The sequence below is a fragment of the Xenopus tropicalis genome, chromosome 5 (genome assembly GCF_000004195.4).
Source record: "Xenopus tropicalis strain Nigerian chromosome 5, UCB_Xtro_10.0, whole genome shotgun sequence".
NCBI classification, from domain to species: domain Eukaryota; kingdom Metazoa; phylum Chordata; class Amphibia; order Anura; family Pipidae; genus Xenopus; species Xenopus tropicalis.
Window position 1 is genome coordinate 15,419,203 of NC_030681.2, and position 60,948 is coordinate 15,480,150.

At 43.9% G+C, this 60,948-nt stretch overlaps 1 protein-coding gene across 4 annotated transcripts; it reads left to right on the plus strand.

Annotated features, from left to right (window-relative positions):
• The first annotated feature begins 26,304 nt into the window (after positions 1-26,304).
• On the plus strand, positions 26,305-55,022 carry sertad4 (SERTA domain containing 4). 4 transcript variants are annotated; one of them, XM_031902332.1, is made up of 5 exons: positions 36,771-37,338; positions 37,465-37,521; positions 37,724-37,915; positions 46,182-46,297; positions 53,607-55,022. In XM_031902332.1, the coding sequence occupies exons 3-5, from the start codon at positions 37,741-37,743 to the stop codon at positions 54,327-54,329; spliced, it is 1,014 nt and encodes a 337-aa protein (XP_031758192.1). In that variant the 5' UTR covers positions 36,771-37,338; positions 37,465-37,521; positions 37,724-37,740; the 3' UTR covers positions 54,330-55,022. The 4 variants fall into 4 exon arrangements, with proteins under 4 accessions (XP_004914141.1, XP_031758191.1, XP_031758192.1 ...); XM_004914084.4 differs by lacking the exons at positions 36,771-37,338; positions 37,465-37,521 and adding an exon at positions 26,305-27,158; XM_031902331.1 differs by lacking the exons at positions 36,771-37,338; positions 37,465-37,521 and adding an exon at positions 36,339-36,764.
• The last annotated feature ends 5,926 nt before the right edge of the window (positions 55,023-60,948 follow it).

Sequence of the window (60,948 nt, forward strand, 5' to 3'; positions counted from 1 at the left end):
GTCTGCTGTGCTTTACAATATATGTCAACATTCTCAGGGCTTGAGCTGATACATATTTAAAAGAGTAAATACGTACAGTATATGATATAGAAGAAGGTTCTTGCCCCAAAGAGCTTAGAACCTGTGAGAGGAGACATATAAAGCCAAATACTGTAGGTGAGTAGGGAGGATAAACATTTACAATTTTAAGTCAGGAATTAATTCCTAAAGAGGTTTAGGTTGGGACAATTCATGAGAATAGTTTTCTGCCTGATTTAGCCGAAGTGGGGTTGGTAGGGTCAACAAATGTTTCTAAGCTGAGCATAAGGGCAAATAGGGCGTCCAGCAGGAGGCCCACCTGATATATGGAGAGGTTCAGATACATCAAATTCATGCAATGAACTGATAATTTTAAAGATTAGCACCCACTTGTGGAACCGTTACAGCCCAGATGGTATTTTCCCTCATCACTTACACACATCCTTCATGTTCATTTGTGACCAAAAGGACTGAAATAACCTATTAGTACAATTGAGATGTAAAGTCAGGATGGCCCAATCCAGGATTCGGCCAAATCCTAGCACCCTCGTGTATTTGTGGGTTTTTTTCTGGTGTTGGTTTAGAGAAGTGTTATTAGTGTAGAACTACAGGGAATAACTCAGGATCTTATCTTTGTTACTGAGGCTCTTCAGCATCACCCAACCTCTCCACATAATAAAGCCTGAAGACAAAAACTATGGGACTAGGAAATCCCATAATATCACTGGGCCAATACTCATCCTTCCTCTTTACATCCCCTACATAAGTAACGATAAACTGAAGTCTTCCTACTGAAAGCTTCCAGCTAAACGTTCTGCAGCCGGTTAGATATGGCTCCTTATTTGCCTTGGGTTATATGGAGACCAAGAAGACTGGTCAAGTTTGTCTTTTAAAAGATCATTCTGACCTACAGTATGTACTGTAGGTGTAAAGGAAAGTTCAAAATGAGCCACATAAAATGCACATTGTATAAAACTGTACATTGTACATTCCACTGTAATAGGGTTTTGTAATAAAAGACATTATGTTTCCTGAGGAGCCAATCAGCTGGTAGAATTTACTGGTCACCTGTTCTGAAAGCATTAACATCTTGCTATGGGTTTATGCTACTGGCCAAATTTAGTGCTTTTGATTACATTGGAGGTAAAGATGGTGGATTATACTACTAATCTGTACCTGTAGGGGGCAACCTTGGTACTAGAAGTGGAAAAGGGCCAAATCAGAACACCATTTTGCCTGCTGGGATCTTTTCTATACCATTCACCCCATCAAACAGTTTTGTAATTTTAAAATTTAATATGGGGCAATATTCTTAGTTTCCCAGGTGCCCTTAGTCATGCTCTGAAAAACTTCAGGCACACTTTTCTGCTGTGCTGCAAGTTGGAGTGATATCCCTCCCCCCCTCCCAGCAGCCAATCAGCAGAACAATGGGAAGGGAGCAAGATAGCAGCTCCCAGTAGGTATCAGAATAGCACTCAATAGTAAGAAATCCAAGTCCGGCTTGGGACTCCTCTGGTTACATGGAAGTAGGAGAAACAATAGGTTAGCTGAAAGCAGTTCTAATGTGTAGCGCTGGCTCCTTCTGAAAGCTCAGACTCAGGCACACTTTACTGCTGCGCTGCAAGTTGGAGTGATATCAACCCCCCCTCCCCCCCCAGCAGCTGATCAGCAGAACAATGGGAAGGGAGCAAGATAGCAGCTCCCAGTAGGTATCAGAATAGCACTCAATAGTAAGAAATCCAAGTCCGGCTTGGGACTCCTCCAGTTACATGGGAGTAGGAGAAACAATAGGTTAGCTGAAAGCAGTTCTAATGTGTAGCGCTGGCTGAAAGCTCAGACTCAGGCACAATGCACTGAGATGGCGCCTACACACCAATATTACAGCTACAAATACATTTGTTGGTTCAAAAATAAAATCCTTTATGGCTCAGTTGTGATGTGAGAATGTGCCTTATTGGAGAGCCAGTTGTGTCAAATCAGCAAATACCTTTTTAATTCTAAACACACAATCTCGGGGGTGGCACATTTTCGGCACAGTAGGAGTGACAGTAACGTCCCATTGTACAGAGTATGACAGAGAGGCATCCCTCCCAATGGCTACACCCCTCATTCTCCTGTCATTGTGGCTCAGCATGTCCTGGGGATTTTCTCTCCAAGAGATTTATTTTTATATTTTCTATTTTTTTTTTTGGCCTTTTTATCCTTTCAGTCATATGGTGCCGTATATAAACATGACATGGCCACCTGCTGGAACAGGTGTTGTTTTGAGACGAGGTAAATGTGAGCCGTGTATATTAATGCTGAAATGGAGATATCTGCTGGGAGCGTGTTGTGCTCCGGGAGCTCTTCCTTGTGACTGCTGGAGGGAAACACAAGGGCAGCTGGGGTTATGGCTTTATTGGGAAGTATTAAATAGAGGGCCATGAAACCCAAACAGGTTAGATAATTCCAAATCTAGGAATATTTAGGCGTTATTATTTCCTAGCGCTGTCTCTAGGGGTCCTGCAATGTTTATGGCACCACTAGGAAGGCCCATCTGGGTCATTGACCCAGGCCTATTTTGGGCAAGTGTAATGGCAGAGGTCTCCAAACAAGTGGATCTGATTATGTACTGTACATCCCAATTGGCCCTTCCCACAGGTTAACTGTGCATTTATGGGGCCATTGAGAGTGCCCACCTGTCCAATAGATCAGGCAGAAATCTATCAGCAGACCCAGGCCTGATATGGTCCAAACAAACAGATCTTACCCTGTACGGCCAGTTTACTGCACCTCAGATCACAGTTAACAAGTTCAGCCAGAGAAAAAATTTTGGAGTAAAAAGTGGCACACATTTAAGAAGAATTTGACACTCTGTTTTATTATAACAGAGAAACATTAACATTTAACATTTAACATTAAATAAACCCAATAGGGCTGTTCTGCCCCCAATAAGGGGTAATTATATCTTAGTTGGGATCAAGTACAGGTACTGTTTTATTATTACAGAGAAAAGGGAATCATTTAACCATTAAATAAACCCAATAGGGCTGTTCTGCCCCAATAAGGGGTAATTATATCTTAGTTGGGATCAAGTACAGGTACTGTTTTATTATTACAGAGAAAAGGGAATCATTTAACCATTAAATAAACCCAATAGGGCTGTTCTGCCCCCAATAAGGGGTAATTATATCTTAGTTGGGATCAAGTACAGGTACTGTTTTATTAATACAGAGAAAAGGGAATCATTTAACCATTAAATAAACCCAATAGGACTGTTCTGCCCCCAATAAGGGGTAATTATATCTTAGTTGGGATCAAGTACAGGTACTGTTTTATTATTACAGAGAAAAGGGAATCATTTAACCATTAAATAAACCCAATAGGACTGTTCTGCCCCCAATAAGGGGTAATTATATCTTAGTTGGGATCAAGTACAGGTACTGTTTTATTATTACAGAGAAAAGGGAATCATATAACCATTAAATAAACCCAATAGGGCTGTTCTGCCCCCAATAAGGGGTAATTATATCTTAGTTGGGATCAAGTACAGGTACTGTTTTATTATTACAGAGAAAAGGGAATCATATAACCATTAAATAAACCCAATAGGGCTGTTCTGCCCCAATAAGGGGTAATTATATCTTAGTTGGGATCAAGTACAGGTACTGTTTTATTATTACAGAGAGAAAGGAAATCATTTTTAAAAATTAGAGTTATTTGATTAAAATGAAGTCTATGGGAGATGGCCCTTCCATAATTTAGAGCTTTCTGGAACAAGTTTTCAGGTAACAGATCCCATACGTGCCCGTATATATACTGTATGATTTCACATGGGATTACACGGTGTATAAGTGGTAATGTATAATCTATTATAACTCCACTTTTTTATTACATGCCTTAAATAATAAATAAAGCCTTGAAATCCATGTAGAAGGAAGCCCTGCCAGAGTCTGTCTGAAAACAATGAATTAGGCATAATTCTGTGCCGTCTGAGGTTTATTTTTGTTTCTCTATTATCCCATTTCTATTTGTCCAAACAGATGAAGCGGAAAACAAAATTATTTAATTGCCTTCATTTTTAAAGATGTTCACACAGTTCTTTCTACAAATACAACAAATACTGTCACCCTAAACTTGGCAAAATAAACCGGGCACAGATTTACCGTAAAACTGCCAGTTTCTATCCTGTCAGTTTGTAGATGGATTATTAAGACACTGAGTGCATTGGGATGTCCTAGAGATAAACACTTTCATCCATTGCTCAATAGATTTGAATTACAATGATAGAGATAGAACCCTATTCTCTTTCACTTGAATTTAGGATAAAGTTAAAGACTCTTTAACCAAGGAAGCCTCACATGACTTCCTGAGATGGGAATTCTGTATGTATAAAGGGCTGTACCAATAATACAAAAGGACTGTTCTGCCCCCAATAAGGGGTAATTATATCTTAGTTGGGATCAAGTACAGGTACTGTTTTATTATTACAGAGAAAAGGGAATCATTTAACCATTAAATAAACCCAATAGGGCTGTTCTGCCCCCAATAAGGGGTAATTATATCTTAGTTGGGATCAAGTACAGGTACTGTTTTATTATTACAGAGAAAAGGGAATCATTTAACCATTAAATAAACCCAATAGGGCTGTTCTGCCCCCAAAAAGGGGTAATTATATCTTAGTTGGGATCAAGTACAGGTACTGTTTTATTATTACAGAGAAAAGGGAATCATTTAACCATTAAATAAACCCAATAGGGCTGTTCTGCCCCCAATAAGGGGTAATTATATCTTAGTTGGGATCAAGTACAGGTACTGTTTTATTATTACAGAGAAAAGGGAATCATTTAACCATTAAATAAACCCAATAGGGCTGTTCTGCCCCCAATAAGGGGTAATTATATCTTAGTTGGGATCAAGTACAGGTACTGTTTTATTATTACAGAGAAAAGGGAATCATTTAACCATTAAATAAACCCAATAGGGCTGTTCTGCCCCAATAAGGGGTAATTATATCTTAGTTGGGATCAAGTACAGGTACTGTTTTATTATTACAGAGAAAAGGGAATCATTTAACCATTAAATAAACCCAATAGGACTGTTCTGCCCCCAATAAGGGGTAATTATATCTTAGTTGGGATCAAGTACAGGTACTGTTTTATTATTACAGAGAAAAGGGAATCATTTAACCATTAAATAAACCCAATAGGGCTGTTCTGCCCCCAATAAGGGGTAATTATATCTTAGTTGGGATCAAGTACAGGTACTGTTTTATTATTACAGAGAAAAGGGAATCATTTAACCATGAAATAAACCCAATAGGGCTGTTCTGCCCCCAAAAAGGGGTAATTATATCTTAGTTGGGATCAAGTACAGGTACTGTTTTATTATTACAGAGAAAAGGGAATCATTTAACCATTAAATAAACCCAATAGGGCTGTTCTGCCCCCAATAAGGGGTAATTATATCTTAGTTGGGATCAAGTACAGGTACTGTTTTATTATTACAGAGAAAAGGGAATCATTTAACCATTAAATAAACCCAATAGGGCTGTTCTGCCCCCAATAAGGGGTAATTATATCTTAGTTGGGATCAAGTACAGGTACTGTTTTATTATTACAGAGAAAAGGGAATCATTTAACCATTAAATAAACCCAATAGGGCTGTTCTGCCCCAATAAGGGGTAATTATATCTTAGTTGGGATCAAGTACAGGTACTGTTTTATTATTACAGAGAAAAGGGAATCATTTAACCATTAAATAAACCCAATAGGACTGTTCTGCCCCCAATAAGGGGTAATTATATCTTAGTTGGGATCATTGCTAGCCCTTCTGCACCACAGTGCTGGGGCTGAGTTCAATTCTAACAGGGGCCCCTATCTGCAAGGCTATGGAATGTTCTCCACTTGTTTATAGGGTTTCCTCCAGGTTCCTTGGCTTCCGCTCAGACTCCAAAAACATACAGATAGGTTCACAGGCTGCGGATGAAATTGCCCAGGACTGATATAAATGACGTATCTCTGTAAAGCGATGTGTTACATGTAGGACAAGGCCCGTGGGTGGATAGGTCCCAGCGAGGAATGATAATTACACAGGATAGCTCCAGAACAGTTTGGACTTCTCAGGGGATGTAATGGGACTGGTGGAAAAATGACAGAGAGGGCCTTGTCTGTGTGAGTAACCCCTGCAGCAGCCATTTGTTTCACTGTAATCCGTCCTGCCTTATCCAGACTTGGATTGACAGTAGCCAGGAAGGTAGGAGTGAATGCCTCCAGGCTGTACTGCTTCCCCCATAATTAGAAAGGCTGATATTTCCCCCGCCAGAAATGCTTCTCAGTGCTGCAATATCATACAGTTGCATTTTAAAGGTGCAATAAGCACATTTGTTTCCAACAATGCCCATTGTTACCAAATCCTGCCCCGGCTCAGGAGGCATTTAGCAGGCAATGACCCATACAGGCCACAGCTTGAGTGCTGCTTTTTCCATGGTGTTTGGACATGAAGTTGCCAGGTTCTCCAATGGTCACAAACAATACTCGGTATTCATGTATTTGTTTCATAGGGGGGACTGAGCCAGACTGGAGAAAGGGAAAGAGGTGAGAGGTAATGAGAGAGGGAAAAAGTGGAGGAATAAAAGCTGACACTTTGAGAATGCTGCTGAGGAGATGAGCAGGGTTCTGGGTCCAACACCCAAGGCAAATGGTGCTTTGCCCCCTTGTTGGAGGCCTTTAAAGGAAAACTATATGCCCAAACAATTTAAGCCTCTATAAAAAAATATATACCCCTAACCCTAACCTATAAAACCTTAACCAGGACCCGACCCTAACCTGCAAAATGTTGCCAACCTGTACCTGCATCTTCCTACCTCCGGTTCCATGAAGGGAAATCATTGGGACGAGAGGAGGAGTCTGGTGATGTCAGTGGGTGGGGCCACCAGGGAGCAGCAGTTCTATTTACTGAATGAGTGACGGGGCTGGCAGCAAGTCACAGGGGATTTCTCATGTTACATAATTGAGGGAATGCCTGGCAGCTGTTCTCTTTTTTATTTACCTTTCCGAGTTATGATTGCTATCAAACTGCCGCTGCTAGCCAGGCCAAGGTAAGCAGTACATGGCTAAGACTCACCCCCATATGTAATAAAAGGCACTTAGTTTGCTCAGGAGCAGTAACCCATAGCAACTAACAAGATGCTTGCTTTTAAACAGGTGCTCAGTAAATGCTACCTGCTGATTGGTTGCTATGGGTTACTGTTCCTGGGCAAACTTAGTGCCTTTATTACAATTTATCAATACTTATAGATGCTCTTTAATGACCGTATAAGAACACAAGGATTTTGTTAATATTAAATACACAAATTCATGGAGAAAGTAACACCTTATCTTGTGTTTTCTGCACTAAATTGGGTTAAACAACTTTTATAAAAGCAGATAGCAATAGGGACAGCATACCCGGTGGCTGCCAAGAACCACAACCCCTATCCTGTGTGGCGCAAGGGGACATTTACAAACAATCAGGCTAAAGTAGACACCAGTTCTACTTGTATTGACTTGTTTCAAACGTACTTGTGTCCAAAAACGATCCCTGCTCTTCCATATTGTTCCACCAAGCGCCATTGTGTTCATCCAGTCGGACCGGGGTGTGTAGGTGTAAGGTCCCCATACACGGGACGATTTCAGCTGCCGATATCAGTCCTTTAGACCAGGGGGCTCAAACTCAATTTACCTGGGGGCCGCAGGAGGCAAAGTCAGGATGAGGCTGGGCCGCATAAGGGATTTCACAAAAAATTGGCTTTCAAGGGATAATGCAAGGCACGGCGGGCGGGAGCTGCTGATTGCGGAAATGACGTTATGCCATCATAACAGTTATTATGGGAAGACGCTCTGTGTGCACAATTAGCTCCTTAGCAGCTAATTGTGCACACAGAACGTCTTCCCATAATAACTGTTATGATGGCGTAACGTCATTTCCGCAATCAGCAGCTCCCACCCGCTGTGCCTTGCATTATCCCTTGAATCACAATAAAAATCGTGATCCATTCATTGCTTTTGAAAAGGCGTTGGTGCGGGCCACAAAATACTGTACCGAGGGCCGCAAATGGCCCGCGGGCCGCGAGTTTGAGACCCCTGCTTTAGACCAATTCAGCAGCTTATCTGCCCGTGTATGGGCCCTACTGACAGGCCTCGCTGACTGATATCTGACCTACAATTGGCAAGATCTCAATTAGGCAGGTTTTTCCTTCAGATCGGGGACCACAATGGCTCATTGACGGGGCCCCCCGATCCGAAAGTGCAATACCCACTGTTCCAATTCGATCGTTTGGCCCTAGGGAGTAGATCGAGCAGATCTTACAGTGTATGGCCACCTTTAGGCCCACTGGGGCTGCTACCCCAAGGGCCCCCACACCCCTTCTGGGACCCCGACTCCAGCCTGCTCACCCACCACTAGCTCCTCCCTAATGCATGTAAGAGCGAGAGGCAATGGGGGAGGGCAGGTGGGGGATGGGTTCTGGTCAGCAGGGCCCACTGGGTTTTTTCCCAGTGTCCCGCATGAAATAAACCCAATAGGACTGTTCTGCCCCCAATAAGGGGTAATTATATCTTAGTTGGGATCAAGTACAGGTACTGTTTTATTATTACAGAGAAAAGGGAATCATTTAACCATGAAATAAACCCAATAGGGCTGTTCTGCCCCCAATAAGGGGTAATTATATCTTAGTTGGGATCAAGTACAGGTACTGTTTTATTATTACAGAGAAAAGGGAATCATTTAACTATGAAATAAACCCAATAGGGCTGTTCTGCCCCAATAAGGGGTAATTATATCTTAGTTGGGATCAAGTACAGGTACTGTTTTATTATTACAGAGAAAAGGGAATCATTTAACCATGAAATAAACCCAATAGGGCTGTTCTACCCCCAATAAGGGGTAATTATATCTTAGTTGGGATCAAGTACAGGTACTGTTTTATTATTACAGAGAAACGGGAATATAGGATAATACAGAAGTGTCAGCGAGTCACGTGACATCCCTGAGCCCAGTAGAACATTTATTCGCGGCTGCTTTGCGCAGAATTGGTGTAAGATACGCGATTACTCGCGCCGTTCCTTATGGTACCGCAGACCCGGGCCTGGAACACACACAGACTCCAGCAACAATGTCACTTCTCGCAGAACAACTGCTAATCCGAAAAAAAAAAGAGAGAGACAAAAAGCCACCGCATAAAGGGTGAAATACTTTAACAGTCTCTTGTGAATGAAGATGCAGCCAAGCTTTTCTCCAGCAGCTGTCATGCATTTCTCATTTTCCTCCTCTTTTCTAGACATATTGCAATTAACATCCCACTCACTTTTTTTTGTCTGAAAAAATCTCTTCAGTGCCACCGTTATGCGGCAGAGCGAGGGAATAATAGAGGGAATTAATGCCGGCTTTTATCTCCCGTGGAGTGGAGGGAAGCCTGGGGGACTGGGCTTTCACAGAACTGTGTGAAATTGGCAACTGACGCTGCGCGTTGGCTCGATGGCTCGCTGTGAGCTTGTGAGCAGGACATGCCCGCTAAGCCCGACTGCAGAGCCACTTATCCACTCACACTGCTCGGGAAAAGCAGAGAACGTGACCCACAACCAAACAGCACCGCACTCACACACACACGTATATACAGTGTGAGTTATACAGGGAACTCTGAGTATCACTCATGTATTATAAGGGATAATGTACCCCCTACTGTAAATGATAAGGATATTAGCAGTCACTGAGGGGTTCTGTGCCCATATAAAGGCACAAGGCTGCAGGCTGAGTTATACAGGGAACTTTGAGTATCACTCATGTATTATAAGGGATAATGTACCCCCTACTGTAAATGATAAGGATATTAGCAGTCACTGAGGGGTTCTGTGCCCATATAAAGGCACAAGGCTGCAGGCTGAGTTATACAGGGAACTCTGAGTATCACTCATGTATTATAAGGGATAATGTACCCCCTACTGTAAATGATAAGGATATTAGCAGTCACTGAGGGGTTCTCTGCCCATATAAAGGCACAAGGCTGCAGGCTGAGTTATACAGGGAACTCTGAGTATCACTCATGTATTATAAGGGATAATGTACCCCCTACTGTAAATGATAAGGATATTAGCAGTCACTGAGGGGTTCTGTGCCCATATAAAGGCACAAGGCTGCAGGCTGAGTTATACAGGGAACTCTGAGTATCACTCATGTATTATAAGGAATAATGTACCCCCTACTGTAAATGATAAGGATATTAGCAGTCACTGAGGGGTTCTGTGCCCATATAAAGGCACAAGGCTGCAGGCTGAGTTATACAGGGAACTCTGAGTATCACTCATGTATTATAAGGAATAATGTACCCCCTACTGTAAATGATAAGGATATACTGCAGGCTGAGTTATACAGTACCATTCATGTTTTATAAGGGATACAAAATAAAAATCAGACACCAGGAGCTCTTGTAAATAAAACAAAAATAATTTATTGGCATCACAGGGGTTGTACAATATAATTGCAGTAGTATTGTTGGGCAGTCAGACAGAGTTATGGATAAAGCTGAGCAATGTAGGCACCACTGGGAGATGGTCGGTAGGTGACTGTTGGCCTGGGCACTAATATCCTTGAGTCCAAAAGCAACTGTGAGAATACGAGCTAGTGGGCCAGATCCCTACAGCTGCAATAGTTCAGGGAGCAAAATACTAGGCCCGAATCCCTATCTTATCCACTTATCCTTGACTCCCTAGGGCCTTGCTGGGGTGTTTACAGCTAAAGCAACTAAAACATATATACAGCACAAGAACAATGTAAAAAATAAGTAATAAAGCTATTAATGGTGCTATTATCACAATTTTATAGCAAATGCCAACATATAGTGAAACAGAAAGGAAGCAAATGATAAATACAAAGTACTGAGTCGTACTAAAAGCAGCCATTCCTTTGCTCATAAGACTCATTGTGAGAAACATGACAAAGAGACACATTTCTCACAATCAATTGTAAGGCCAGTTGCTACATCATATACCCATTATGGCTATTAATTGCTGTTAGCGCTAGACACCAGCCAATAGAATAGTCTCCCCGAAGCCAACGTGCTCTTTAATGAGTGAATGAGCTGCCGCCCGTGACTCCTGCTCTCAGCAGATCTGCCTCGCTAATGGTGGCCAAACACGCCAGTAATAAGCAGGAGCAATCCAACTCTATTGATCTGCAAACTCTCCTCCCAAGCACAACTTTCCATTAGTGGCTGTGATTATAACAATAAGAGGAGTGCAACTGTGCCAAGTGAAAGGAATGACCACAGGGAAAGAATGGAAATTGATGGAAAAGGTTTTTTTTTCTTTTTCAAGTGTTCTTTCTGGGTAATTTGGGGGTTTCATTGTAATGTAAAGTAAAGTGAGAAAAAAAAGCAAATGTTTTGAGATCTGGAGAGTGTAAAGTGGCAACCGGCAGTGCCAGGGAGGGTCCCAGATAGCTTCATGTAGAACTGGCCAACATGTTGATAGTGTTAGTTCTATTTCATACAGCTAAGGCTATATATAGGTCATAATATAAACCAGGGGTTACTTGTTCCTGGGGGGGGACTAATAAGGATTGTGATTGGTTGTTTGGTAGCCCCACATTGACTGGCAGACTACATGAGGCTCTGTTTGGCAGTACCCATGGTTAGTGATGAGCGAATCTGTCCCGTTTCGATTCGCCAAAAAATTTGCGAATCTTTCAAAAGATTCGCGAAACGGCGAAAATGTTGCGCGTCCAAAAAAATTGCCGCCCGGGACTATTCCTTTGTTGCCCGCTGCTATTCTTTCATCGTGCGGCTATTCTTTTGTCGCCCGGTGAATTTTTCTGCGCCAAAGTTTTTCATCCGTTTCGCGAAACAATCCGCCAATGGTGAAACACGAAAATTCGCCGCGAATCCATGCCTGGCGAAACATTTCGCCCATCACTACCCATGGTCTTGATGCCCTATCTAGGAGCGGATAATATCCATCCTTCCCTAGCTGGGGCATCAGAAATGGGGGACCTCAATAAGGTGTTGAAACCCCACAAACCTCTAGTGCACAGTCAGCAGGGAGCACTTCTTCGCCACATTTTTTATGGGAAACAAAAGCTGATATTAAAGTGATGGTACAAAGGTAAATTTCTATTATATTCTAGATAATTAAGCCGTAATGCATGCATCTATTATGAACCGTGCTTTGGTGACACGTAATTGGAGCTCAGAATGGCATAAAACGGAGATGTCCCCATAAAGCAGCGTTTATCCGGCACTATGAAAATGTGACATTAAAAGAATAAGTGAAGTAAAGAGCGACAAAATGATGCGCTGTATTATAGTCACTTAAACCTGCAGGATCCATTTGATGATGTCCTTGACGTACTGGAGTGCCGGAATGGAACCACTGGGGATGTACTGTCTCCTTGCATTATAATATCCGATCTATGTTACATGTGCCATTATCTTGTCAGTCTCACCCGAGTGTCTCTGCCATTATAATTCTCTCTTCGTGTCTCTTGCTTATATGGAGAGATGGCTGTTATGTTACACAGAAGCTGCAATAGGGCATTACAGATATCCATGTATTAACCATTGTGGGAAATGGGAATTGGGTCGGGACTTATACCAGCTGTGGGTCGGGACCCAAAATTAGGTCTTCCTGCTGTTGGGTTTCCATAATCAAACAAACCACAAAATAAGGTCCCTGTCAGTGAAAACAGTAACTTACTGGTAGAAACGTTGGGTTTGGGTGCCACAACCCCAAACCTACAGCCAAAGGAGTGGATTAAGCCGTAAATGCAAAGATAGGCAGGCACATAATCAATCCAATGTTAATAGTGTGTAATAAGATCAATATATCTTTATTACAGAATAAGTTACAATGGAACCACCAAGGTTTCCATAATCCCTTAATAAAACAGGGCACATAAAGCTGTTTAATCAACTCATTTTGGGTCCCCTGGACAAAAAGTTGAAGGCACAATGATTTATACAAGAGATATTGAATGTCAAAGTTTATTCAGTTGAGTTACATATGGTGTTCCTGTTGCTAACGAGCCTCATATTGGCTTGTTGGTATCCCTAACCCAGGGATAGTTTCAGGGCAGTAGGTCCCAAAATGTGGGGCTGGAGGGTGCTGGATCTGTGGCCTCAACCTGACGGCTGATAATGATGAAATTTGGAGAAAATGGCTTTGCTTTTCTAGATACTCCTGTAAGCTGTCCATGAAGGTCAAATAGAGTGGGTCTTGTTATGAGTTTAGAGGTCCAAGCGCAAAAGTCAGTGAGAGTGAGTTTGGGGGTGAGTGCTTATTTGTGCCCTGGGTACCCCTGGAACAATAGCAGGGTGACTGTTACCCCAACGTTTCTATATATCTGTAACCCTGTTATGGGCTAAGGAGGCCCAGCCTGAAGGCCAGTTAGGGGGAGATTTGGGGTGAGTGCTTATTTGTGCCCTGGGTACCCCTGGAACTATAGCAGGGTGACTGTTACCCCAATGTTTCTATATATCTGTAACCTTGTTATGAGCTAAGGGGGTGCAGCCTGAAGGCCAGTTAGGGGGGATTTGGGGTGAGTGCTTATTTGTGCCCTGGGTACCCCTGGAACTATAGCAGGGTGACTGTTACCCCAATGTTTCTATATATCTGTAACCTTGTTATGGGCTAAGGGGGCCCAGCCTGAAGGCCAGTTAGGGGGAGATTAGGGGTGAGTGCTTATTTGTGCCCTGGGTACCCCTGGAACTATAGCAGGGTGACTGTTACCCCAATGTTTCTATATATCTGTAACCTTGTTATGGGCTAAGGGGGCCCAGCCTGAAGGCCAGTTAGGGGGGATTTGGGGTGAGTGCTTATTTGTGCCCTGGGTACCCCTGGAACTATAGCAGGGTGACTGTTACCCCAATGTTTCTATATATCTGTAACCTTGTTATGGGCTAAGGGGGCCCAGCCTGAAGGCCAGTTAGGGGGGATTTGGGGTGAGTGCTTATTTGTGCCCTGGGTACCCCTGGAACTATAGCAGGGTGACTGTTACCCCAATGTTTCTATATATCTGTAACCTTGTTATAGAACTAAGGGGGCCCAGCCTGAAGGCCAGTTAGGGGGAGATTTGGGGTGAGTGCTTATTTGTGCCCTGGGTACCCCTGGAACTATAGCAGGGTGACTGTTACCCCAATGTTTCCATATATCTGTAACCTTGTTATGAGCTAAGGGGGCCCAGCCTGAAGGCCAGTTAGGGGGGATTTGGGGTGAGTGCTTATTTGTGCCCTGGGTACCCCTGGAACTATAGCAGGGTGACTGTTACCCCAATGTTTCTATATATCTGTAACCTTGTTATGGGCTAAGGGGGCCCAGCCTGAAGGCCAGTTAGGGGGGGATTTGGGGTGAGTGCTTATTTGTGCCCTGGGTACCCCTGGAACTATAGCAGGGTGACTGTTACCCCAATGTTTCTATATATCTGTAACCTTGTTATAGAACTAAGGGGGCCCAGCCTGAAGGCCAGTTAGGGGGAGATTTGGGGTGAGTGCTTATTTGTGCCCTGGGTACCCCTGGAACTATAGCAGGGTGACTGTTACCCCAATGTTTCTATATATCTGTAACCTTGTTATGGGCTAAGGGGGCCCAGCCTGAAGGCCAGTTAGGGGGAGATTAGGGGTGAGTGCTTATTTGTGCCCTGGGTACCCCTGGAACTATAGCAGGGTGACTGTTACCCCAATGTTTCTATATATCTGTAACCTTGTTATGGGCTAAGGGGGCCCAGCCTGAAGGCCAGTTAGGGGGGATTTGGGGTGAGTGCTTATTTGTGCCCTGGGTACCCCTGGAACTATAGCAGGGTGACTGTTACCCCAATGTTTCTATATATCTGTAACCTTGTTATGGGCTAAGGGGGCCCAGCCTGAAGGCCAGTTAGGGGGGATTTGGGGTGAGTGCTTATTTGTGCCCTGGGTACCCCTGGAACTATAGCAGGGTGACTGTTACCCCAATGTTTCTATATATCTGTAACCTTGTTATAGAACTAAGGGGGCCCAGCCTGAAGGCCAGTTAGGGGGAGATTTGGGGTGAGTGCTTATTTGTGCCCTGGGTACCCCTGGAACTATAGCAGGGTGACTGTTACCCCAATGTTTCCATATATCTGTAACCTTGTTATGAGCTAAGGGGGCCCAGCCTGAAGGCCAGTTAGGGGGGATTTGGGGTGAGTGCTTATTTGTGCCCTGGGTACCCCTGGAACTATAGCAGGGTGACTGTTACCCCAATGTTTCTATATATCTGTAACCTTGTTATGGGCTAAGGGGGCCCAGCCTGAAGGCCAGTTAGGGGGGGATTTGGGGTGAGTGCTTATTTGTGCCCTGGGTACCCCTGGAACTATAGCAGGGTGACTGTTACCCCAATGTTTCTATATATCTGTAACCTTGTTATAGAACTAAGGGGGCCCAGCCTGAAGGCCAGTTAGGGGGAGATTTGGGGTGAGTGCTTATTTGTGCCCTGGGTACCCCTGGAACTATAGCAGGGTGACTGTTACCCCAATGTTTCTATATATCTGTAACCTTGTTATGAGCTAAGGGGGCCCAGCCTGAAGGCCAGTTAGGGGGGGATTTGGGGTGAGTGCTTATTTGTGCCCTGGGTACCCCTGGAACTATAGCAGGGTGACTGTTATACCAGTGTATAGTATCTGTAACTTTGTTATGAGTTAATGAGGGCCCTTGCCAAAGGTTTGACCCACAAGACATAGTAGAACAAAATAAGGCTGACAAGCACTGGTTAATAACTGGAAAAAATTGCATTTGATCTGGGCTCCATAGGCGGATTTTCAATAAGGCTAGGGGAGGCTAAGCCTCCCCAAACCTGCTCTGGCACCCTAAAAATAAAAAAATAAAATAAAAAAACCTGGCTCTGTTTCTGCGCTGTGCTGCAAATCTTCTCCTGTCCCTGCAAGCTCCGGGTTCTGCTCTAATCAGCTGTGCTCTGATTGGATCTTTCTTCTTGTATATTCTCTAATCAGAGCACAGCTTTCTTGACAGACAGTACAATTGACCAATCAAGACACAGATGCAGACAGGGATTGGGAAATTTTGCAAACTGCAGAAATGAAGACTTAAAAAAGAAGAATCTGCAGACTGTAAGTTTACCCATGAACCAGCTTTGAACTTTGCTGCAGTTTTCATCCCACAGGTACTATACTGTATATGTTCTAAAGACTGACCCACTAGCTGGAATTATATTGATTTTTGTCACCTGACATTTATAATATCCCCTACCCTAACAGATGGAGGGTAAGTTAATTTTTCCCCCTGACAAAGCTCATTGTGCTTTTATATATTTGTTATGGTTTTTTGCACATTCTATTTTTTTTTTTACTTTTGTCATTGTTTTTTTCATTTATAGTAAGTTACAGTGGGGCCAATGCTGTGTATCAGTGCCAGTGTTATAGTGCCAGGGCCTGAATATCTGCCATCAGTACCCACTGCTCCTCATGGCATATAATGTGCTGGGTTTGTATATAAAGACTGTGTCTCGCTGTATATAATGTGCCTGGGATGTCAGTACCTGCTGCCTCACTTTCTATAAAGCTAACTTAAACACATCTAATGGGGAGGTTCACTTTTAAGTTAACTTGTAGTATATTATAGAATGGCCTATTCCTAGCAACTTTGCAATTGGTCTTCCTAGTTAATTTTTTATAGTTTTTGAATAATTTGCCTTTTGCTTCTGCCTCTTTCCAGCTTTCAAATGAGGGTCACTGACCAAAAAGTATTGCTCTGTGAAGCTACAGTTTTATTTTTCCATGCAGGCCCCTTAACTATTCATATTCCCATCTCTTGTTTAAACCACTACCTGGTATATAAGACCCTAGCAACCAGATAGCTGCTGAAATACCAAATGGAGAGCTGCTGAACAAAAAGCTAAATAACCGAAAAACCATTAAAAATAAAAGAGGACCAATTGCAAATCGTCTCAGAATATCAGTGTCTACATCATATTAAAAGTTAATTTAAAGGTGAACTACCCCTTTAACCTAACTGAACACAAATGTATAGAGAACCCCTAACAGAAGTGCACGTATGAATGCTTTTACATCCTAAGCATTTTAGGGTTAAAAAAATCCCCCCCAACCGCACTTTTGCACATTATCCCTGGGAGTCAGTGGGAACTGCCAGAGGTAGTTGGGAGGTTAATTTTTTACACCAGCAGTGAATCCACTAAGTGTCACATTAGCTGTAGGTCAGTCTGTGTATGGGCCATCTTTAGCCTCCCCAAACAAAAAAGTCATCCTCCGCCTATGCTGGGCTCCCTGCATCTCAGTTATGTTACTATTATTTCTATTGTGTCATTTGCAAAAGTGGACGGTAAAGACGCTGCCATGTTGTTTTCCCAGTGAGTAGGAGACAAAAGGGCCAATCATCTGCACAGGTTTGGAGCCGGCTGCGCCATGGAATACAATAGCTTCTGTGAGAAACATGCTACATGGATGCAGACCCGCTGTGTGCTTGAGGCTAATTATGGAGCCGCTATGTAACAAAGCCCTTAGCCGCGACTTTATAGTTTCCCAGGGAAACAGTCGTGCCGCATTCCTTAATAGGATGTATTTCCTATGGAACAGTTCAATGGATTTCATGGGGTTGCATATCATTTGCAGCTCCGGATCAGATTTAGAAAGCTAAGGCTTAACTTTGGGATGAAATACGGGCATAACAAGCAATTATCACTTGCCAAGCGCGGCGGCGTAGCGTACGCAATCGTCTTAACTGGGCTCCACATTTCAGCTCATTATGCTATGGTGAATGCCGGAGAGCTGAGATGATATGAAACAGTCACTGTGGAGAGAAGCAAAAAGCAAAACTACAGCCCCCACTTGGTTTGAGGTCAATGGTTGGACTCCCCCAAAGTGTCATAATGGGGTTGTCACATGACCAGATTTGTGTGTTGGATTTGGATAGTTGTACATTAGGAGTGGGTGCTCACATATACAGGAGCGCTGGCGCACACAGGGATCAGGGCCGCCATCAGTAATCATGATCAGCTTACTCCTAGGGTAACAATTAGCAGTTATAAGCTCACTCATCAGCTTGGGGGGCCCTGCCAAAAAGGTAAAATAGGGCCCCAATGTAAAAATTAAACCTTGCATTGCCCAGGCCTCTCCCCAATGATACCAAAACTCCATCTACCCAAAACCCTGCCCATTTCACCATTTTCCTAACCCAGGTACATGGGACCCCCGACTTCAACAATGGAAAGCTTCCGTCACTAAAGCTCACTGGCACCTCCTCCCTATGGTCCCATTGTCTCCGGGACAGTCCTGCATTATAGGCCCAAAAAGCAACAGGGCTTCATGGGAAAGTGTGCAGCTTGGGCGGACCAGGGGCACTTCAATGTGTAATTGGCAGTTAGTGGGTATAGCCCCTCATATTCAGCGCTGGATTTTAATATCCGGCACCCCTAGGTCTGTCTTGACAAAATAAAATTTACAGAGAATAAAAACATAAAAACAATATAAATGATAATTCTGAGCAACTTTTCAATATACAGTTATTACAACTTGCAGCGGCAGTCTCTTGCTCTCTCTGTCTGTCTCTTTCTGCACTGCTGTTTCTGTGTTACTAAAGGAAGTTTCCTTCCCGTCTCACAAAGCAGCAGTGCGGACTTGCTTTCTAGCTGAAATGAGAGTTATCCTTGTAACAGAGCATTCAGACCACACTGGTCCAAAAACCTCTTTTTAATGTACATATGGTTATAACCCATTAAGTTTCTACATATTCCAATATGTGAGAACCGCTTTTTCTGTGCCTATGTCTATAGGAGGCGGGGCTAGAATCAACTCCTAACCAATCAGAGGATTGCAAATTTCTCAGCACAAACAGCCAACTACCAAGCTATTAGTGTGAAATGTGCCTCTGTATGGAATAAGTGCATTCAGCCAGCCTGTTTTGTTCAGCAGAGTCTCCGCCATTCCCTTATTGTGTTGTTATAGGAGAAATAGATAAAAAGCCTTTGTCATTTTAATTTTCCAGGTTTTTTTTTTGCTTTCTCTGTTCTCCCTTTTCCCGTAATGAGCACTAGCAGCAAGGACACAGGAACAATTGTTCTACAGTGGGGAGGCGAGTAACCCTTTACTGCCTGGCAAATGTATTAGGAACCCCACCACTAACAGCACAGGAAGGAGCAGCCTGGTTCCTGATTGGATGATTCACCATGCCTATTTATTAGCTATAGCTTGTGTCCATTCATGGACAGATGCCCTTCTTCCAGTTTGGCACAGAACATATATTAAACAGAATCTACTCTGACGGAGACACTCCAGAAAGAGATTTTACTTTTGTCCTTATCTAGAGGCCATGTACAGAGTGCTGGGTGGGGTGCAAAGTGCCAATAACATGTTTGAATTATGGGCCAAAATGCCCCATGAATAAGGTGATGCCTGTATTCAGAAGCTCTGTATTCATGGGGAGCAGGGTGAGGTAGGCACCCCCCGGCTCATCTTCTTGCCATGTAATGTAGGCATTATTCCCATATTCCCATTTGCTTACCCTACACCTAACCCTATACGCTTACATTGCTCAGGGCCCCTGTGAGTGCACGACCCACTGAAGTGACCCGGTTTGCACCTCCCTAAAGACACCTCGTTGGGAAAGAATAGGGTGTTTTTACGACTTTTCCAGACTAATCCTTCTATGCGGAAAGGTTGAAGCCCAGCTGTGTTTTATTAACATTCAGACCAGATGCGCTAGTGATGGGGTGGAAAATGCCTTATTCCAGAAACAATTATGAGCTTTAGCTTTCAGAATGGTAAAAGCAATTATAGTGTTGGTATTGGAAGGCAGGATTCTCTTAATGAACTCACAAACACACAAGAAAAAGCCTCCTGATCCGTGACTCACGGAATGTGATGGCAGCATTTCTATATGTGCCTCTTGGCAAGGGAAGGTGTGAAAGTCCCTGCACCGTCCATCTGGAGTGTGTTATGGTCCCGTTCCTATGTAGCAGCTCCCATCAGATGGCTACTGCGTAAATCTGGTAACTGTGTCACAGCAGCCAGAGAAAGACTGGATTTCTGTGTAGTTACTTAGTAATTATAGCAAATGGCAGACCGGACGTGTTGATGCCTGAGGAGCATTTCTTCTGCTTTGGTTACCTGGTCTATCTTGGGTCAACATCTGCTCAGATTCTGGAGCACCCCCGGGGTGGCAGTTCAAGGCTGGGCTGGCCAGCTAGGACCATGAGATGAGATATGGATGGACCAGAAGAGTGACCGAAGAGCAAAGACTGCAGAGACAGGGTAGGTGGCCCTATATGGAACCCTAAAAGGCAGTTGTGGTAGGTCATGCTAAAGCAAATCTGATGCCACAACGTGACGTTCTCTTTGGTGATACAAAATTAAGCAAACTTAAAAAAGTAACAATGTTGCCTAGGGGTAGTTTTATATCCGGGGTGCAATGATGCCAATGCCATGGTTGCCTAGAGCCTTGGCTTGGGGTGGGGGTGACAGCCTCAAGGCCAACTAGGTTACCGTATATATATATATATATATATAAGGTCTCAGCGTTACTACTGGAAGCCCAGGATGATGGTTAGGATAAAATTGTTTGGCTGATACAATGTTTTCATGGTTTTGTAGCCCAAAAGCCAAAAGCTCTACTTCAAGGGACTTGACAAAAAACCCTGATTTAGAGATTTTAGAGATATTAGTTTAATACTGTGCTAAATCTTAATAAAGCTGCTGCATTAGGGCACCTTAAGTTCAGATGGACTCTATAGGGGTCAGTGTGAAAGAGCAAAACACAGGCGCAATGCACCCCTATGAATAGAGCACTACCTGCACTCGGCCGCAATGTATTCATGAGGGGTGGGCAAGGGGGAGACATATAGGAGTCCCTCCTCCATTAAAATGTGTAAGATAAGGAGCAGCAGAGGCATAATGGGACTCTCTCCTTACCACCTGTGGTTTGGCAGTCGGTAAGTTCAGGGCTGGCCTGTGCCCCCTAATGTTGGCCTGTGCCCCCTAATGCTGGCCTGTGCCCCCTAATGTTGGCCTGTGCCCCCTAATGCTGGCCTGTGCCCCCTAATGCTGGCCTGTGCCCCCTAATGCTGCCCTGTGCCCCCTAATGCTGGCCTGTGCCCCCTAATGCTGGCCTGTGCCCCCTAATGCTGGCCTGTGCCCCCTAATGCTGCCCTGTGCCCCCTAATGCTGGCCTGTGCCCCCTAATGCTGTCCTGTGCCCCCTAATGCTGTCCTGTGCCCCCTAATGCTGGCCTGTGCCCCCTAATGCTGGCCTGTGCCCCCTAATGCTGGCCTGTGCCCCCTAATGCTGGCCTGTGCCCCCTAATGCTGGCCTGCACCTTGTGCCCCACCACAGCCGACCCATGGGATGAAGCGCTGCCTGAATGAGTACTAAGGGGTGCGCTCTTGAACTTCTTCATGTTCTTGTTCTTCTTCCCTCTCTCTGTACCTAATGACCCCTTATACCTTGTAGTAGGATTTAGCTGAATAAAACACTTTCTCAGCTACTTGATGTTCAAGGGCATGATCGGTTTAAGTGACTTTCTCTTTAACACAAGAGTCCATTTCTGCCATGATGTCTCTGCTCTGTCTACTCCCATAAGCTCAGCAAGGTCACGATGCTCTATGTCTATAAATCAAGAGACAAAGGGCCATGTTGCTTGCTCTTCCATCTTACGAGTCACATGAGAAACATCTGAAATTCCATTCATTTGAAGGAAAACTCCACCCAATTTAAGAAAATCCCATTATATTTTTGATCATTTCCCCGGGGAGCAGCATGAGTTGGGCAGTCAGTGTTAGATGACTACAAAGAAAACAATCCATCTTCCTAAAGAACTAAGTACAATTCCAAGTCAAATATTATCAACTAAGGTGAAAATACAGTATCATCTAGGCCAGAGGTCCCCAACCTTCATTACTCGTGAGCCACAGTCAGTTGTAAAAAGACTTGGGGAGCAACACAAGCACCATAAAAGTTCATGGAGGAGCCAAATAAGGGCTGTGATTGGCTATTAGGCAGCCTCTATGCACACTATCAGCTTACAGGGGCTTTATTTGGTAGGAAATCTTGTTTTTATTCAACCAAAACTTGCCCCCAAGTCAGGAATTCAAAAATAACTCCCTGGTTTGGGGGCACTGAGAGCAACACCCAAGGGGTTGGGGAACAACATGTTGCCCCTGAGCCACTGGTTGGGGATCACTGATCTAGGATGATCTAGTTCCATTACCCGGCTCAGGCTTGGGGTGGAACTGGTGAGTGTCCAGGAGCTTAAGGGCCATAAAAGGGAACAATAGGAGAGGACATTTGATACAGAAACAGTAGACGTCAACGTATGTAGCAGGATTGGGAGACATGACCTTTAAATGTTGTTCTAGTGCAACATTCCACTTTTGGGTGTCAGCCGGGGCCAACAGGCAGAACATACACACATATAAAGTATCTAACAATTGTTAGATATTTTCAGTAGATACACGGAGATGCCCAGCCTGGAGGCTGTATATAAACAGGCAAAACATATATTTTGTAAAGTGTGAAGGCTAGACAGTTTTTGGATAAAAGAGGCCACACACCAAAGCTGACACTCTGGTTAGTTGATGACTTCTAGGTTATCCCTTTGCCTGGAATCTGGCAGAGCCCAGGTGTAAGATGACCTGGAAGCAGTGTGGGCCCAGTTATCAGATAAGTGGGTGATGATCAATGGTTGAGTTATCAAATCAGTAATATTGGGTCATTCCCATTTGGCCCAACTGCACAGTATATGTGCCACCACTTTGAAGGGATTAATAAAAGAGGCCCTTATGGCCCAAAGATGAATCAGTGCTGGTATTTAAATTATACCAGGAGGCCCAGACCAGGCTGTGGTTACCTGTTAGAGCTCGTTTACACTGCAGTCTTGGAAGGGGAGATACATATCAGTCCAATACGATTCCTAGCGTGGTGATGTGTCCTTTCCAAAGAGCACAAAGCTGAATCACACACTCAGAACTTCCAATTCCAAGAGATGTTAACGAGTATCGATATCACAATGGAACTGCACACTGTGTCCCTATGTCATATTGTTAGTCTAGCCTGAAAACAATCCACAACTCCATGTATGTATGGGACTGTAGGCAGGGAGAGTAGGCCAGTACTTGTGCTCACTGCTAACACCCTACACTCAAAATGATTGGCTGCTTGTTCCATTGTTACTCGTGGTGTTTCCTGAGACACGTAGGCATCACTAAAGTTCACTAAAGTGAGTTCCCACGGGGGTTAATACCTGATAATGATATTTTCCAGTTTTTTATACCAGATAGTAGTCTCTCAGTGTAGTTTGTTGGTGTAAGGACAGAGCAAAGTAACTTGCATAAAAGTGTTTTAGATAGCTTGGCAGTACAGGTATGGGACCCGTTATCCAGAATGCTCGGGACCTGGGGTTTTCCAGATAAGGGGTCTTTCTGTAATTTGAATCTCCTACCTTAAGTCTACAAAAAAAAATTATTTCAACAGTATTTAAACCCAATAGGATTGTTTTGCCCCAATAAGGGGTAATTATATCTTAGTTGGGATCAAGTACAGGTACTGTTTTATTATTACAGAGAAAAGGGAATCATTTAACCATTAAATAAACCCAATAGGGCTGTTCTGCCCCCAATAAGGGGTAATTATATCTTAGTTGGGATCAAGTACAGGTACTGTTTTATTATTACAGAGAAAAGGGAATCATTTAACCATTAAATAAGCCCAATAGGGCTGTTCTGCCCCAATAAGGGGTAATTATATCTTAGTTGGGATCAAGTACAGGTACTGTTTTATTATTACAGAGAAAAGGGAATCATTTAACCATTAAATAAACCCAATAGGGCTGTTCTGCCCCCAATAAGGGGTAATTATATCTTAGTTGGGATCAAGTACAGGTACTGTTTTATTATTACAGAGAAAAGGGAATTATTTAACCATTAAATAAACCCAATAGGGCTGTTCTGCCCCAATAAGGGGTAATTATATCTTAGTTGGGATCAAGTACAGGTACTGTTTTATTATTACAGAGAAAAGGGAATCATTTAACCATTAAATAAACCCAACAGGGATGTTCTGCCCCAATAAGGGGTAATTATATCTTAGTTGGGTTTCCGGATAAGGGGTCCGATACCTGTATTCCCTTTTGCACAGTACAGTAACACAAGCAGACAGCTGAGAGCCTACTAAGCAATGCTGCAGGCAGTGGTGCCTTCATGTAATGCGCCCCCTATGGCTGGGCCTCAGCAAGTGCCTGACATGCCATAATAAATTACTTTGAATTTGCTTCTTTTAATTAAAGTCTATGAGCTGCCTCACAAGTGACCATATCTGAAGTGCAAGGAATGTGTAAATGGGTTGAACCCTGGGCTGCAAGTCCCAGTCTCTCTGCATGGATTCTGTACTGTCAGCAATAAACTCCAAAAACATCCCATTGATTCTGTGGGTTTACTCAGGCAGGCCACTAGGTGTCACTGTTCTTACCCCTTTCCTTGCCAGGGATTTATCATTGTCCTTTAAATACCTTTTCCTCCTCCAACATTGCTTTCAAGAACCAGGAATCTAGAAAATGAAAGCAAATGGTTTATCTGAAGAAATAAAAAAACATGATTTTTACTGATCAAAACAACCAAAAAGTGTAGTATGTCCAACACAAGCCCTATAACAAGCATACACTAGAGCTTCCAAGCAGATTCATTTTGAGGGGGTAAAAGGCATTAAACTCTAGTGAAACAGCGCCCCCTGCGGCAAAATAATTATGTTAATAGTATCATGTGTCAGAAAAATGTAAACATGACTGTTTATTTTATCTAATCTATCTATCTATCATCTATTCTGTCAATCTGTCCATCTATCTATCTATCTATCTATCTATCTATCTATCTATCATCTATCCTGTTAATCTATTATCTATATATTCTGTCAATCTATCAACTATCTATCATCTATCTATCATCTATCCTGTTAATCTATTATCTATATATTCTGTCAATCTATCTATCAACTATCTATCTTATCTATCTATCTATCTATCTATCTATCTATCTATCTATCTGTCTATCTATCATCTATCTATCTATCTATCTATCTATCTATCTATCATCTATCCTGTTAATCTATTATCTATATATTCTGTCAATCTATCTATCAACTATCTATCTTATCTATTTATCTATCTATCTATCTATCTATCTATCTATCTATCTATCATCTATCTTAACTATCTATCTATCAACTATCTATCTATCTATCTATCTATCTATCTATCATCTATCTATCTATTTATCCATCTATCTATTTATCTATCTATCAACTATCTATTTATCTATCTATCTATCTATCTATCTATTTATCTATCAACTATCTAATCTATCTATCATCTATATATTCTGTCAATCAATCTATCATCTATCTATCTATCTATCTATCTATCTATCATCAACTATCTATCTATCTATCTATCATCAACTATCTATCTATCTATCTATCTATCTATCAACTATCTATCTATCTATCATCTATCTATCTATCTATCTATCTATCTATCATCAACTATCTATCTATCTATCTATCTATCTATCTATCTATCTATCAACTATCTATCTATCTATCAACTATCTATCTATCTATCTATCTATTTATCTATCAACTATCTAATCTATCTATCATCTATATATTCTGTCAATCAATCTATCATCTATCTATCTATCTATCATCAACTATCTATCTATCTATCTATCTATCTATCTATCTATCTATCATCAACTATCTATCTATCTATCTATCTATCTATCTATCAACTATCTATCTATCATCTATCTATCTATCTATCTATCTATCTATCTATCTATCATCAACTATCTATCTATCTATCTATCATCAACTATCTATCTATCTATCTATCTATCTATCTATCTATCTATCTATCAACTATCTATCTATCTATCAACTATCTATCTATCTATCTATCTATCTATCTATCTATCTATCAACTATCTATCTATCTATCTATCTATCTATCAATCAACTATCTATCTATCAACTATCTATCTGTCTGTCTGTCTGTCTGTCTATCTATCTATCTATCTATCTATCTATCATCTATCTATCTATCTATCTATCTATCTATCTATCTATCTATCTAACCATATACTATATGTATAAATATACACAGGCACACACACATATATATGTTTATACCATACAGTGTGACCCCAATTGCAGGACTGGTCAGAGTGCTGTCCCTTTAAGCAGTGCAGCAGCAGGAGTCGCGGCCAGCCGGAGTCGCAGCGGGCAGTTGGAGTCGCAGGGCCGGTGGGAGGGGGCAGAGAGGGAGCGCAGACAGGCGCTTGTCACATTCCCTCCCTCACCCCCGGGGCAGGCTGGCGAGTCTCCTGTGCGATCCGGAGGGAAATGTAGAACAGGACGGACCGGTTTCGCTCTCAGCCCCGCACTCTCCCTGCCTGTTGGGAGCCTCTCCGAGCAGCTCTGAGCCGGGGGAACCTCTGCCTTACTCCGCTACAGCAGCCCGGGAACCTCTGTACAGCGACACTGCCCGGGAATCGCACCTCTGCTCTCCTGTACAGCGACACTGCCCTGGAATCGCACATCTGCTAACCTATACAGCGACACTGCCCGGGAATCGCACCTCTGCTATCCTATACAGCGACACTGCCCGGGAATCGCACCTCTGCTATCCTATACAGCGACACTGCCCGGGAATCGCACCTCTGCTATCCTATACAGCGACACTGCCCGGGAATCGCACCTCTGCTCTCCTGTACAGCGACACTGCCCTGGAATCGCACATCTGCTAACCTATACAGCGACACTGCCCGGGAATCGCACCTCTGCTATCCTATACAGCGACACTGCCCGGGAATCGCACCTCTGCTATCCTATACAGCGACACTGCCCGGGAATCGCACCTCTGCTATCCTATACAGCGACACTGCCCGGGAATCGCACCTCTGCTCTCCTGTACAGCGACACTGCCCTGGAATCGCACATCTGCTAACCTATACAGCGACACTGCCCGGGAATCGCACCTCTGCTATCCTGTACAGCGACACTGCCGCGGAATCGCTGTCAACCTGTGTTGCGACTGTGCGGCGACTTGTCTCCTAGCTGGCGCGGTGACCCTGCGGGACGCAGTACCGGGAGTAAGGCGCAAGGTAGGGGCATTTATTGGGGAGTTGGGCTTTACATGGTTATATGTACACATGTGGGGGCACCTCTCCCCCCCCCCAAGCCGCTGTAGAACTAGCGATGTGGGTGCAAGGGATGGGCGCACCTTGGCCATTGACTTATATTGCCCCTGTTTGTGGTTTAGAAAAAAAGTTGCCCCTCATGCCCCAGGGTTATGCCCCAATGTGCCCTTATTATAAAACTTAGTGCCAATCTATTTCCCTAGTGGGGCCCCTAATACTGTATTGAGGGTTCTGTAAGGGCCCAATGGGGCTCTCAGGGGATTCTGGGAGTAGGAACGCATTGGAATGGTACAGGCTGATCAAACACACATTACTGTGGGGAAAGTCTGGTATAGATTTGGCACAATCTCATAAACCCCCCCCAGGAAGTTTTGTTTTGGGGGGGGGTCAATATGTTGGGCAAACAACGTATTATTGGGGTGCAACTAAAGAGCAAGGAGACTCTTGGGTGTCCAGAAGGTATAGGGTGCCCAGCGCGGGACTGACAGAAGCAGTTTGTGTGACTTGGGGCCCTACAGTGGTATATCTGTGGGGCCCAATAATGTGTAGTTGTATCCTGTAACCCCCAGCCGGGCACAGGGCACCCACAGAAACTTATTATACACCCTATGAGGTTTTGGGCACTTGGTGTCTTTGTAAATACTGGCAGTGCCAGTCTGTGCCCCCTGTACTTGTGCCCAGTGTACCCCCCCCCGGCACAGGCCAAGGCACTAGGGTGCCACAGAGAGTGTCAGCAGGCAGTGAAGGGGTTACGCGCAGCTTCTTGGGGATCTGGCTGCTGTTTGGAATAGTAATTGTCTGTTAAGGGAACCATATGACTGTAGCAGCAGGGGATCATGTCTGTGCCTGTGAGATCAGGTCAGAAAACAGCCGCGGGCAAACAGACAGTTTCAGTCTGTTCCCAGCAAGAATGTACGTGCGCTGCCAGCGGGGTCACTGTGGGTCGGGCACAGAGGGCTGTATGGGGCACAGAGGGCTGGATGGGGCACGGAGGGCTGGATGGGTCAGGGGCATGGAGGGCTGTATGGGGCACGCAGGGCTGGCTGGGGTACGGAGGGCTGTATGGGGCACGGAGGTCTGGATGGGGCACGGAGGGCTGTATGGGGTACGGAGGGCTGTATGGGGTACGGAGGGCTGTATGGGGCACGGAGAGCTGTATGGGGCACGGAGGGCTGTATGGGGCACGGAGAGCTGTATGGGGCACGGAGGTCTGGATGGGGCACGGAGGGCTGTATGGGGCACGGAGGGCTGTATGGGGCACGGAGGGCTGTATGGGGCACGGAGGGCTGTTTGGGGCACGGAGGGCTGTATGGGGCACGGAGGGCTGTATGGGGCACGGAGGGCTGTATGGGGCACGGAGGGCTGTATGGGGCACGGAGGGCTGGATAGGGCACGGAGGGCTGTATGGGGCACGGAGGGCTGTATGGGGCACGGAGGTCTGGATAGGGCACGGAGGGCTGTATGGGGCACGGAGGGCTGTATGGGGCACGGAGGGCTGTATGGGGCACGGAGGGCTGTATGGGGCACGGAGGTCTGGATGGGGCACGGAGGGCTGGATAGGGCACGGAGGGCTGTATGGGGCACGGAGGGCTGTATGGGGCACGGAGGGCTGTATGGGGCACGGAGGTCTGGATGGGGCACGGAGGGCTGGATAGGGCACGGAGGGCTGTATGGGGCACGGAGGGCTGTATGGGGCACGGAGGGCTGTATGGGGCACGGAGGTCTGGATGGGGCAGGGGCACGGAGGTCTGGATGGGGCAGGGGCACGGAGGGCTGGATGGGGCAGGGGCACGGAGGGCTGGATGGGGCAGGGGCACGGAGGGCTGGATTGGGCAGGGGCACGGAGGGCTGGATGGGGCACGGAGGTCTGGATGGGGCAGGGGCACAGAGGGCTGGATAGGGCAGGGGCACGGAGGGCTGGATGGGGCAGGGGCACGGAGGGCTGGATGGGGCAGGGGCACGGAGGGCTGGATGGGGCAGGGGCACGGAGGGCTGGATGGGGCACGAAGGGCTGGATGGGGCAGGGGCACGGAGGGCTGGATGGGGCAGGGGCACAGAGGGCTGGATAGGGCAGGGGCACGGAGGGCTGGATGGGGCAGGGGCACGGAGGGCTGGATGGGGCAGGGGCACGGAGGGCTGGATGGGGCACGAAGGGCTGGATGGGGCAGGGGCACGGAGGGCTGGATGGGGCAGGGGCACGGAGGGCTGAATGGGGCAGGGGCACGGAGGGCTGGATGGGGCAGGGGCACGGAGGGCTGAATGGGGCAGGGGCACGGAGGGCTGGATGGGGCAGGGGCACGGAGGGCTGAATGGGGCAGGGGCACGGAGGGCTGAATGGGGCAGGGGCACGGAGGGCTGGATGGGGCAGGGGCACGGAGGGCTGGATGGGGCAGGGGCACGGAGGGCTGAATGGGGCAGGGGCACGGAGGGCTGAATGGGGCAGGGGCACGGAGGGCTGGATGGGGCAGGGGCGCGGAGGGCTGAATGGGGCAGGGGCACGGAGGGCTGGATGGGGCACGGAGGGCTGGAAGGGGCAGGGGCACGGAGGGCTGGATGGGGCAGGGGCACGGTTATACCTGTTTGCTGCTGGGAGCTTTAGGAATGTAAGGAGCACAATGGGAATAGTGCCTGAGCGTGTCCCTGCACATCAGCCTGGGGCCGCCTTGTCTAAACCCCCTGCACTTTATAACTTGCCCTTATGGAAGGGGCAGGCAGAGCTGGGGGCTCTTGTTAACGCTCTCCGTGCTGCTGATTGCACAAATCCATCCTTAGGATTAGGGTTAAGGGATAGGGGTGTCGGGGTATCATTTATAGAGTAGCGCTTTCCAACATGTGGCCTGTGTAGCAGTTGTTGAGTTGCAACTCCCTGACCCCCAGGCTGCTGCCTTATTGATAAATGTGTGTATATAACCATGGTAACACTCATGTCTAATGCACACCTACAGCGTGAGTGGGGGGGGGGGGGCATGTTAAGAACAGCTAAAGAAGAATTAACCCCCTCCCAAACAGAATATATGCAGTAAATGTTGAACAACACCTGGTATTTGTGGACTGTCAGTTTGTTGCTATGGGCACTATGTCTTGGCTTTGGTGCAGATCAGTTGGGGTTATTGTGAGACAAATGGGCATCATGGCATAGCAATGTATTAAACCTAATGGGATCACCTGGATTTGGCACTTACCTAGAGCTCTGTTTGTAACTTGCTTCACCCAGTCAGAGTGTAAGCTCTTGGGTGCATCTCCACCCTGGTACTGTCCTAATTCTCAGTGGTCAAATGCATTAACTTCTCTTGTGTATTGTGGCAGCTCTCCCTTGTGTGCCTGTACCCTACGTGGATTGTAAAGGTGCAGAGCGGACCCCACGTTCATGGAGAGGCTTGGGGGGGCCAAGACCACAGGGTCTGCTACCTCTATAGCTATAAGAAATCCCCCCTCTCATACCGCTCTCTGCGTAAAGGGCCAGAGAGGGGTTACCCAAGCGGGTGAATGGGTGGAGGGAGGGCCAGGTAGGTGTTTACTGTGGCCTGCCAAAGATTCTTGTGCAGGGGGGCTCGGCACCACATTGTTACCCCACAAGCTCAATGCTATAATTGTATAAGAGATTTCTCTTATGTCAGGGGCTTTCTTTGGATTATAAAGGCGCAAGGCATTGCTCCTAAGCGTATCGGCTCTCCCTCCCGTGTCTGTACCCTACATGGATGGTAAGGCGCATCGGATAGGTGCCCATCCGTCCATTTAAGGGATAAATACACAGGAGCCAAGTAACTGGTTCACTCCCACAGGCAGATGGGCCAGATATTAGGGCAGCTGGCCCACATACACCCGTGGCTAGTTTGCTCTGATGCAGAGAATAAGCCCCCCAGGCCAATCTGGAGAGAAGGAGCCAGTCTGCACTATGGAAAAACTACTTGTGTCTAAACTTGTTCCTTTGCAGCTTGCATAAAGCGCCAGTGTGCCTGCCCAGCCTCCTCTGATGGATGCATGCCAGCGGTGCAACATTTAGGGCCCTCGGGGGCCCAGGCCCCACTCTGTGAACATTTTTTTCTAAGCCCCCCCACCCTGGCTGGCCAAACTCATGGGTAACCCACAGCGCTCCCCTATAGTTACACCAAAATGCACGCTATTATGCCCATGGGCACTGCCAGCAGCCTGAGCCCAGAGATTCCTGTATACACACCCCCTTTTGCCCATGCTGCTATGTGTATGGGTATATCCTTTCAGCCAATGACAGTGTTCCTTTAATAAGCCCAATAGCTTGAGCAGAACGCGGGAACGCCATTAGTAGGTGAACACAGGCGGCCAATTTTTTTATTCCCATCATGGCGCCATGCCAGAATTATTTTTTTCCTTCCTCTTAATAAATAATGGCCATAAGCCCCGTTAGTGTTACAGGCCCATATGTTAGAGAGATCTGGCGCGGGGGAGAGATCCCCGGGAGTGGGCGCACGTGTTTTACAGAGGAACCCCAAGGTGCTGGTATTTTAGCTGCAAATCTCCCCGGCGCAGCTCTATAAATAAGCACTCGGCCTGCTGGGGAGGGAGGGGGGTTTTTTAAGGCGATTCATTAAGAATTTGGACTTACGCAGCCAGGAATAAGCAGGAAGATCGGCTTCGCTTATTTTATTGGGAATGGGGGCGATAGGCCTGGGTATTGCTTGTGCCTGTGTCTGTGAGATGTAAATGGCACAGCAAGCTGCTATTCTGCTCCCCTGGGGTACCCCCTGGTATCCCACAAAATACCCCCAAGGTGGAAAAAGGGGTAATTCTTCAACTTTGTAGGTGGTCTGCAGTTCTGCCTCACCCCCCCCCCTATTCCCAGCAACACATTTCCAAGGGCTGTGCTGTCAACATGGGCCCCCGGCCCCATCCCCTTCCCTTCCCGACCCCACATTGCCGGTAACTTGGGTGCCCCTTAGAGAGTGATGAGTTGCTGATGTCCTTTGCCCGCCTGTGGGAAAGCCATGCCCATCATATCAGTTCACATGTGGTGCTGCCTCTGGTCACGTCAATTCATGACATCATGCGGTGACATCACAGGCCATGTGTACATTACATATACCGATGCAACGACCCAGCCCAGAATGCCCATTGAGTAGTGGCCAGTGGTACACACCACAATACTAAGTGATTAATTACTCGGTGGGCCAACAACAGAACCCTCAGAATTTCTCCCTATTGGTTCCAACAACCTGGACTTGTGGGTGTCCTTACGAGTCGGGTAACCGAGGCAGAGAAATGTTATACTCAGTGTCACCCGTGGGTGCAGCACCTTAGGCCGGAGTCACGTGGGCATTTGAGCAGGGCCTTAATCATAGAGGAATACTATGGGGACTGGGCTTTTGGGTCAGGCGAGAGCATTCATTAATAAACCTAGCTGGCGACTTTACAGCCAGTCTCAGATCAAATCACTAACAACAGGCGGCATTTACAGCACTGCCACAAATGACTTGGTTTTTCGTTAAGGGGTTAAATTAACTAGTAGTATGATATAGAGACTGCTGTTCTTGGACGATTTGCAATTATTCTTCATTTTTCACTTTATTTAGCTTTTTGTTCAGCGGCTCTCCAGTTTGGAATTTTAGGCACTATCTGGTTGCTAGGGTCTAATTTAACCGGGCAACCAGGCAGCAGTTTGAAAGAGAGATAGGAGTACGAATAGAGCAGAGGCTAAATAGAAGGATAAGTAATAAAAAGTAACAATAACAATAAAATTGTAGCTTCATAGAACAATAGTTTTTTGGTTGCCGGGGTCAGTGACCCCCTATTTGAAAGCGAATAATTAAGAAAACTATAATTGATTAATTAAGAAAAATAAAGAAGACCAACTGAAAAAGAATAGGCCATTCTATGACATACTAAACCGTACCACTGCCACCTCTGCCTGGTATATTTGAACCAGTGCTTCTTATTGCCCTGTGCCTGCCCACAGCATGGTTAATGTAACTAAGAACAACCAATTGCTTCTACTGTTAGTCAGGGATGGCGGCATGAGTGAGTGCTTTGCAATAGGAATAAAAGCATGTTCCATAAAAAAGAGGTTCCCAAACTGCGGAGGTGGGCGCCGGCTAGGTGGGATTGGGGTGCAGAGCACATGTTTAGGCCCTGGCACAGGATGGGGGTTAAGCCTGGGGGGGTGACCCTGCATGTTGGCCCCTGTCCCGCTGGGGATGTGAGAGCGGCTCCCCCAGACGCACAAAGCACAGACCGAACTCCCACTAATCCCTCTGGGAAGCTCATTTCACAATGACGAGGGCTATTCTCCTGCAACGCTGGGCTCAGTATCTGCCGGCCGCTGCCAATATCACTGACTCACTTCCATGGAATCCTACCTTGGGTTTTTATTTCCCCTACAAGGAAACTTATTCAAGTAAAAAAAAAACCCTACTTTGCCCATCCTGATGCCATGGCTTTTCCTTCTCCGGCAGGGTATAGGGTAATGGCCCTGGGCAAACATTTTATGCAACAATGAATGGACGTAACCACCTATAGCCCTCCAGCTGTTGATTAACTACAATTCCCATCATCCCACCTATAGGCAAATCATTAATTCCTGTAAAAGTCCTCCCCTCGTTGCCTGTGCCGTAGTATCAAGGTTGCAGGGGAGTAGGCGGGGGGTTGGGTGGATAATGAGGTTTTGGGTACAATGGGCATGACTTGGGTGGTTCAAGGGTATGGCCATGGTATGCATTGGTAGTTTTGTTCATTGGTGCTCCATTCTGCTTGCTTGTAGGGCCCTTTGTCCAGGGACAAAGGGCCCTAGGGGAGGCAGGCCCTACTAACGTAGTACAGGTATTGGACCCCTTATCCGGAAACCCATTATCCAGAAAGTATATGGTGGGCCATCTCCCATAGACTCCATTTTAATCAAATAATTCACATTTTTAAAAGAACAGCCCTTTTGAGTTTATTTCATGGTTAAATGATTCCCTTTTCTCTGTAATAATAAAACAGTACCTGTACTTGATCCCAACTAAGCTATAATTACCCCTTATTGGGGGCAGAACAGCCCTATTGGGTTTATTTAATGGTTAAATGATTCCCTTTTCTCTGTAATAATAAAACAGTACCTGTACTTGATCCCAACTAAGATATAATTACCCCTTATTGGGGGCAGAACAGCCCTATTGGGTTTATTTCATGGTTAAATGATTCCCTTTTCTCTGTAATAATAAAACAGTACCTGTACTTGATCCCAACTAAGATATAATTACCCCTTATTGGGGGCAGAACAGCCCTATTGGGTTTATTTAATGGTTAAATGATTCCCTTTTCTCTGTAATAATAAAACAGTATCTGTACTTGATCCCAACTAAGATATAATTACCCCTTATTGGGGCAGAACAGCCCTATTGGGTTTATTTAATGGTTAAATGATTCCCTTTTCTCTGTAATAATAAAACAGTACCTGTACTTGATCCCAACTAAGATATAATTACCCCTTATTGGGGGCAGAACAGCCCTATTGGGTTTAATTACTGTTTAAATAATTTTATTAGCAGACTTAAGGTAGGAGACCCAAATTATGGAAAGACCCCTTATCCGGAAAACCCTAGGTCCTGAGCATTCTGGATAATGGGTCCCATACCTGTACTAACTTGGTTGGGGGGGAGGGCCTGTGCTTCCTGGAGATGGCAAAAACTATTGTGAAAAAGTTTTTTGTTCCACTTGATGCTTGAGTAAAGGTGACCAACTGCATGGGTGTCCTGTCTTGGCCAAGGGAAATTACCCCCCCCATGTTACTTCATGCGGCTTCAGTATTAAGGCTTATTGATGGAGTTGTATTGCTTCTAGTAGCTGCAACTTCAGATGCAGAGAGTTGCCTCTTGCCCTTGGATACACGTGCCAATGTTTCATTGTGCTACTCATTGTAGGTGGGACGCTGACACTTGTAGTTCCACATGCTCAGGGCAGTGACCAAAGTGTTTGTGAGTCGCTTGGGACAGTGCACATGTGCTCTCCAGCTGTGGTCATTTATTGGCCGCCCCTGTGCTTGGCTGTCCCCGCGCTGGAGGTTACACCCATTGTGTGGAGCTCTGGATCCAAGCCCCAAAGTTTGGGAAGAAAATTTTCCATATAATTGTGCGCTTGAAAATCCTCATATTACTCTCGCCATTTCCTGCCTTGTAACTGCACACACAGAAAAACCAACACGTTGGCCTGGCTGCATAGAAAGCAGTGCAGTCTGCATCATGCGTGTAGCCAAAGTGGTATTTAGAATATCCCTTTAGTGAGAGCTGAGGTGGCACCAATATTTACAACATAAAAGCTAATATAAACCCTCCAGACAAATGAATGCCAAGTTTACAGGAATTTTTTTCTAGTTTAAAAGTTATTAATAATGAATTTAATACAACAGCGCCACCCACTGTTCATTTCGGCCGGCTGGACAGAGTGCTAATAATCATTAGAAAATTAAATTTCTAAAGCGTCTGCTTAGAAATGACCAAAGAAACATCAGATAGCTCTTCCCTACTGGTGATCATTTATCAACACTGGGCAAATTTTCCCATGGGCAGTAACCCATGGCAACCAATTAAATTGTTGCATTCTTTGTTCTACCTGCAGCTGGCTTAAAAAAGCCAATGACTAATTAGTTGCTATGGGTTACTGCCCATGGGCAAATTTGCTCAGAGCAACATCAACAAGACTTTCTTTTGCACACAAATGTCATTTTCTGCCAACTGGGTCCGCTTGGCTGAAATGAACAGCAGATGGCGCTGTTGTTTACAATTCATTGTACTTGCAGGGTCAAAACTGCTAATCTCTTAAAAAGTAGATTAAATCCTGAAAAATGCTCAAAAGATTTACACATTTTACATTATTGTTTTTTTCTGCATAGTGAAACAATGTAAATTCTAAGAACCTGTCCAACAAACATTACTACGCGTTTATTAATAATGTTATTAATTATGAATACGTTTCATGAATTGGTAAATGTAATTCCTATTTAAATCATTGATTATCCCTCTATATTCTGGGCCGTTGCACAACGCAAGCATTACCCACCCCTCCCGTTCTGCTGCTGCCTGCCCCTCACGTCCCAACTCCCTGCCCACCCCTCGCACATGCCCCCCATTCCTGCCTGCTGGGGAGGAAGCAGACCCCCCCCCGTCCCTCATCCTCCTCACTCTGCTCTCTCTATAGTTAAGCCACTGCTCTGGATCAGTGTAGCAGAAGCTGGTTATCCTCCAGGTGTGATAACCAGCTGGTTACTGCTGCCGCATTGTTTCAGGAGTCAGAACCAGCAGTGCAGTGTGTGTATAAACAGCTGGACGGATACTGCTTTTAGTAGCAAATACATTTACAAATAAGCCTAAAACCACTGGGAACGAATGCATATTGGAAAGTTGCTTAGAATGATATTTCCTTACTTTTTGGGTGGAGATCCTCTTTAATAGAAACCTATAGGGCCTGATGTCATGGCCATTTCCTGTGCTGGGGTTGTGTAATGTAATCCCTCACATATTAAGAGCAGTTCCAAGTTAAACTGTCCAGACCATGAAGTTTAATGAGGGTGGTTACACAGAGAAGCAGCTACAAATGTGTGCGGGAGGAAGGCTCAAGTACGGGGTGAGACAGTTTGGGAGTTTTTGAAATGTTTTTTAGTTGGTGGTTTTCCACGTTGACCTTAGTGGGTTGCGGGATTGTCTGTCTGAGGCTGGTATTAGTGGCATAAGGGGCATAGAGCAGGCAGCAATACAAGGGCACTGGGGCTTGGCATAAGGGAAGGTGAGGAAGAGGAGGAGGAGGTAGATGGGGGGCAGATTGGGGATATGGCAGGCAGCACAATAGGGAAGCGTAATGAGAGACGGGGGGATAGTGGAGCAGAGGAGGCACCGAGTCCAACGGCTGGCTCTAAACTCCCTGCTCCTGTTTAATATTCCGCCTGCTCTCTACATGTTATGTTTGGCTCCTGTGGGATTGGAACTCACGGCTGGAAACTGAAGCCAATTTTCTGTCTTAATCTCACAATGTTTTGACTGGAGGCAGATCCAGGGGTTTTTTTTTTCTCATTCTCTGAGTCCGAGTGGAAACTACGGAGCCTTTCCCTCCGCTCTCCATACAGGGGATGAGGGTGACGGATCACTGCTCGCTCGGATAGGATAACGCCGAGTGACCGAATGGAAAGAAAGAAGGCTCTCAAGTAAATCCAGATTTTGGGCCGGGGGGTGGGGGTGCGAGGAGAAGGGCTTTTTTGTTATTGGCAAGAAAAAAAAAATCTCTTTTTTTTTTCCCCCCTGGCACAAAACCGATTGATCTTTGTTACCAGTCGGCGAGACAATCTGCCCCCTTCTCTCACCATTATACTTGGCTTTTATACCCAGAGGTTAGTATGTCTCCGGATTAGGAGATCTCCCTGTGCGCCCTGATTTCAAACAAAAACCCCAAAGAGCAAGTTTTTGCCTGGTAAGAAGCGAAGGGTTTATATCCATGTTCCCTGGCAGCCGAGGAGTAAGATTGGCACCTGGAAAGGGAGAGTTTTTATTTGCCGCCTTCAATGGGCACGTCCCCTTGTGTTTCTCTTGCAGGTTGCTGGCTATAAGAGATGACTGTGCTCCTGTCCATGAATAGATTCTGCAGCCCTATTGCCCCCGAAGGTGCTACTGATATCCCCAAGTATCAGAGCGACTGGGACCCCCAAAATCACAGCCGCATCGGCAGCTTGCCCGATCAGATCAATGCCCAGCACCAGGACTACAGACTATGTCACTCTCTTGCAGGTAGGTTCCTCTGCTGGTTGTAATACAGGTAGGGGTTCTGTTATCCAGAAACCCATCATCCGGGTTTGATGGGAACCAAGATGCATGCTGGCGGGAAAACATTTCTATTGGTTTTATTTATTGTTTTAATGTATTAAAGCTTTAAGTTATTACAGAAAGATCCCCTATCCAGAAAACCCCAGGTCCCAAGCTTTCCAGATAATAGATCCCATATAAATGTTGCTTCAAAATATGAATGTAAAAAAAGGTCCAGGGATTTTGGAAAGTGCAACTGAGGGGGTGGGTGTAGGAAATGTTAGCTGGAACCTCCAGCAGCATGCTGGGAATTGTAGTACAACAGCAGCTAGAAAGGTGATGCTTCTATAATTATTAATGAGAATGGTGTCGTAAGCCACAACACCACCATCAAGGACAGCACTTGAGGCTGGGAGTTGTCTGAAGAGCTGACAGCCTTGGGTGCAGGAGCCCTTTCTGGCTGCCAGGGGATACTGGTTGTTGCAGTTGAACAGCTTGCAGGTCTGCCCTCACCATATTAAACAGTCAGGTTTCCCCGCGCAGTATTTTGGTGTGACAATTCCATCCGCCACGAAGGAGTCGTGCAGCAGCGCCCGCGTTTGCCGCGCCAGCGCACTTTCCCCGGTAATAGCAGGATATCTGTTCCCAGATCAGCCTGGGGGCTGCCATGTACATGACAGATTCACAAATGCGCAGCAAACGGTTCACCCCAGGAGGGCGCCGTGAGCTTTCGTGATGTGCGGCGTAAGTGCCCTCAGTAAGCAATAGGCCGAGTCGGAGCACCGTGGCCCATGTTTACTTAGCAGCATTTTATTTCTTTTGGTGGAATCCACTTGCTGGTGTTTACAGAGGCACTGAATGGGCTGCTGGGGGTTTTACAGCTGTAGGAGCCAATTTTAGGGCAGAGAACAGCTTTGTGACTATGGCCCGACCAACGTTTAATAAGGGTGAAGTCACACGGAGCTACTTAGTAGCAGCTACTTTTTCATGGCTACTAAACGCCAGAAAATCCCCTGCCATAGACAATACTGAGAATTGCCTCTGCTAAACTCACGTAGAGACAATTATCAGTAAATGATCAGCATTGTCTATTTTAGTAGCCACGACAAGTAGCTGCTAGTAGTAGCTCCGTGTGTCTTCAGCCTAACTCTGCTGGAAAAAGGATTGCACAGCCATAATAGATTTACACACGGGGGAATATATATCAGTGGACTATAAAGAACTGTTTATTTGATCATTATTATATATTATTTCTAACTTATAACAATTAATATTCTTTCTTACCTGCAACTGAAAATGCAATCTGGTTGTAGGGGTCGCTGACCCAGCACCACCCCCTCCCAAATATAAATTGACTGTGAGGGATCAATTTAATTGCTTATCTTTCTTTTCAGGCCCTTTCCTACTGATCCTTAATACTAAGTAACTGATGCCTGGTTACTAGAGGAATTAAGTCCTAGCAACCTGAAAGCAATTCAAACTCCAAGCCTAAGAGTTGCAGAACAAAACTTTTAGTTGTAATTCCCCTTCACAGCTGGGCATACATGGCATCCAGTGGCGGGGGGAACTATACCCCCAGAGTGAATACTTAACCAACAGATAGTTTATAACATATAAAGTGATCTGGAATATATCAGTAAATATTGCCCTTTTACATCCTTTCCCTTGAGCCGCCATTTAGTGCTAGGCTGTGTGCTCCCTCAGAGATCAGCTGACAGGAAGTGATGCAGCTCTAACTAACAGGAAGTAGTGTGGGCGCAAAAGGCAGAACTCTGTCCATTCATTGGCTGATGGGGCCTAGCATGTATGTGTGCCTTGGCTTGTTTGTGTGCACTGTGAATCCTATGATCCCAGGGGCGGCCCTTAGTACTTAAAATGGCAATTTTCTATTTAGGATTACCCAATAGCACATTTCATTAAAAAGTATATTTTTATGAAAATGGATTATTTAGATGAAGCAGGGTTTTACATATGAGCTTGTTTATGCAATATATATTTATAGAGACCTACATTATTTGGAGGTATAGTTTTCCCTTTAAGGCAGTAGCATTACAGTAATGGTGTGCAGGAAAATGTCTGTAACGGTTAATGGAAAACCCCTCAATGGCGGAGGAAGGAACCACTCACCTCTATGTATGCCCAAAGCACAAATGGATTCCTCCAGTTCTTCTTTTGCACTTTGCACCCTGCCCTGCACATAGTAAAATGGTAGCACACACCTATTTACACTTTTGTACAATACATCAGCACTATTAGGGCTTGCATTGAAAACGCGTTCTGCCTATTCCCGCTGAGTGAGCTTTTAGCCTATAGGATAAACCCATGTAAATGGGATTTTTTTTTAGGCGTTTGGAATTCATTTCCAGAATTCCTTTTGTTTATTTGTACAGCTATAGGATTTGTATCCAGAATGCTCGGGACCAAGGGTATTAATTTAGATCTTCATACCTTAAGTCTACTAAAAAAATCAATAAAACATGAATTAAACCCAATAGGACTGTTTTGCATCCAATAAGGATTATTTTATTATTACAGAGAAAAGGGAATCATTTAACCATTAAATAAACCCAATAGGGCTGTTCTGCCCCCAATAAGGGGTAATTATATCTTAGTTGGGATCAAGTACAGGTACTGTTTTATTATTACAGAGAAAAGGGAATCATTTAACCATGAAATAAACCCAATAGGGCTGTTCTGCCCCCAATAAGGGGTAATTATATCTTAGTTGGGATCAAGTACAGGTACTGTTTTATTATTACAGAGAAAAAGGAATCATTTAACCATTAAATAAACCCAATAGGACTGTTCTGCCCCAATAAGGGGTAATTATATCTTAGTTGGGATCAAGTACAGGTACTGTTTTATTATTACAGAGAAAAGGGAATCATTTAACCATGAAATAAACCCAATAGGGCTGTTCTGCCCCCAATAAGGGGTAATTATATCTTAGTTGGGATCAAGTACAGGTACTGTTTTATTATTACAGAGAAAAGGGAATCATTTAACCATGAAATAAACCCAATAGGGCTGTTCTGCCCCCAATAAGGGGTAATTATATCTTAGTTGGGATCAAGTACAGGTACTGTTTTATTATTACAGAGAAAAGGGAATCATTTAACCATGAAATAAACCCAATAGGGCTGTTCTGCCCCCAATAAGGGGTAATTATATCTTAGTTGGGATCAAGTACAGGTACTGTTTTATTATTACAGAGAAAAGGGAATCATTTAACCATTAAATAAACCCAATAGGGCTGTTCTGCCCCCAATAAGGGGTAATTATATCTTAGTTGGGATCAAGTACAGGTACTGTTTTATTATTACAGAGAAAAAGGAAATCAGTTTTAAAATTCTGAATTATTTGATTAAAATGGAGTCAATGGGAGATGGGCTTTCCATAATTCGGAGCTTTCTGGATAACGGGTTTCCTGATAAGGGATCCCATACCTGTATCAACCTTAATCCTTAATGATTTTTTCACAGAAAACTAAGCACTTAGCACACAATTAATGGCAGGTACAGTAGGGGAGGAAGGCTACAATAGGGCCATAGATTAGAATCTGTTTTTCCCTCTCATCCTCACCGCTATATGGAGTCTAACCCCGGTCCCCCCCCCAACAATAACCGATGTGGCCCCTACATACGCCATTTGCCTCTGGCTCCTAAGCGATTCCCAGCAATCCCTGGCATTTCATTTCCATTTAAAGCGCAGCTGGAGAATGTTTACCATCCAAAACGCACCCCCCCACCCCTCAAAGAATTATTTGCTACTCCCACTTGCGCCTATGGTGCGACATAACACGAGAGACGGAGAAACCTTCGGTTTGGGTTTCTTTTCTCTCTCTGACAGATGGAAAATCACAGTCTATCAAGCACAAACAAGGAGAAGTGGCAGGAGAAAGTGACATAAAGGAGTGCCGTATTTTATGCACTGATGACACAGGCTGTCATTTTTACAGGATTATTGTCTGTTTAGAGCATCCCTCCTCCTGTTCCCTCGCTCTCTCTGTTCTTTCTCAAAATAAGGTTTAGTCTCCTTTCTTATAAGATCCCTGCACCCATAAAGGGGGGAAATGTTAGCTTTTAGCATGATGAAGTGATGTGTAGGTGAACTTCCCCTTTAATAAATGGGTGGAAATGAGTTCTCCCCAGGGATGAATAAGACAGGGCCCTACTGCCACCTTGTCAGCCGTCTTTTTATTGTGTGCCATGTGATGTGCAGCACTGGCTTAGGGCATGGTTTGTGGGCAGTATATGTAGAGTTGCCCTGGGGCCCTGCCTATCTATGGTGGCTGGGGTATTAGATATAAAGCTCCATCCACTTCTGTACTGCATCTCCATTATTATGAGATCCTGTGTGATGGCTTTATTGTCAATACTGAGTATCCTCTTCTGTATTCTGACTGAGAATTTCCTATCATCCTACTTCTCTGCTATATACTGCCAACAGATAACACTCAGACTGGTACTGGCTAGGGTGGGTTGCCATATAATCTGCTTTATATCTGTCTGTGCCATAGATATACAGAAACTCTCTATCAGGGCTGTAAAAGAGCTAAGGTTTCCTATAGTTCAGGATGTCTCTAAAGGGCTAAGTAGGAACTGTTCCACTGATCTATCTGATCCCCTATTTATCTATCTATCTATCTATCTATCTATCTATCATCATCATCTATTTATTATTTATCTATCATCTATCTATCTATAATCTATTTATTATCTATCTATCTATCTATCTATCTATCATCTATCTATCATCTATCTATCATCTATCTATCTATCTATCAATTATCTATCTATCTATAATCTATTTATTATCTATCTATCTATCTATCTATCTATCATCTATCTATCATCTATCTATCTATCTATCTATCAATTATCTATCTATAATCTATTTATTATCTATCTATCTATCTATTTATTATCTATCTATCTATCTATCTATCTAGCAATCATTTATGTATCATCTATCCATCATCTGTATCATCTATCATCTCTCTCTGATTGTTTATATCATGTATATGTATTTATCTAGGTGGCTCCCATAGTCTGTTAATTGCAGTCATTCTAATAGACCCTTAAAGCCAACCCACTTGGCTTATATATATATATATACACAATTAAAGTGGTCCGTACTCCAAATATCTATAAATAATTAAATAAATCCAAACACAGATATTTGGAGTGCAGACCACTTTCATTGTACGGTATTACATTTCTTTGGTTTGCAACTTTCACATTATATATATATATATAGGGACATTACTAGCAAGTGAAATTGTGCTTTGACATCTTTATTGCCCTGTTCCAATTAGTTGTAATGATACAATTAAACTTGTGAGACTCTGACTAATCCCAGGATAGCACAAGAGCAGCTCATTATAATCTCTGAAAGAGACATTTGTCTTTATCTTATCATAATAGCAGTGAGTGCCAGTTAGTAGCGCTGCTCCTGCACTTTGGGGTGATTAAGTGTCAGGCCAACCTTTGGGGAACTACAGCTCCCAGCATACTCAGGCATTGGCTTGCAGGGAATGTTGGGAATTTAGTTCTTTGGATAGCGCTTACGTACTTATGTACTACTGTGGGGATGGGGAAGACGCAGTGTTTGGCTAGATTACATATGGCACATACTTCCGAAAGTGTAAATTAAATTTTTTTCCTTTTTTGTTGGGTTTTTCGACCTGTTGGGTGATTAGAGTATAAGTAGTAATGGGTGTGGTTGGGGTGCAGTGGGTGGGTGATTAGAGTATAAGTAGTAATGGGTGGGGTTGGGGTGCAGTGGGTGGGTGATTAGAGTATAAGTAGTAATGGGTGTGGTTGGGGTGCAGTGGGTGGGTGATTAGAGTATAAGTAGTAATGGGTGGGGTTGGGGTGTAAAAGGGAGGATGTGGGATTGGCATATAAGGAGTAATGGGCGTATTTGGGGTGTAATGGGTGGGTGATTAGACTATAAGGAGTAATAGATGTGGTTAGGTGTAATTGGGGGTTATTGGGGTATAACCCCTCTAACCTGAAATTCAAAATGACCTTTGGCATCAGAAGCAACACCAGTCAGCCAGAGAGGAGACATATTCTCAGGCTATTTTTTTTCTAATTTATTGCTAATATTTCTATTCCCCCCCCCATGTCCCCTTTTCTCTACAGTGTCTCTGCCACTTATCTTTTCTTGTTCCTTGATTATAGCTATGGCAGACCCAGGGTGTTGCTTTATGTATCATTAAAATCTACTGGGCCTTGATAGATAACAGCCTAGATCAGGGGTCTGCAACCCTTTTTACCTGTGAGCCACATTCAAACGTAAAAAGAGTTGGGGAGCAACACCAGCATGAAAAAGTCCTAGGACTGCAAATATGGGCTGTAATTGGCTATTTGGTAGCCTCTATGTGGATTGGCAGCCAACAACTGTTGGGCATCACACTGTGGCTTTATGCAACCAAAACTTGCCCCCAAGCCAGGGATTCAAAAATAAGAACCTGCTTTGAGGCCCCTGGGAGCAACATCCAAGGGGTTGGAGAGCAACATGTTACTCCTGAGCCACTGGTTGGGGATCACTAGTCTAGACTAAAACATTTTCCACTATTTCCTTGTGTTGCAAAATGACATATCTTATATCGGCGGTAGCCATCATTTTGGGTAGCTAGGCCATCCCAGCATTGGTAGAAACAAGCACCAGTTATCCACAACTTTATTGAAATTGCTCCCCTTTGGAGTGAATGAACGGAAACTGCAAAAGAAAATTCTGTGTTGTGTAATTTCTTGAAACTGAGATTCCATGTTTTTTCCCACATTTGTGATTAGTTCACACGTGTCTGTGTTTACACGAGACTCCCCTTCGGTGCTATAGGAGGGGCTTTTAGTTGAGTTCTGGCAGGTCTTGTAGTCAAACCACTACGCTTGCCATACACAAGCTTTCGACTAAAGAGCTTACAGGGGCGGTACCTGAAATTAACTTTTAGTATGTTATAGAATTCCCTATTCATTCCTTTGCAATTGGTTTTTGTTATTTATTTGTTTATCATATTTGAAGAATTTGCCCACCTTTTCTGCTTCCAAATGGGGGTCACTGACCCCGGCAGCCAAAAACAATTGCTCTGTGACCCTACAGTTTTATTGTTATTGTTACTTTTTATTTCCTATCCTTCTTTGCAGGCCCTCTACTTTTCATATTCCCATCTCTTGTCCAAACCACAGTCACTGGTTGCTGGGGTAAATAAGACCCTAGCAACCAGATAGCTGCTGAAATGCCACACTGGGAGCTGCAGAAAAACCCTAAACAATCAAGGATAATTACTGAATCCTATTCCTTATAACTTTGCAATTGGTTTTCATTATTTATTTGTTTATTGTTTTTGAAGAATTTACCCACCTTTTCTGCCTCTTTCCAGCTTCCAAATGGGGGTCACTGACCCCGGCAGCCAAAAACTATTGCTCTGTGACCCTACAATTTTATTGTTATTGTTACTTTTTATTACCTATCCTTCTGTGCAGGCCCTCTTCTATTCATATTCCCATCACTTGTCCAAACCACAGTCACTGGTTGCTGGGGTAAATAAGACCTTAGCAACCCGATAGCTGCTAAAATGCCACACTGGGAGCTGCAGAAAAACCTTAAACAATCAAGGATAATTACTGAATCCTATTCCTAATAACTTTGCAATTGGCTTTCATTATTTATTTATCGTTTTTGAAGTATTTGCCCACCTTTTCTGCCTCTTTCCAGCTTCCAAACAGGGGGTCACTGACCCCGGCAGCCAAAAACAAATGCTCTGTGACCCTACAATTTTATTGTTATTGTTACTTTTTATTACCTATCCTTCTGTGCAGGCCCTCTTCTATTCATATTCCCATCTCTTGTCCAAACCACTGTCTCTGGTTGCTGGGGTAAATAAGTCCCTAGCAACCAGATAGCTGCTGAAATGCCAAACTGGGAGCTGCAGAACTGAAAGCTAAATAACTGAATCCTCTGCAAACAAATTGGCCAAATAATAAACCAAAATCTATATCCTAAGTTGAAGTTTGATATAAATCTTAAGATCTGGGGCATCCCTGCTGGTAAGTAACGGCTACATTTAATATGCATGAACCTAAAAGTATTTTTTTATTTGCTTTTCCAGAATAGAAATATAAAAAAAAAAAAGAGGGTCAGTAAATTCCGTTGCCGGTTAGGGAGTGAAAGAAAGATTTTTCTGTTTGGAAAACCTCAGGCGAACCGCATGTCAACTGTCATGTCTGATTTATTACCACAGAGTCACATTACAGGGGAATTTCACATCCAATCACAACATCCAAGATCACATACTTTAAAAGGAAATATGTAGAAGAGGAGGATTATCACCCGCCACTCAGCTGCTGTAGTCATAAAGTATGTCTGATTTTATCCTTCTTCTTACTTCATAGAGAATATGTTCTTGCTGAAATGCGCTGTTTCCACTGTCGCTATAAATTGTATTTTTTTTTTCCTTTTTTGTTTAAATGAAGGTCTGTGAGATGCAGAAGTGATTAGATTTTATCAGCTGCGGAAAAAAAAACAAAAAAAACCCTTTGTGGTGCACCTGGAGATGCTCTGTAGAAAGACAAAGTGCCCCTGGATCTGTAACCCATGGCAACAAGAGCAGTTAGTTTTTTAGGCTGCATGTACATAAGCAACTGTGATCCACCTGAGCTCCTCATCCTCTGGCTCGGCTTGAAGGGGATCTAGATCCAAAAAATGAATTGATGTGAACTTACTCAGGTTGCTTCTCTCAGTACTTTTGCAATTTACAATGACTTTCTATGTTTTTAAAAAATTTCAGAGATATTTGCATCTTTAAGCTGCTAATGCGGCACATTTGGTTCAACTGAGAATCAGCAGCCCAGGGGTTAATGGGGAACTATCACAAAAATGAAAGTTTAATGGATATAGACTTTCTAAATATAATCAATTAAAAATGCTGTACCGTTTCTAAAGGAAAGAAGTTACTTCTCCCTCACTATCTTCCCCTCACCAATCTGTCTCTCTATATTCTCTCTTTGTGCAGGAGTTGGAGTCAGTTTTTGACTGACAGTTAGGTCTAAAGGTCCCCATAAACTGGCAGAACTGCTCGCTTGGCGATGTTGCCAAGCAAGCGGATCTTCTCCCGATATCCCCCACCTACCTACATATCGGGAGAATCCAGGGTCGAACGATCCAGGGCCAAACAATCAAATTATAACGATGGGTATAGGCAAAGTTGGCCCGGGGACCGCATCAACGAGCCGATGTGGTCCCCGATCCGACTAGATTTTCTAACCTGCCCTATCGAGATTTTCCTGATTTCAAGGAGTGCCCAAACACGGGCCGATTAGCTGCCAAATCAGTCTAATGGACCGATATCGGCAGCTATTATCGGCCCGTGTATTGGGACCTTAAGGCATCCTTTGGGGGTACTCCGTTTGCCTAGAAAAGGTATTAAAGCTCACTCTTTCAAAATACCCAGAATACTGTCTCTCTACATGCAGGATTTGTGCCGGAGTCAGTTATTTTGTTAACGTTTATTTGTGCTATAGTCGCTTATTTGAGTGAGCTCTAGTACATCTGTGAGGAAAGGGAGCCCCCCCCTCCACAAAATTATGTATTACACCTACCTGTCAATCAAAATCTGACTCTGCCTTCTGTATGATTGAGAATAAATAGAGACAGGTTGCTGATAATGAAGAGTAATTTGATTATTTTAGAAACGGTCCAAAAATTTTAATTGAATATATTTAGAAAGTTTCTTATTTCCATGAGATATGGTTATATTCAATTTGTATTTTCATGATAGTTACCCTTTAACTGAGTACAGGATGTGCATAAAAAGTTGACAGACAGTTGGGCCTTAAAAAAAATAGAAAATCAATGTAAATTGCAAACGGGTTCAGAACACCCATGAACACCAATTCATTTTTGGGTTACCGCCCCCCCATACACAGATCAGATGATGACTGATTTAGCTATAAACGTAAGATCTGCTTTCTACCTCCACAGAGTGGTACAGCCATTATAGTGCCAATGCTCAGCGCTAGGGCCCAGCCTGCCTTATGGTTCCGGAAGCACAAGGTATTGTTATTGATAGATTAATATAAACTGGGCCCTGGACTTGGTACTGGTTTAGACCCCACAGCTCATATGTAAAACCCAGCCAATGAATGGACAGAGTTCTGCCTTTTGCTCCCACACTACTTCCTGTTACAGTCAGAGCTGCATTACTTCCTGTCAGCTGATCTCTGAGGGAGCACACAGCCTAGCACTAAATGGCAGCTCAAGGGAAAGGATGTAAAAGAACAATATTCACTGATATAGCTATTTAATACATTTTTAATATAATAACATAATATAAATGATCTGTTGGTTAAGTATTCATTCTGGGGGTGTAGTTTTCCTTTAAAGCAGTAGTTTGTAACCTGTGGTCCTTTTATTTGTTGACACATCATAATTCCCATGACTCACAACAAAGGCCATCACCGGAGTCCTGCCAGGGTCCAAGACAACAATGAAGGGGCATTCCGGTAGGGTTTGGTCAGATTGGGTACAGAGTTTGGTGGAACAGGCGCAGGGTTGGTCGGGGGCATGGCCAGGCAGTTATATGGAGCGCCGCGATGAGGTTCAGCAATAGCTAATAGCTCAGAATTTGTATTGCCCTGGCCTCTGTCACAGGTAGTTCTAGTTCTAGACCCCCCGAGTGCTAAGGAGGTTTAATATAATAATAATAATGATGATGATTATTATTATTGTTGTTGTTATTATTAACACAGATTAACACAGTGGCACAGATCCTATGTGATCCCCCCATTATAAGCAGCAGTCCTGCCCTGCTTTATGGCTGAGATTCTAGCTATCTGTATAACAGAGCATTCTGTCACAGTGGCACAGATCCTATCTGATCCCCCCATTGTACGCAGCAGTCCTGCCCTGCTTTATGGCTGAGATTCTAGCTATCTGTATAACAGAGCATTCTGTCACAGTGGCACAGATCCTATCTGATCCCCCCCATTGTAAGCAGCAGTCCTGCCCTGCTTTATGGCTGAGATTCTAGCTATCTGTATAACAGAGCATTCTGTCACAGTGGCACAGATCCTATCTGATCCCCCCATTGTAAGCAGCAGTCCTGCCCTGCTTTATGGCTGAGATTCTAGCTATCTGTATAACAGAGCATTCTGTCACAGTGGCACAGATCCTATCTGATCCCCCCATTGTAAGCAGCAGTCCTGCCCTGCTTTATGGCTGAGATTCTAGCTATCTGTATAACAGAGCATTCTGTCACAGTGGCACAGATCCTATCTGATCCCCCCCCCATTGTAAGCAGCAGTCCTGACCTGCTTTATGGCTGAGATTTTAGCTATCTGTATAACAGAGCATTCTGTCACAGTGGCACAGATCCTATCTGATCCCCCCCCATTGTAAGCAGCAGTCCTGCCCTGCTTTATGGCTGAGATTCTAGCTATCTGTATAACAGAGCATTCTGTCACAGTGGCACAGATCCTATCTGATCCCCCCCCATTGTAAGCAGCAGTCCTGCCCTGCTTTATGGCTGAGATTCTAGCTATCTGTATAACAGAGCATTCTGTCACAGTGGCACAGATCCTATCTGATCCCCCCATTGTAAGCAGCAGTCCTGCCCTGCTTTATGGCTGAGATTCTAGCTATCTGTATAACAGAGCATTCTGTCACAGTGGCACAGATCCTATCTGATCCCCCCCCATTGTAAGCAGCAGTCCTGCCCTGCTTTATGGCTGAGATTCTAGCTATCTGTATAACAGAGCATTCTGTCACAGTGGCACAGATCCTATCTGATCCCCCCCCATTGTAAGCAGCAGTCCTGCCCTGCTTTATGGTTGAGATTCTAGCTATCTGTATAACAGAGCATTCTGTCACAGTGGCACAGATCCTATCTGATCCCCCCCATTGTAAGCAGCAGTCCTGCCCTGCTTTATGGCTGAGATTCTAGCTATCTGTATAACAGAGCATTCTGTCACAGTGGCACAGATCCTATCTGATCCCCCCCCATTGTAAGCAGCAGTCCTGCCCTGCTTTGGTGACATGTTCCTGTGCTGTGGGTAAGGGGGCAGTCACAGTGGGAGTGGGAGGCATAGGAGCACATTATATAGAGATGCTGTGCATCTGTAGGGTACCCTGGCTCTGTGCGGCAAGTAATTTCCTTATCCTGGTGCTTTTATCTAAGCTTTGGTCAACCTTTCTGTCAACAGAATATAAACAGAGTATGTTTCCCCCTTTAATGTTGCCGCACTGCTGACTCCCAGTGCTTTCCAGAGAATAAAAGAATCACATTACCAAGGACATTTGAATTCTTTCATTCACTTCAGTGCTTGTGTGACTGGAAACCCAATGCCCAGCTCTGGTCCCATTAGCACTTTAGTGGTATTAAAGGGAAGATTTTCCCCCCTGGGTCTGTGCCACATCACGTGCCACCGTTGGCTGCCCTCCATTCCTACAGGCTCTGCCAGTCTATATTGCTCCTAACAAGCTCCCAATGTAGCACCACTACGGCACGGAGGCCTGAGTATCCTTACATTCTCTCCCACTGGTGTCTACTCTTTGGCTTCGCACACTCAGTATATTTATACAGGTATGGGATCCCTTATCCGGAAACCCGAATTACGGAAAACCCGTCTCCCATAGACTCCATTTTAATCAAATAATTCAGTACCTTGTAATTGATCCCAACTAAGATATAATTACCCCTTATTGGGGGCAGAACAGTCTTATTGGGTTTATTTAATGGTTAAATGATTCCCTTTTCTCTGTAATAATAAAACAGTACCTGTACTTGATCCCAACTAAGATATAATTACCCCTTATTGGGGGCAGAACAGCCCTATTGGGTTTATTTAATGGTTAAATGATTCCCTTTTCTCTGTAATAATAAAACAGTACCTGTACTTGATCCCAACTAAGATATAATTACCCCTTATTGGGGCAGAACAGCCCTATTGGGTTTATTTCATGGTTAAATGATTCCCTTTTCTCTGTAATAATAAAACAGTACCTGTACTTGATCCCAACTAAGATATAATTACCCCTTATTGGGGCAGAACAGCCCTATTGGGTTTATTTAATGGTTAAATGATTCCCTTTTCTCTGTAATAATAAAACAGTACCTGTACTTGATCCCAACTAAGATATAATTACCCCTTATTGGGGCAGAACAGCCCTATTGGTTTATTTCATGTTTAAATGATTCCCTTTTCTGTTTAATAATAAAACAGTACCTGTACTTGATCCCAACTAAGATATAATTACCCCTATTGGGGGCAGAACAGCCCTATTAGGTTTATTTAATGGTTAAATTATTCCCTTTTCTCTGTAATAATAAAACAGATCTGTACTTGATCCCAACTAAGATATAATTACCCCTTATTGGGGCAGAACAATCCTATTGGGTTTATTTCATGGTTAAATGATTCCCTTTTCTCTGTAATAATAAAACAGTACCTGTACTTGATCCCAACTAAGATAGAATTACCCCTTATTGGGGGCAGAACAGCCCTATTGGGTTTATTTCATGGTTAAATGATTCCCTTTTCTCTGTAATAATAAAACAGTACCTGTACTTGATCCCAACTAAGATATAATTACCCCTTATTGGGGGCAGAACAGTCCTATTGAGTTTATTTAATGGTTAAATGATTCCCTTTTCTGTGTAATAATAAAACAGTACCTGTACTTGATCCCAACTAAGATATAATTACCCCTTATTGGGGCAGAACAGCCCTATTGGGTTTATTTAATGGTTAAATGATTCCCTTTTCTCTGTAATAATAAAACAGTACCTGTACTTGATCCCAACTAAGATATAATTACCCCTTATTGGGGGCAGAACAGTCCTATTGGGTTTATTTAATGGTTAAATGATTCCCTTTTCTCTGTAATAATAAAACAGTACCTGTACTTGATCCCAACTAAGATATAATTACCCCTTATTGGGGGCAGAACAGCCCTATTGGGTTTATTTAATGGTTAAATGATTCCCTTTTCTCTGTAATAATAAAACAGTACCTGTACTTGATCCCAACTAAGATATAAATAATCCTTATTGGATGCAAAACAATACTGTTGGGTTTAATTCATGTTTTATTGATTTTTTATTAGACTTAAGGTATGGAGATCCAAATTACGGAAAGACCCCTTATCCGGAATACCCTTGGTCCCGAGCATTCTAGATAACAGGTCCTATACCTGTCTATGTATTTCTATTTTTTTTTTTTTATGACTGCCATAAAAGAAATCATCACTCTGTCCGGTGCATAGGTGAAGTATTGGCAGACACAAGAACAACCAATGAACTTGGAACCTATCCGTTCATCACTATAGGCTATTACTACAGTCCCATTGCCGCAGGCTTTTTAGCGCTGACTGCAACCGGCATTTGCACCACATCTGCCATCTGAGCCTTTGTTGTTCATTAATATAGCACTCCAGCTCCAATGCGCATGATAATGCTTTCTATCTCCCTTATGTTCTGATGTGAAATTAATGGAGATGGCAGATAATTTCCCTACTATTACTACTAAGAGAGATAGAAAGGGAGAGGATATGTTTAACTTTGAAACATATGACAGGTACATTTTTTGCATCAAGCCTTAAGTGTAGCTGTCTTGGTGCAGATAATGGTTTAACCCCTTGTGATAGCTCCGGTTCTGCTCTCCCTCTCCCTTGTGATTAGTATGTCTAGTACAGAGTTGTACCAAGTTGTTCCTTTAGGAAGGTATCTAAAGGTCCATAATGTGCTCCATGGAAGAGGTACTGGTTTTAGAGCCATCGGTTTGCTTTAGCACCATAGATTCAGAGGGGTTCTTGGGGCAAAATATGCATGTACAAAGGATATACAGGTATGGGATCTATTATCCAGAAAGTTCCGAATTACAGGAAGGCTGTCTCCCATAGACTCCAATATAAGCAAATAATTCACATTTTTAAAAATGATTCCCTTTTCTCTGTAATAATAAAACAGTATCTTGTACTTGATCCCAACTAACATAAGGAATCCTTATTGGAGCCAGAACAATCCTATTGGGATTATTTAGTTATTAATAGTAGCCTTAAAGTATGGTGAACCAAATTACAGAAATATCCCTTATCCAGGAAAACCCCAGGTCCCAAGCATTCTGGATGATAGGTCCCATACCTGCTCTTTTTTTACTATTGTTTAATTATATACATCAAGGTAGGATGTCCCACCTGCAGCTCTCCATCTGTTGTTGTACTGGACTCATAGCATCCCACCCACATAAGGGAGAACAAAACCCTCCCTCAGGCCCCCTTCAACATCCCAACTCCCAGCACCACCTGTTAATCTCACAAATGTCTCTATCACTTAGCCTACATTAAATGAAGGCTTGTTCTTTTGTGCCACTTACTGCTCTAGCACTTGTGCCTGGGTCTCTGGGTAAATTACCCCCACTATGTTTAATGTTTTTGAGACTGAGCACTTGATATTGTGTTCTCTAGAAGACCCTAGAAGGCTCTGTTTTATTCTGACTTTGCTTTTATTAAGTGAAGGTGGCTCCATGGTTGTGCCTAAACTGTTCCCTACAAGTCATTCATCTGAGGTGGATGGACATGTTAGAGAGGAGTTGAAGATCAATAGATGGAGCACCAAAGACTGCCTATTTCTAACTTCTTCTCTTTCCATTTTGTCTTTGTCATTATCCAGAATGTGTCCATCTTTGAAGAACGCGCCCATGTGCTTTACATGTCCTTGGAGAAGCTCAAGTTCATCGACGACCCTGAAGTATTCCTGAGAAGATCCGTCCTCATCAACAACTTGATGAAAAAGATCCACGGGGAGATTTTGCTGCAGAACAATTGGTGTTTTTCTGCCTGCTCTCTGGGGGGACCTGCTGCCCAAGAGTGGTTTGTAGCTCAGGATTGTCCATACAGGAAACGCCTGCGGGTTGCTAAGGAAGAGAGTAACAGTCTGCAGACTTGTTGCTTTTACCAAGAATGTGGCAGCCACTATTTGAACATTCCTTTCTCTGTTAGCACAACCGGAGGTAACCCAACAGCATCTAGCTCCAGCCCTAGCTCAATGCCTGGTTGCTCCCATCATGGGGATTACAACGCGGCTGATGCAACGTTCCACCGGAGCACTGGACAGTTTCCTTCATGTGGGGGGTTGCTGACTAATGCCAGACCACCAGGAAACCAACCAAAGGCACACTTACACAATGAGAACTCAACTGATGATAAGAAAGGTGGTCTTGGCGCTGCTTATGATGTAACCAATGGGGGAAGTGCCCTTGAACGTAGAGGTCGGTTCTATGATTTTCTGGCGGCGGGTTGTAATGACAAGAGTAGCACAAGTGAGCCTTGGAGAAAATCTCTAAGGAAAAAAGAGGTTTCTCCTGGCAATAAACATTTGCGGCAAAAAAAGTAACGTGGGAAGGACGGCTTTTATAACATGTTTTCCTTTGGTGTCTGTAATTGAAGTAAGTAAGTAATGTTATGCAGTTATCAAGGCTTTTGCAGTTTTATATGGTGAACCTACGTATTCTAAATCGCTGAAGGTACTGAGAATAGTTCTGTTTTTTTTTTTAATATATGTAAAGAAATGTTGGGTTGGGGGGGGTTGTACAAATTCCTAGTAATACACTAATATTCTTGCCCCCACCAAGCAGGTGGTTAGTGTATTTTTTAAGGTGCATTTTTATGGAGGGGACTGCAAGTATCGCAAAAGAGCACAATTGGACCAGACTCATTTTCTGTCTTAGCACTTGTATTTTGTTCTTCGGTTTGGTCAAAAAATTACATTATAATGCAAAGCACATTAAAAAAAAGTAGTTTTTTTATATCTTTGCTGATATGAATGTCAAAGAGCTCACAGAGCTAGGGTCCCTATGTAAGCCTTTGCACGCTCATTGTCCTCTATGTAGGGATGCAGTAGACTGGTCCATCTGACACACTCGCCCACAACCATTCCTCCCTTTTTATGAATGGTGTGAACCCAGTTTGTACCATTTGCATTAATATAATCTGCTTCATCCAGAGTAGAAGTGGCCAAGTAGAAGCCTGTCAAGGTACCAACGGATCTCCCAGTGGGCTCCAGTCAAGGATCTTCTTATTTCTACTATAGGACAATGTAACATTAGCAGCAGCTACATTTTGCCCTTTGGTGTCAGGTTCTCCGGAAGCCCTAGGAGGCCCAGTCCAACACTCCATCTGTAAACAGCAACAAATGGAACAAGAATAGAAACAGGCACAACAGCATTCTTGGGGAGGGTGAAAGTGCAAGAGTAGAAATGGCACACTATGGGTCCTGAGTGAGGCAAAACAGATTATTTCCCCCAAGGGATCGGGTAGTGGTGCAAACGATGGCAATGACAAGTATGAAACAACCACTTCATTGGCATTTTGGTTTATAAGAGAACTATCATTCTAAAACTGTCTGATATGGGTCAAATACAACTGCACTACATTTTTGATTTGCAAGGGACATATTGAACATTAGAGGGTTCTGATGGGAATGGAAACTCTCCCCACACTGGCAGATAATGGGCCAGAGTCAGTTTGGTGAGAAAAAGTTATCTTATAGGTAATCACGTAAATTCTCACGGACAAGATTCAATTAGTGGAGAAAAAGCTTTTCTCCTAATTCAATTTCAGTTTTTTTTTAATAGAGTTTTTACGTTATAAGAGATACTGTTGGTTTCAACTGGAATTGAATTTCGTCCGAGAGTTTCCACCTGATAAACCACAAGATGGCTCATTGGCCAGATTCAATTCAGTGAGAAAAAGGTTTATTACATTACATGGATGAGATTCAATTTGAGTTGCAATTCAATTCAGAAAAAACTTATCTCAATCTTTATCACAAGGAAAAAAACTGGAATTGAATTAGGAGAAAAGATTTTCGCGTGATAAACCATGAGATAACTTTGTCTCATTGAATTGAATCTGGCCCTTTATGTGGTTAGATCTGTCGCTGTATTGCCAGCACACTGGCAGATTTATCCTTTATGCCTTTCTTGAGGGTGCCGCAAGAGTATAATATTTGGGGCTAAGTTTGGACTGATCCATCCAAGTTGGAAAGCAGGGTCAGTGGGCTCCGGCTCTAGTGGGCCCCAACGGCCCAGACCCGACCCTTGCTGGCGCTCCCCCTTCCCGACCACTCCTCCCCTGACACGTTAAATGTACGCGCTCGGGGGAGGACGTCCAGTGGGGGGCCCTGCGAGGGGGGTTAGGGGGGCGCCTGTTGGGGGGGGGTAGGGGACGCGGCCGGTGGGGCCACCTTCACCCCCTAGTCTGACCTGACCCCGTTGGAAAGCCAAGTACTAATCATATGCTGTAAGTAATGGGATTGTTAGGTGGGACCAGGAGGACTAGGGCATTTCCTCTCAAATAGCCAAACACTAAGAGCTGGCAACTGGTCTTTTGGGTGTTGCGTAAATGGCCAGATCATTGGTTGGGTGGGCAAGTGGCTTGCATGACCCCTTACAAGCATCAGTGCAATCATTGGCTTAACCAACATGTCCAACTAGGGCCATGTGTGAGTATCCTGGTGCAGTCAACCCATAGCTTTCAAATAGCAGACTTGTAAATGGTACCTGCTGCTTGGTTGCCATCGATAACTAGGCCTGAAGCTATTGTGTTCCAGTTAGTGATTACTTTAGAGTTAAAGGGGTAGTTTACCTTTAAATAACATGGTGTATATAACAGACTACTAAGGCAATTTCCAACTGGCCCTTTTTGAGGTTTTTGAGTTATCTCCAACTTTTGTCCTCAAGCTTGAAATTTAAAAATGTTTTCTAGTTGTTAGGGGTCAATTTCCCTAGGAACCAGGGGACACTTTTGAAATCCAAATGATAGAGGAGCTGACAGAAGATAAACAGTCAGAAATAAGAATCACAATAAAAGTGAAGCTGCCCAGTCGACCCAGCTTTTGGAGGCGGATATTTTTGACATTTGCATTCTGAAAAGAGAAAGCAATAATGATCAAATAAAAAGTAAGTGGAAAACATGTCAATAACACACTAAAAGTTGATATAAAGGTGAACTTCCCCTTTAATTTATATGTGTATGGTATTAGATATAATGTCCATTGATTCACCTATGAAAAAATAAGTGAATCTTTCATTCTTGCATACACAACTGGAAAATTGTGACATTGTAGGGCTAGCTGCTATCAGCAAGCCCCATCCCCACCCCTTTTGTATAAGCCCCTCCCTTTTGGAAAGCCCCGCCCTGTAAGCATCTGCAGATGCCGTGCCTAAACAGGGAAAAACTAGGAGGTGCATGTAGACAGTAGGACCTTACCCAGCGCTAATGCACTTTACTGAACAGATCTAAATGATGAGCAATGGGCACAAGAACATGATTTTAATGGGCAGTTTCACTCCCTCCATTGGATACAAGCTTTTATATGAGTTGGAAATAGTGACGGCCATTTATATTCCCATTTCTATTATTCACATTCTCATTAAATTGTGCCCTGATTGGGGGAAGAATTACGCATTTAGGGATGTAACGAGCCAGCATCCCCCCCAGCATCCCACCAACCAACTCTGGATGCTGAGAGTTACAGTCGACCAAACAGACATCCCGCTATACTGACAATACCAGTGGCTTGGGCCCCTTTCCATTGTAAAACTGGCCAGGAAATGGGTGAGCTTCCCCTTGAAATTCAGTTTCAGTTGGATGCAGACAATGGTATTATGAGACAATATGCAGTTGATTTTTTATTTGGTTAAATTAATCTCTGCAGTTTGGGATTTAGGGCAACGGTCATTCAACTCACCCACATTGTTCAGTCCTGAACCCTGATTTTCACTAGCAGCCCAATCACCCACTGTCAGTGATTTGCACCAATATCTGACAGTAACCCCACCATTGAAATGCATTGAAGTATTACTCAAATTCTCAGAAGCAGTTGGACCTTGAAACTGGGTGAAAAGGGTGTGGCCTGGTATAATTTGGGGCATGGCCTGATAAAATTATGGGCGTGGCTGAGCAGATGTAGTCAAGACACAGAGATCCTGGGTGGCATCTCTAGGGCACTGGGGCACATAGGTTTTTGTTGCTTCTGCTCCTTCATTCAGTTAAGTGATTATTCCTGTTCTGTGCACATCAAGGGAATTACCATTAAGGTGCAGGGAGGGGCAATTTGAGTGCGTTGCCACCTACAGGCCAAGCTGGAAATTGCCTAGGAGAGAAACCAGAGAATAAACAATAAACAAAAGTCAGATTCAGATTTTCTCCAAATATCATTGTCTGCGGCACATTAATGGTTAATTTAAAGGTGACCTGCCCGATTTATTTATGAAGCCTTCTGCCTACAAACAGCACGAGGGCCCCGATGCCTTTCAGCACTTAACTGCGCTCTCGCGAGGGTTTTGCATTATGTCTTTAAATTGTGTGAAGCACTTAGGAATTTTTTTTTTCTGTAAATTGGAATAATAACCATTTTCTTTGTGAATTGTGTTTGAAATGCATTAAAATTTCAACATTTACCACCAGCGCCCAGATTCTCAATTCAGTCGGAAACTTCTCTCAGATACGTGATATAAAGGGATACCGGCACTGGCTGTTCCTGGGATACAAGTGCAGCGTAGGGGATGCTGGGAGTTGTAGTATCCCGCCAGCTGGAGTGCCAAACCTGTCCTGTGAACTCTTGATTATGGAATGGCTGTGTGCTGCGTGATTGGACAAGAAAATAAATAAACTGTGCCCCTTGGTTTAACCATTTGCACTGAATGTCGGTGATGGCACAGTCAGAATGAATGTATTGCTATAGGTGTTACCTGCTGGGAAATGGAGACTATTTTCAATGACAATTAAAACAAATGAGTTAATCTGACATGTTCAGGGTTTCACTTGTTTCCTCCCATTTGTTAGTACAGGTAGAGGATCCGGAAATCCATTATCCAGAAAGCTCCAAATTACAGGAAGGCCATCTTTCATAGACTCCCTTATTGGAAGCAAAACAGTCCTATTGGGTTTATTTAATGGTTAAATGATTCCCTTTTCTCTGTAATAATAAAACAGTACCTGTACTTGATCCCAACTAAGATATAATTACCCCTTATTGGGGGCAGAACAGCCCTATTGGGGTTATTTCATGGTTAAATGATTCCCTTTTCTCTGTAATAATAAAACAGTACCTGTACTTGATCCCAACTAAGATATAATTACCCCTTATTGGGGCAGAACAGCCCTATTGGGTTTATTTAATGGTTAAATGATTCCCTTTTCTCTGTAATAATAAAACAGTACCTGTACTTGATCCCAACTAAGATATAATTACCCCTTATTGGGGGCAGAACAGTCCTATTGGGTTTATTTCATGGTTAAATGATTCCCTTTTCTCTGTAATAATAAAACAGTACCTGTACTTGATCCCAACTAAGATATAATTACCCCTTATTGGGGGCAGAACAGTCCTATTGGGTTTATTTCATGGTTAAATGATTCCCTTTTCTCTGTAATAATAAAACAGTACCTGTACTTGATCCCAACTAAGATATAATTACCCCTTATTGGGGGCAGAACAGCCCTATTGGGTTTATTTCATGGTTAAATGATTGTTCAGAAGACTTAAGGTGTGGAGATCCATTATGCCGAAAACACAGAGCATTCTGGATAATGGGTCCCATGCCTGTATTGAAGGTGTTTTGGTTTCTTCAGTAAAAGGGAAAGAAAACTCCAACATATATTTAATCATCTGCTGCAAATACTTGAAATGTATCATTTTTCTACCCAGTCAAACTGGTTTAATATTTATTAATTCTGACAATTGGACAGTTCCCTGTCCTGTGTCAGCCACTGAGCTCTGCGTTCCTATACTGGATACAATAAAATTGATTCATTAAATGCCTAGTCATTTGCCTAGGGCCTTATTAGGGTTATCAGCGGGATGGTACTAGTACTAGTTCAATCAGTACAAATTATACACCAGGGGTATAACATTAAAACCCTGGACTCCCCCTAAGAAAAAGTCATTACCCATGATTCCACTGCCTCCCCCCATGGGATATAGGGGCCAATACAGTGCCAAACAAAACCCAACTGATATTATAATAAACTGTCTTTCCCTCAGCTGATCTCTCTTTCTCTCTCTGCTTGATCTTCATGTAACAGGAAAAAACAATAATAACAATGATACATGGACCTTACATCACTGGGGGTGTGGCCAGTGAAACAGGTCTAAAAAATGGCTCTCTCTATTGCAGGAACAACTCCCTGGTACTGATGAGCAATTGCGTAATTTTTTTGGACGCGGGCGATAATTTTCTACCGTTTCGCAAAAAAATCCACCAAAGGAGAAACCCGGAAATCCACCGCGAATCCATGGCCGCCAAATTATTTTGCCTATCACTACTCCCTGGGTTTTCTCATAGCCTGTACAAAAAGATGCAATAAATGTATGTAAGTGAAGGTGTTTCCCTGTGCTGAGCCCGTTCTGTACTCCAGCTTGTAGGGTATAGTGGCCCCTAAAGCTAGCAGGTCAGTTCAATGGCTGGGGCAGTAAGATTTGCTTAAAAATAAGGTAAAAAATGGAGAAGAAAAGGATGTAAAGGGGAGGGGAGCGGACTGGGCTCATTTGCTAACATACAGATGGAGTACTGCTAATTTTCTCATTTGGCTCACATTGTGCACACATATCAATAGGAGAAATGGTGCGGCGGCAGCGCTTGCCAAAATGCTAAATAAAGAATGCTCCATCATGGGTTGAAAATTCACTCCAGTGCCGGAATCAGCTCTAATTCAGCGCCGCGCAGCTAGAATAATAAAAGAAGATATCTGATTTGCTGCTTTGGGGTTGCTACACTGTTTGTCTTATAAGTCAGAACCAGCAGGGCAGAGAACAGAAAGGAACAGGCAGATATAGATATTAATTAATAATGCTGAACGCTGTTAATTATAAGTATATTGGATAATTGCTTCGAATTTCACTAGGCAATATTTTATTTTGGGGTTAACATTCATCACTACGGGACTCAGGTTGCTGGACGTTGAATGGCAACAAACAGCTGAAGGGGTTTAGAGTGAAAATACTTAAT

Excerpts from the sequence above, each read along its gene's own strand:
- sertad4 (XM_004914084.4), top strand. The coding sequence starts at position 37,741 with ATGACTGTGCTCCTGTCCATGAATAGATTCTGCAGCCCTATTGCCCCC. Across the intron at positions 37,916-46,181 it reads ACTATGTCACTCTCTTGCAG|AGTCACATTACAGGGGAATT; the intron begins GTAGGTTCCTCT and ends TTATTACCACAG. Across the intron at positions 46,298-53,606 it reads TCAGCTGCTGTAGTCATAAA|AATGTGTCCATCTTTGAAGA; the intron begins GTATGTCTGATT and ends GTCATTATCCAG.